Genomic DNA, 72089 nt, shown 5'->3' on the forward strand with positions numbered 1-72089 from the left:
ACCTAAGTTCTTCACGAAATGCTTCCTTGTCAAAATACGGCTTCCTGCGGGTCCGTCTTAAAATTCCTGATGTAATTCTCCAAATCCTGGTGATACACCAGCTAAGGTTAAAACTGCATCCTTTGCTGATAGATGCTCCATCAGCCTTCTACCATCCAATCCTTCCGAAGAAGTGCATGCTTAGCTCAGCTCGGTGACCATAGTATCAGTGGCGATGACATCACGGATAACCGTGTTTCTGCCCTTGTCATTGCCATGAGCTATCTTCCATAATTGATATCTCATGCCTTAGGGTTTTCTTGACAAAACTTTGAGGTTTTCAACTCTCCATGCTCGGTCTTTCTATGATACACGTTGATCTCGGGTATTGACAACTTCCCTAGTCTTCCAGGTTCCATAAGGGTAGCCTTCCTAGGTCATACTAATTCTGGAAATTCTTCATAGCCTCCAAATTCTCCTAGTCTTCGGAGTCTTCAACCGTTGTAGTTTCCATTTTTATAATGCTCCGTAAAATCCTCTTCATTTCGAAGTGGTCTTAGTTGTCCGATATCTTGTACTTCTTGGAGTGATCTCATCAGTCGAATCTTCGAGTGGTCAAAAGGGGAAAGGGGTATGGTCTCACTAGAAGGGACTTTTTGAATAAGCTGAGAAGAGAGGAGAGGTAAAAGATCTTTTGAAAAGGAAGCAGTAGAGAAATCTTTCCTATGGGCTTGCCAATTTCTAGTGTCACGCCTAGAATCAACATGTGCTCTGATACCATCTTGTAGCGACCCGACCTCAGACGGTCAAGTCTCTGTGCTTAAGTGTCATCACTGGATCGGTATGCTGACACACACACTACTCGAGGATCTCATTTATAATAGAGGTAAATCACATGTAAAAAGTAACGTAAATACTATTACCTCAATCCAAAATAGCGTAAGTAACAAGGTTGTGGATTCCCATCAACACAAGCGGAAAAGTTGAGTGAAGAAATCGTAACCCTAATGTATCACTTACTCGTCGTAAGATAATCCTACAACATGAGACGTTGCAGCCACAAAGGGTCAGTACATTGAATGTACTGGCAAATTCACACTGTAGAGCAACGCTGAAATATGGCTATCACTACATGCATATTTGGCTGGTGGAAAAGCTCTATGGTTATAAGGTTTTTGCGAAAAGCTAATTTTTCCCTACTGCAAAGGAATAAATTTTATTTAACTATCATGGTGGTTGTTAAACATCGAGAATGGTTGACAGCATTCTCAATCCCAATTAAGTAACATCATTAACAACCCAACAAATTATTTTAAGTAACATGATGAGATCAATAGGATAATCCAAGAACTAGATACTCAAGACGTCCATAACCGGGGACACGGCTAATCATGATTAGTTTATACACTCTGCACAGGTTTGCGCACTTTTCCCCACAAGACTCGATCTCCTCCGTTGGATTTATCGCACTACATGGTGTTTGAGAAACAGATGACCGAGACACAATCTTTCAGAAGCGTTTGCACCTTACGATGGGTAGACCATACCACCTACATCCCCTACATCTGCTAGTCTACCACTGTAAGAGTTCACACGACTTAATCAACTATGCTAGAGCCCATAATAGCTTGTGGCTGCACACGGAAGTTTCTAGTAAGAGTATTTATGGAGAGAGGGGGGGCGAGATGAGTGCGGGAGGGGCAAGGGAGAGGCGGCGAGGAGGAATCCGAGGCGGGGACGACGTCCATGGCGGCGCGGCGGCGTGCAGCGGACGGAGTCCCGCGGGAGCTCGGGGACGAGCGCGGAGCTGGGCTGAGCCGTGACTTGGCTAGGTTGGCTGGGCCGGCCCAGTCGGGGAAAGGTTTTTTTTAAGTTTTCCAGTCAGAAGAAAATAAATAAAAATAAATAAACAACAATAATATATAGGCATATAATATATAAAAATTTTCAGAAAAAGATTTTCTACAAGCTGAACATTTTCATAGCATTAAATAAAGTTCACACAAATTCAGATAATTCAAAGAGTGCTACTGGTCTAATAAAATCCAATAAAAATCATTATAAAATACCAAAATCAATTCAAATTTATTTCTCTCCAATTTTTTGATGTAGGGAATCATGTTACCCTAATTTCCATATATTTTATTTTTGGAGAAAAATAATTTGAATAAAACTCAAATAACCCAAATTGAAAAATAATTTCAACTGGATTTAAATTTGAGTTTCTTTGAAACTCCCAACTCATATTTCATAAAATTTGAAGAAGTCATTTTATCTTCTCTCGTGAAAATCATTGAGTTGCATAAAGTTTCAGAATTTGAAATATTTTCAATGAAATTCAAATATTTTCAAAAAGCCCTTTTCATTTATTTAAATGGAAGAAGTCATGTCATCTTCTCTCTAGGGTTTTGTATTTTGAAAAATATTTGAATTCACGGAGATCAAAATGCAAAAGGTGAAAGTTTGGGAAGTCCTTTTATTCCCTCTCATTTAACTTCCAAAAAGTTTCGAATTTCACTCAATCAATCACACAACAATCAAGCAACCAATCAAATCTATCTATTTAATATAACATTCCAAAATTTAGAATTTTGGGATGTTACAGAAAACTTTACGTGCAATCAACAACGCAATCTTTCCTGCCAATAACAACTAACTTCATTTGTGCTCGGAGGATGCGACAAGAATTATGGCGGTGAAACAGATCGAGAAGATGATGACATACGACAATTGCGGATGGAGGTGACAATGGGAACGGAAAAATAAATGGCAGCGGAATATGACAATGAGGTGGATGATCGTGTATGTGGATGTGGCGTGAACAAAACATGACTAGAACTCGAAACTCTAACAGACTAGATACCAAAACCAGCAACTCGACAGACGATGCAACCGAAAATTCAATAATGCGAAAACTAAGTGGTAATGGCGAAAAGGCTCAGACTGCCTGGGACACAGAAGAACAGATGCAATCTAAAACTATGAAAAACTGGACAATCTCACCGAGCAACCTGAAAACTGATACCACTTCATAGAGGCGGGGTGTCCCGATCTTTCGATGAGATGATAACTATCGATTTGATGGAGTCGACTTTGACGATCCGACTACGAACATGCACGACGTTGCGCCTTAGCAATCGCTAAACCAATCTCCTGAGGTTACTTACGATGCTGGAAGCACGATCAGCCTGACCACGAAGGTCTATTCCTGCAAGCAGTTGAAGAACAAGCAAGAATATGATAAAGCAATCTGAATATTGCGAGTATGGATGAAGTATTGATAAAAGTGGGGTTTCATAAGTGGTATTGGTCAGGTCGTTGGACACAAACGAAGTACATGAAGTTGCAGCGATTGCTAACTTTTAACTAAATAAAACCCCAAGTCTACATGATGCCTTAAGGGCTATATTTATAGGGAAAAGAGAGGGGATTTTGTCCACCCTTGGCAAGGTGGGACTAAAACACCTCCTAAGTCGTTTTCCCTACAATATGGACTCTAAAAATAGATTACATGGGCCTGGCCAAAAATAAGGTGGCGCAACACCAATAATAAGCTATGGGCAAAATTTATGAAAGGCCATCTTGTATATTTTGTCCATCATCTTGTATGTCATCATGGTGGCTTCAAAGTCCGGAAATCTCCACTTGAACCTCCGTTCTTGTTCTCTTCGCACGCACCTTCATCTTTGTGCTTGACCATGCTCCAATGTTCAACCTTCTTGTCCGTGCTAGGCCCTTCAATTGCAAGCAACACAAATGTATCTAAGTTAGGCAGCATCATATTCTCATGAACACTAGAAACATTACCAAGAAACGGAAGTACCTGATAATTTATTGGTGTATCTGAGCTCTAGCAACTGTTCCTAGAGGTAAAACAGTAGGGGATATGGGTGTAACTGTGGTAGCCATGTCCTCATCATCTCTTGTATCCAATCTTTGTCTCAAAGCCTCAGATTGGTACCTATGGGTTGCTAGTAGTGTTGATTACTCCTTGTAGTTGATGCTAGTTGGTTTAATTGGTGGAAGATCATATGTTCAGATCCATTATGCATATTAATACCCCTTTGATTATGAACATGAATATGCTTTGTGAGTAGTTACGTTTGTTCCTAAGGACATGGGAGAAGTCTTGCTATAAGTAGTCATGTGAATTTGTTATTCCTTTGATATTTTGATGAGATGTATGTTTTCTTTCCTCTAGTGGTGTCATGTGAACGTCGACTACATGACACTTCACCATTGTTTGGGCCTAGAGGAAGGCATTGGGAAGTAATAAGTAGATGATGGGTTGCTAGAGTGACAGAAGCTTAAACCCTAGTTTATGCGTTGCTTCGTAAGGGGCTGATTTCGATCAATATGTTTCATGCTATGGTTAGTTTTACCTTAATACTTCTGTTGTAGTTGCGGATGCTTGCAATAGGGTTTAATCATAAGTGGGATGCTTGTCCAAGGAAGGACAGTACCCAAGCACCGGTCCACCCACATATCAAATTATCAAAGTACCAAACGCGAATCATATGAGCGTGATGAAAACTAGCTTGACGATAATTCCCATGTGTCCTCGGGAGCGCTTTCCTTTATATAAGAGTTTGTCCAGGCTTGTCCTTTTCTACAAAAAGGATTGGGCCATCTTGCTGCACCTTATTTACTTTCATTACTCGTTACCCGTTACAAATTACCTTATCACAAAACTATCTATTACCGATAATTCCAATGCTTGCAGAGAATACCTTGCTGAAAACCGCTTATCATTTCCTTCTGCTCCTCGTTGGGTTCGACACTCTTGCTTATCTAAAAGCCTATGATAGATCCCCTACACTTGTGGGTCATCACTGCCAAATGTGCTAGATGAAGTCTCACCAAGTGAATCCATCAAGCTTATGGGTACTGGAGAAATCATACCTTCAGAGACATAGGCTGAGGAAGAACTTATCATTTCTGCATCAAGTAAACCTGAAGACACTGATCAGCCTGAAGTCAATGCTGAAGACGGAGACAATGATCAGCAAGGGAAAAATCTTCGTCTAGTCCATCCTCGTGTTGCAAATGAAGTACAGATTGAGAAGATAATTGATAGCATCAATGCACCTGGTCCACTCACTTGTTCAAGAGCAACACAGCTGGCAAATTTTAGTGGGCACTTTGCATTTATCTCTATATCTGAACCAAAGAAAGTTGTTGAAGCCTTCATGCAACCTAAATGGATTCAAGCGATGCAAGAAGATCTTCAACAGTTCGAGCTGAACAATGTATGGGAACTGGTCAAGCGTCCTGATCCTCGCAAGAACAATAATATAGGCACAAAATGGATCTATCGCAACAAATAAGATGAGCATGGTCAAGCTGTCAGAAACAAGGATCGTCTCATTGCTCAAGGATACACTAATGTTGAAGGGATTGACTTTGATGAAACATTTGCTCCGGTGGCTAGGCTTGAAGCCATTCACATACTGCTAGCCTATGCCAACCATCACAATATCCTCTTGTACCAAATGGATGTGAAGAGTGCCTTTCTCAATGGCAAGATTGAAGAAGAAGTGTATGTTGCACAACCACCCGACTTTGAAGATCCAAAACATCCTGATATGGTATACGAGCTCAACAAGGCACTGTATGGACTCAAACAACCTCCTCGTTCTTGGTATGACACACTCAAAGACTTACTGAAGAGCAAAGGCTTCAAACCTGGTTCCCTGGATCCCACTCTCTTCACGAAGACATACGATGGTGAACTATTTGTGTGCCAGATCTATGTGGATGACATTATCTTCGGCTACACTGACAAAATATACAGTGATGAGTTTGGGCACATGATGCAAGAGCAATATTAGATGTCCATGATGGGTGAGCTGAAGTTCTTCCTTGGTCGTCAAATCCATCAACAGAGCAACGACATCTTCATATCTCAAGATAAATACCTCAAAGATTGCCTGAAGAAGTTTGGAATGCAAGACTGCAAAGGATACACGACGCCAATGCCAACCAAAAGTCATCTAGGTCCCGACGAGAACAGTAAAGATTTCAATCAAAAGGTATACCGCTCCATGATTGGTTCTTTACTCTAATTCTGTGCATCTAGGCCAGATATAATGCTTAGCGTTTGCATGTGTGCTCGATTCCAAGCGACACCAAAGGATTCGCATCACTTAGTTGCGAAGCGAATTCTTCGATATTTGGCTTATACCCCAACACTAGGATTATGGTATCCAAAGGGCTCAGAGTTTGATCTAGTTGGATTATCGGATGCTGATTATGCTGGTGACAAGGTTGATCGCTAGTCTACATCAGGCACATGTCACTTTCTTGGACGATCTCTTGTATGTTGCTCTTCAAATAAGCAGAACTGTGTGTCTCTCTCCACTGCTGAATCTGAATACATTGCTGCTGGATCTTGCTGTGCTCAGCTTCTAGGGATGAAGCAAACTCTGAAGGACTATGGCATCTATCTAAAGCAAGTGCCACTCTTGTGCAACAATGAAAGCGCCATCAAGATTGCCAACAACCCAGTTCAGCATTCAAAGACAAAGCACATTCATATCCATCATCCCTTTCTCAGAGATCATGTCATGAAGGAAGATATTGATATCATTCACGTCAACACGGAAGAGCAATTGGCAGATATCTTCACAAAGCCATTGGATGAGAAAAGGTTTTGCAAGTTGCGGTGTGAGCTAAATATCCTAGAATCATCAAATTTCCTGTGATTGGACACACATCCTAATGCTTATGCATGTTGATGACTGCAACACACGAAGTAACGTATATTTTCAATCAATGAAGACATACACTCTAAGTGTGAATACATTAATGTGGAATTTGACTTCGGAGCGCCACGATAATTGTGTGCCATGTCTCAGTCTAATACTTCCTATACGGTGGGTAACGCCACCACCAAATTCTTGTTTGAAGTGTTTTCATTAGTGTCACAATTGCATAGTGTTCACTTTTGATTTATCTTCAACATTGATTTGTTTTCGGGTTTACCTTCACAATGTTGATTTAGTCTCATACTGATATATACATATATTTGTGTTCTATCCTCTACAGCATTCTGCTCGAATTTTTTGATCTAAGTGATGTAATCGGACCCTAACCCCCTCTATGCTTCTACCTCAGAGTTTATCTATCCAAATCATATGCATTCTATTGAAACATGTCATTTGTCTTCTCTGAGTCCTTGTCAGCTAAAGAAAAAGGGACAAACATTTAAGTCTGTTTTTAATGCCATATCCTTTTTGCCTGAATACCGGAGAAGCCGGAACGACCACCCGACAATCCAGGCGTGCGTGGGAACATTGAACAATTTTCAATGAGTTGCATGCGTGCCATGTGTCCTTCAGAGGTGAACCTCCAGGGGCACCTGCGTAATAACGTTGTGCCGTCCCTGTCCTTATAAATACACACCTCACCGCGGTCATTATCTCTTCTTCCACCTCCTCTCCTTGCACCAAAACCCTAGCGCCTCCGCTAGCTCGCGTTGACGCCGGAGACAAAGTGCTTAGCTGCCGCGACATCTTCGACGCCGTCCTCATGCGGGCCGCGGACCTCGTCCTCTCTGCCGCCACTGTAGGTGTCTTCCGTTGCCAAGTTAGGGCGCGGGAGATTGAACTGCTCGGCCTCTCTCTCCATCTCATCTAGCAGTTTGTCAAGCGGTAATTGAAACTTACTTTTTACTGCCCTTTTGATATGTCAAATCCATTCACTTCATCCCAAAGTAGTTTATTCACTTTCATATCTGGATCTGTCCATGTTTGCATCCCATATCATGCCTAGTATATTCACCTATTCTTCACAACTAGTTAGATTCCTCACTTGTACTTATTCATGGATTCATACAAATCTGGAACCAACTCTCTTCAAATAAGTGAATGTCTTTGCACTGTGAGAGTTTTTGCAGCGTCACATCAACTCTCCTGAAGCCAGTTCCTACCTAACCAGCAAGAGGAAGCCAGTTACAGTCTTGAAGCCTGTTCAGTCTGAATCCAATGGCAACTGATAAGTCTGTAAGGAAGGGCGGCAGGCAGCGCCATGGAGATACAGCCAAGGATCTGCCTCCAAATCTGTTTGAGCAATACAAGACAGATCTTGAAGAAACCTATGGCGAGGCAAGACACGAATCCAATGGTTTCGAAGATACTGGGCAGAGCAATGGTTCATGTACAGATTTGTGACTGCTGAATATGCTGAAAAAATGCCATCAAGGGCCCCCGGGGAGATATTCTATACAGAAATTTGCAGCCCAAGTCCAAGCCCGAAGCCATTGCTCAAGGTTTCAATCTATGCATACTCCGAGGGCCACAGCCCGAAAAGGCCGACCCATCATCAAGCGCAACTATCAGTTTGCTAAAGAGTTAGCAAAGAAGAACAAGAAGGACCTTGGACTCAATTTCAATCCTGGTTCGCCTACTCCAAGGGCGGATGGCACCCGCGATGCCAATCCCAACGAAATCGGCCCCTTCTACAACCTCGAAGGCCACATCACTCATATTGTTGTATAGGGGGCTACGGTAGATCACATAACTAACGATGCAGATTCTGATGAAGCGCCAGCTCCACCTAAGTCGCAGAAGCCAAAGAAGTCAAAAGCTTCAAAGCCCTCTCCTGCACCAAAAGCTTCACGCGTGAAGCCATTGGCCACTGCACCTCCTGAACCCAGTGTGCATTCTGAGGATCTGTCTCGTGTCTCCAAGAAGGCCGAGAAGACAAAGAAAACCAAGAAGCCCAAGAAGATTTCTGGGCATGAACTCACTCTAGCTGCCGTTCTGCAGAACAAAGACGAAACATTTGATCTGTCAAGCGACGAAGATCTTGGTGATGATGCCCTTGAGCTGCTAATCAAGAGCAAGCAAGAGGCGGAGATCTTCAACGATCTGCCCCTCCTTGATGTGGATATTCTGAACCACTTCATCAACGAATGGTTTGATGATCCGAGCCTCAGCATTGATGATCTTCAGCTGCCATTTGACATCAGTGTCATCTTCCACGAAGCCATTGCTAATGAGTTTGCCTTGGCTCAGAAGATTATCGAGATGAAGAACAAGATTGATTACGAGAAGGCACAGTTCAAGAAGCACATGGAAAAGCTCAGCATGGCTGATGTTCAAAGCTTCGAGAAGATGTTGAATGAGCTCAAGGAACAGTTTCACAAGAAATGTGAAGAACAAAAGGTTCAAGAGAGCGGAGGTTGAAAACATTGAGGAGGCCACAAACAACATTGCTGAAGCCAATGACGTTGTCATGGCTGAAGACACTATGGCGCCTGAAGCTAATGTTGCTCTTGAAGCTTGTGTGCAACTTGAAGCCACAATCAATGCCGAAGCTGATGTTCCATCCCCAAGGCCTCACACTATTGAATAGGCATTTGATCGCGGCCAACTTGTCACTGTCCGATGGCCTGTTCTGGTTCCTCCCACTACTCCCGAACCACAATATGAATACCATGGGGAGCACCGGCCTCAAGTACAGAAGCTAAAGACCAGACTGTTAAGGTTTCTCGGTGTTGCAACATCGCCAGGCTCGTTCAGTGTAAACAGCTTCAAGGCACACAACACACTCTTTAACAGTGCCAAGAACCCTTACCTGAACCCAAAGATCTCATTTGATCGCTTCTGGAGCTATCAGCAGCGCAGTTATTACTCATGTGTATTGTACAATCAAGGGAGAATCTTTCCTCACATGCGTCTGGATTGTGAAGCCATTGCTGGAGTGCCCTGCTTGGAAGAAGCTCTAGACTGTTTCAGAGATGTTGGCCTTCTACAGTTCGTCACTGACAAAGAGCATTGGAATGAAGAGCTTCTGCTCCAATTCTATGCCACTCTTCACATTCGTGGCTACAACAGGGATCTGAAGAAATGGGTCCTTGAGTGGATGACAGGCGATGTGCATCATGAAGCCAAAGCTCAAGATATTATCTAGCTTACTTCCCTGCCCACTCCAGGGGAGTTCTATGAACCTGGTTGTCAGCTACACAGGAATGCTCTGGAGAGTATATTTCAGAAGCCTGAGCCAAACATGAGTCAGATACTCGGCATGATGAAGCCATTGCCCCAAGAAATTCTTTGTCGAGGACCTCGAGTATCTGCCCCATACCATTTATGACATTGTGAGGCGAACTCGGTGTCTAGTAAAGGGACATTCACCTGAAGCCAAACTTGAAGGCACCATAAAGACTTTGGTGTTCTATATTCTCAATGGCATTTGCTTCAATGCTCAAGACTTCTTCATCAGGCAACTTGCTGCATCTGAAATTGATCTATTTGGCTTGAAATTTTATGCTCCATGGGTTATTGCCTGTTCAAACTTCATTCATCTGTTGACTATTAGCCCTCGGCGCGCAACCGTCTTGTCTTCTTGCCTGAGGTTGATATGTCTGTCAAATCCATCTACCCTGAGCCTACCAAAGAGCCACTTTATCTTCATAACGTTGATCACCAAAGCTTCACGCAACCAATTGAGGGAGTCCTTGCTGCTACTCGAGTCTATACTCTGGCTGCAAATATGTGTGCACCTCGTCATGCTCAAACTGAAGCCACTGAAAGCACCATTGCTCAAAGTCCTCAGAAGTGATCTCGTGTACTCAATGACCGAGAGCTTCTTGCGGCCTTACATCAGAAACAGGATAAACACCATGACTAGTTACAGCATCAGATGCAGAGCATCTTGGTGGATGTCAATCACATTCGCAATCTTGCCACCAAGAAGTCATTTGTTGCCCATGAAGCCTGTCAGTAGTCTTGGAAGAGTCTCACACTACTATGCTCCGAAGACGATCTTTGCGAAGACGGCTTCATAGAGGGCTTCAAATTTGATTCCAAGCCTCCCTAGAATGCAAGCTGGCGTCGGACTCATCCCATTGAAGATTCTGAGTATTCATCTTCGGCTACAACTGTTATTGTGAGAGTCGTCGATGTAGAAGACGATGCCACTTCACCAACCATGGATTCGCCGCGTCTCGCCACTGCACCAGGCCCCTCTGCACCACCAAACTCCAACATCGACCCTACACCTTCATCTACTCCTGATGGGAACGAGTAAATGCTCTATGTCTTGAAACCTTTTTGGTCATTACTGACAAAAGGGGGTCCATATGGGTGGTTGATATATTTTTTTGCCAAGTGGTTACAACTCTCGTTTTTGATAAATTTGGTTCTTTGGGTTGTAACACTTAAACTCGATGGTCATCTGCTATATTTCTCGCTACTCTGTGATGCGATGATAAATTTCTCATGAAGTCATTCCACAGACGACCATTTTTCATTATGCATGTCATTAAATTCGCTACATCTTTATATGCATGTTGAATTTTCTTCATAAGTTGAAGAGGATCTCCACAAAGTAAAACCTGCCATGTGCATTTGCATTCAAAAGCAAACTACGTATATCACTACAAACAAAATACACATCCGTGACATTTTGGGCCGAATGAATTTTTTTTCTGTCATACTTATGACACTTCTATGACGATAATTGTGACAAAACCTGGTATCATCATAGATGTGGTGGGCTCCTACTTCTATGAAAAAAAATCATGACAGTAAATGGGATTTTCGTCCTGGGCGGGCGGCAGACGCAGCTGCATGACATTCTTTGGGTCGTCCATGATGAAAAAACCATGGTAGAAGCGAGGGCAAGGAAAATTTTGGGGAGTTCTCGGTTACGGTGGGTGGTCGGGGCCGAGCGATGTGCGTTTCTCTCGTACACGTACGCGCGTGTGTGCGAGGCGTTGGGCTCTAACTGAACCCGAGCGATTGCACTAGCTACGTTACTGAACCCGGGTGATTCCTTTGCTACTGCTGCTAACTGAATCCGATCAATGCTGCCTCTGGATGAACAGTGAGCGTTGCTGGGGGGTTTGGATGAACATTTCCGGGTGGGGGTGGATGAACAGGACCCCGTGGTGTTGCCTTTGGATAAACAGGACCCCGATCGATGGATCCAGTTGGGGCTGGATGAACCGGACCCCGTGGAGGGTTGGATGAATAGGACCACCCCGTGGAGGGCGAGATGAACAGTAGACGGTGGAGGGCTGGATAAACAGTAGCCCGTGGAGGGGTCGTTGAACAGGAGCCCGTGGAGAGGGCTGGTTGAACAGTAGCCGGTGGAGTAGCACGCTGTGGAGGCTGGATGAACAGGAGCCCGTGGATGAACAGTCGCAGGTGGAGGATGGAGGAACAATAGCCCGTGGAGGATGGAGGGGGTCGACGGTGGAGATGAGCAGTATCCCGTGGATTCCTGTTTTATGGTACGCCACACCCCTCCCGATGAATAGGACCCCCGTTTCGACCGTAGCCTCCAGCACAAGTCTCTTTCCTCCGTTTTGCGGTATGCCACACCCCTCCCGATGAACAGGACCCTCGTTTCGACCGTAGCCTCCAGCACAAGTCTGCTTCCTCCGTTTTGCAGTACGCCACACCCCTCCCGATGAACAGGACCCCCGTTTTGACTGTAGGAGGTTCGTTTCCTCCATTTTGCGGTATGCCAAACCCCTCCCGATGAACAGGATCCTGTTTTGACCGTGGCCGGTCGAACACAAGGGCGTTTCCTCCGTTCTGCGGTACGCTAGGCCTCGTTTCCGTCGGTTGTTCCGTCGAAGCCCTCCAGATGAACATGACGATGCATTCCGTTCCGACCCAGCCGGTTGGCTCCCCATGAACACGACGATGACGATGTTTCTTCGTTCCGACCCAGCCATGTACACGAGGCATGGCTGTACGTATGCGCGAGTAGGCGTTCAAGACCCTGCCCATATGTACGTACGTGGCTGTATTTTCTTTCTTGCACACTAGCCGATGTACTTTCGTGTACATGCTACGTGCTCACATCTACTATGACACGTGCACACCTCTACATGGACCAGTATGTACGTACACGTTCACGACCAAAATGACAAAGCTATGTACGCTTTGACCAGGTGGGTCCCGACTGTCAGGCACTTCCTTGCATGCAAAGATGTAGCTGGTGGGTCCCAGCAGTCAAGGGGGGGCGAATCGTTTTTTTTTTCAGACGCACTTCCTTGCGTGCCAAGATGTCACTGGTAGGTCCCAGCAGTCAGGGGGAATGTTTTTTTCACGAAATACGGTTGCCTGTTCGGTGGATCCCTACTGTCAGGTGGAGGAATCATTATTTTCAGCATAATAAGGAGGCACTTACTTGCTGCGGCCGTAGACCCAGCTGTGAGCCTCTCCACGTACACTCCATGTCCGATGGAAGCCGTTCCTTGACCACGCTGACCATGCCGCGCCGAGAGCACCAGGGCTGTGGACGACAGCGATGCCTAGGAAGGGGACAATGCGGAGCTGGGGAAGACGCGGTAGTGGATGCCCACGCGTAGAGGAGTATGAGGGTTCACTAGTTTGATGCGGTGTGAGGCAGTTGTCGCTGCAGAATAATAGGGGGTGTGGGTGAATAGAGGTTGTGACGCCCGGGTAATCAAGCTACAGTAACTCTCGGGTAATTATGCCACGTCACCTCGATTATTGTCGATAATCTCGCGTTAGTTCAGAACTGATTCAAATTCGAATTCAAAATCAAATCAAACGGTAAAAGTTTCCAAACTATAAAACTAAAATGTTTGAGTTATGCCAAATAAAGCAAAGGTAATTTTGGTGAAGAGACCACACTTTAAAAAAAATTGTTTAAATACTATAAAATGTATAAAACGCAGCGAGAACAAGTATTTAAATGCTTTTAAATAATAAAAAATTACAAACTAATTTATTTTAGGTGCCAAGTTGATTGTGGTGGTGGCATATTGGTTAACACTAATTTAGGTGCAACTAATGTATTTTATAAAACTAGTGTATTTAAAATGTAAAATTAAAACAGAAAAGAAAAAGAAATAAAAACAAAATCCAAAAATAAATGAAATGGGGGGAGATAAATACACCCCTCCCCCCCCCCACTGGACCCTTGGCCCAACTGGGCCATGGCCCAGCCAGGCCGGCCCACGCCTCTGGCCTACTTAGGCCTCCCCACCACCGAACCCTAACCCGTAACCCCACCGACACCTCCCACATCCCCCCACGATCCCCACTCTCCCTCGTTCCCTCCCTGCGCCGTCACCCACTCACCCATAGGAGGGGCGCCCCCTGTTCGATCCCCTCCACCTGACACCCCGTCGCCGGCGCCCACTCTGACGCCGTCCTCCTCGCCTCCTCCCCTTCCCGATCTGGGAGCCCCAACGCCGCCGCCTGGTGCCGCCTCGACCCCGCCCCGTCTCTCCATCACCGGGTGCCTTCCCTTCCCCCACTTTCCCACTCTCCTCTCGGTCCCATCTGGATCGGGGAGAGGCCCGACCCCGTCGCCCCCAGATTCCGTCGGCCGGAACGCCGCCTCGCCGCCGTCCTCCTCAACGGACCTCGTCGCCGGACTGCCTCCCCGTCGCGCGTCGTCTCCGTCCTCCTCCTCACGCCCCGCTGCCATGAACCCTACATCCCCCCGTGAGCACCCCCCTTCGCCCCCTCTCCCCTAGGCCGCCACGGTCACCGCCCTCCCTGCCCGCGGTCGACGCGCTCCGGTGCCGCCCGTTGCGCGCTCGCCGCGCTCCCCTCGACCGCGCCCCTGGACGCCCCTCCCGCACACCTCTTGCCACGCTCCGGTGCCGCGCTCGTCGCGCCCCGGCCCGCGCTCACTGTGGCCTCGCCCGTGCTTTCCCGGTCCGGCGCCGTGGCCGCTGTTGCGCCCGCCGGCCACGCCCTGTCGTGGCCCGCCTCCCCTCTCGCCTGCAGCCGGCACCCAGCCCGGCTCGCCGGTGCTGGCGCGCGCGCCTGCGGCGGCCGCCCGGGTTCGCCCGTTAGCGGGTGGCGACCGCACCCTGCACCCAACGCCCGCAAGGCCCCATGGGCCACTGACCACAGGGGCCCGCCCCCATAACGTTTTATTAAAAAAGAGAAAATGGAAAAGGAATTTAGATAAATATAATTAATAAAAATAATAATGAATAAAATTAATTAATTAATTAATTAATTAAGTAAATAATTTATTTAATTAATCCTGATTAATTAAACCTAATGACTAATTAACCTAATTAACTACTGTTAATTAAACTTAACTAAGATAATTAGTTAACAGAGTATGACGAACGGGACCCACATGTCCGGGTTGACCTAGTCAACCCTGTTGACTGCTGACGTCAGCATGGCATCATGCTGACGTCATAATTCTATTTTTCGAATTCTGACATGAAAGTTGCTCAGAACGATGAGACGATTCCGGATACGCAGTCCGTTCGTCCGCCACACCCCCCCTAACCTATCGAACCCGCAACTTTCCCCCTCCGGCTCCTCTGCCCGAAAACACGAAACACTGGGAATACTTTCCCGGATGATTCCCCCCTTAACCAGTACCACCTCATACCACGTTAGGGCAGGCCTAGCATCGCTCCTTGACATGTCATGCATCGATATGCATCTGTTTACTTGGTATTCATTGTTTCTTCCCCCTCTTCTCTCCGGTAGACAACGAGACCGACGCTGGTGCTGCCCAGTTCGACTACGGTGTTGACGACCCCTCTCTCTTGCCAGAGCAACCAGGCAAGCCCCCCCCCCTTTGATCACCAGATATCGCCTACTCTTCTCTATACTGCTTGCATTAGAGTAGTGTAGCATGTTACTGCTTTCCGTTAATCCTATTCTGATGCATAGCCTGTCATTGCTGCTACAGTCATTGATACCTTACCCGCAATCCTAAATGCTTAGTATAGGATGCTAGTGTTCCATCAGTGACCCTACACTCTTGTCCGTCTGCCATGCTATACTACTGGGTTGTGATCACTTCGGGAGGTGATCACGGGCATATACTATATACTTTACACTGTTACATTACCTGTGATACTGTTCGGAGTTGGGGGCTGAAAGGACAGGTGGCTCCATCCCGGTAGAGGTGGGCCTGGGTTCCCGACGGCCCCTGACTGTTACTTTGTGGCGGAGCGACAGGGCAGGTTGAGACCACCTAGGAGACAGGTGGGCCTGGCCCTGTTCGGCGTTCGCGGATACTTAACACGCTTAACGAGATCTTGGTATTTGATCTGAGTTGGCTACGAGCCTATACGCACTAACCATCTACGCGGGAGTAGTTATGGGTATCCCGACGTCGTGGTATCAGCTGAAGCACTTCAGACATCAGCGACGGAGCGGCGCGCGCCGGATTGGAACGTAAGCCTGCTCTTGTATTAAGGGGGCTAGTTCTGCTTCCGGCCGCCCACGCAACATGCAGGTGTGCTATGGGCGATGGGCCCAGACCCCTGTGCGCTTAGGTTTAGACCGGCGTGCTAGCCTCTCTGTTTTGTCTAGGTGGGGCTGCGACGTGTTGATCTTCCGCGGCCGGGCATGACCCAGGAAAGTGTGTCCGGCGAAATGGGATCAAGCGTGTTGGGGAATGTGGTGCACCCCTGCAGGGAAGTTAATCTATTCGAATAGCCGTGATCTTCGGTAACAGGACGACTTGGAGTTGTACCTTGACCTTATGACAACTAGAACCAGATACTTAATAAAACACACCCTTCCAAGTTCCACAGACAACCCGGTGATCGCTTTTCCACAGGGCGACGAGGGGAGGATCCCCGGGTAGGATTATGCTATGCGATGCTACGGGAGATGCTACTTGGAGATACTACTTGGAGATGCTACTTGGAGGACTTCAATCTACTCTCTTCTACATGCTGCAAGACGGAGGCTGCCAGAAGCGTAGTCTTCGATAGGACTAGCTATCCCCCTCTTATTCTGGCATTCTGCAGTTCAGTCCACTGATATGGCCTCCTTACACATATACCCATGCATATGTTGTTTAGTTCCTTGCTTGCGAGTACTTTGGATGAGTACTCACGGTTGCTTTCTCCCCCCCCTTTTCCCCCTTTCCTTTCTTTCTGGTTGTCGCAACCAGATGCTGGAGTCCAGGAGCCAGACGCCACCGTCGACGACGACCCCTACTACACCGGAGGTGCCTACTACTACGTGCAGCCCGCTGACGACGACCAGGAGTAGTTTAGGAGGAACCCAGGCAGGAGGCCTGCGCCTCTTTCGATCTGTATCCCAGTTTGTGCTAGCCTTCTTAAGGCAAACTTGTTTAACTTATGTCTGTACTCAGATATTGTTGCTTCCGCTGAATAATCTATGATCGAGCACTTGTATTCGAGCCCTCGAGGCCCCTGGCTTGTATTATGATGCTTGTATGACTTATTTTATTTGTAGAGTTGTGTTGTGATATCTTCCCGTGAGTCCCTGATCTTGATCGTACACATTTGCGTGCATGATTAGTGTACGATTGAATCGGGGGCATCACAGAGGTATGGCCTGGCCAGTGGTGGGAGTAGTAGGGGGCAGTGAGGTCTCCGCCGGATCGCAGCCGGCCACGAGAGGCAGGAGCACGAGGCACGACCGGCGCTGATTTGGGCAGCTGGAGCAAGAAGACCAGATGTTGAAGAACCACTACGGCCGTTGGATGGACATCGTACGGTCACTGGAGCTAGAATCATGCATATTGACTAAGTTGACAAAGCCCTCCGTCCCCGTCAACTTACTAGGCCCACAAGTCAGCCTGCCACTATATTGGATCCCATTTAGCATGGGGAGTATTAATTTTTTGTGTGAATAAGGAGGCACTTCCTTGCGTGCGAAGATGTAGCTGGTGGGTCCCAGCAATCAGGGGGAAACATTTTTTGTGAAATATGGTGGCCCCTCCTGTGGTTCCCTGGTGTCAAGTGGAGGAATAATTATTTTGCGCGTAATAAGGAGGCACTTCCTTGCGGCCTCCGTGGACCCAGCTGTCGGCCTCCCCACGTATAGTACTCTTTCAATGGAAGTCGTTCCTTGACCACGTTGACCACACCACGCCGAGAGAACCAGGGCGGTGTACGACGGTGAGGCCTAGGAAGGGGACAACACGGAGCCGGGGAAGACGCGGCAGTGGATGCCCACGCGTAGAGGAGTATGAGGTTTCACTGATTCGCTGTGGTGTGATGCTGTCGTCGCCACAGAATAATAGGGGGTGTGGGTCAGTACAGGGATGGCCTGGCTAGTGGTGGGAGTAGTAGGGGCGGTGAGGCCTCCGCGACATCGCAGCAGGCCACGGGAGGCAGGAGCACGAGGCACGACCGGCGCTGGTTTGGGCAGCTGGAGCAAGAAGACCAGAGGTTGAAGAAGCACTACGGCCGTTGGATGTACATCGTATGGTCACTGGAGCTAGAATCGTGCATATTGACTAAGTTGACAAAGCCCTCCGTCCCCGTCAACTTAGTAGGCCCAGAAATCAGCCTCCCATTATACTAGGTCCCAGCTAGCAGGGGGAGTATTCATTTTTTGTGCGTAATAAGGAGGCACTTCCTTGCGTGCAAAGATATAGCTGGTGGGTCCGAGCTGTCAGCGGCGGTAACGTTTTTTCGTGAAATACAGAGGCCGTTTCGGTGGGTCCCAGCTGTCAGGTGGAGGAATCATTATTTTGCGTGTAATAAGGATGCATTTCCTTGTGTGCGGACGTGGAACCAACTGTCAGCCTCTCCACGTACAGTCCACTTCAGATGCATGTCGGTCATTGACCATATTGACCAGGCCGCGCCGAGAGCACCAGGGCGGTGGACGATGGTGAGGCCTAGGAAGGGAAAGACACGGAGTCAGGGAAGACTCAGCAATTGTTTCCCACGCGGAGGGGAGTACAACTCTACAAGGGTTTACTGGTTCGACTGCCGTCGCCGGAGAATAAGAGCAGGGTGGGTGAGTAGAGGGATGGCTAGGCCAGCGATGGGAGTACGGTGGGGCGGTGACGCCTGCGCGGCAGCACAGTCGGCCGCGGGGAGGAGGGAGCAGGCAGTCCCGCTGGCACTTGTTTGAGCGGCTGGAGCAGGAAAAGCAAAGATTGAAGAAGCACGATGGCCGTTGGATGGACATCCAACAGTCACTGCTTGCGCGTCAACCTTTTTTTGGAAAGCCTCAAATCTATGGAAAACAACATACAACCCATCTGCCATTATTTCTAATTTACAACCCAGTTGCTAATTCTTAAGGTTTTTAGCCCATATTCTTTTTGTTAGCATTACATCCCATATTGTGGCCACAGTTAAAAAATTATGCGAAATATTGCATATTTCGGTGCGGTCCGAACTGTTTTTAATCCCGAAATTTCGAGTCACATTCAAACTGATTTTAATAATAAATATATATCAATATAAAATCCAACAAATTGTCCACGCATAAAAATCAATGCAATTTGAAATCTCGAAATGAAAAAAAGAAATTTGAAACTAATTGTTGGTTTGATGTGTTTTAAAAATGTACAACCCATTTCTCACTACTGATAGGCCATTTTCTCGGCCAGCCGAATCAAGCTCTCCTCGTCTTGAAAGATTTGTAGCCCAACAGGCCCGACAAAGCGACTTACTTTGCAAATCACAAAAAACTGGGCTGTGGCTGTGGACCCAGCTGTCAGCCTCTCCATGTACAGTACTCTTCTGATGGAAGTCGGTCGTTGACCACATTGACCACGCCGCGCCGAGAGCACCAAGGCGGTGCACGACAGTGAGGCCTAGGAAGGGGACGACATGGAGCCCGGGAAGACATGGCAGTGGATGCCCACGAGGAGAGGAGTACGAGGGTTCACTGGTTCGGTGGCGGTGTGAGGCTGCCGTCGCCGCAAAATAACAGGGGGTGTGGGTGAGTAGAGGGATGGTCTGGCCAGCGGTGGGAGTAGTAGGGGCGGTGAGGCCTCTGCGGCATCGCAGTCGGCCATGGGAGGCAGGAGAACGAGGCACAACCGACGCTGGTTTGGGCGGCTGGGGCAAGAAGACCAGAGGTTGAAGAAGCACTACGGCCGTTGGATGAACATTGTATAGTAACTGGAGCTAGAATCGTTCATATTGACTAAGTTGACAAAGCCCTCCGTCCCCGTCAACTTGGTAGGCCCACAAGTCAGCCTCCCACTATGCTGGGTTCCAGCTGGCAAGGGGAGTATTCATTTTTTGTGTGCGTAATAAGGAGGCACTTCCTTGCATGCGAAGATATCTGGTGGGTCCGACCTGTCAGCGGGGGGCACGTTTTTTCGCGAAATACAGAGGCCCTTCCACTGGGTCCCAGATGTCAGCTCGAGGAATCAAAGACTTGAGAAGGCATACAGAACAAGCTAGTGTACCAGTAAAGAGACGTTGCTGAATTTTAGAAAAAAGAGAGACGTGCTCCTGTAGCTGGTTCGAATCCAAACCTAGACTATGACTATATATGGTGCTATGCTACTATACAAGTAATGAAACTGACATATACAACATTCGCTTCTCCTCTTCTCTACTTACTCTGCCTAGCATCAGAAGCTCTGGTCGCAGCAACCATGTCCGCTGGCTGCTCGTCCACCTGCTCTTCAGCAGGCAACAACCAGATATGCGCCAAGTTGCCACCCGTACCATCGCCTATGGGTCTCATCACACCCCCGCCAGCACGCGCACCACAGCCGATTGCTCATCGGAACCCGCTAGCATTGGTGTGGTGCCATTGCTGCAAATCACGCAGAGTCATCCGTCGCGTCTCAACCACAATCCTCAACCCTGGCCAAGTCTTCTACAAATGCCCGAATCATGGGGTAATAATATGTTTAAGTGTTGTTCTACTGCTTTCAGTTGCTGATTGTTTAATAGTTTGGTTCATGATCTTCCAATTTGATTCAAGCAGAAAAGGGAAGATTCGTGTGATTTGTATTTCTGGGAAGTTGCTGATGTGGGGGAGCGCAACTACGCTGATTATTTGGTTAGCCGAAGAATCCCAATACCAGCAGGTTGCGGTGTTGGACAAGTAACTGAAGGAACTGCATAAGAGGAAGATGCAGAGCAAAAGGTTAAAGATGCAGTTCCCCTGATCATGGCCAAGCAACAGCTGCTGAACGACCTTGACAACAATGAGGAGATGAAAGAGCTTGTGAAGATAATGGGCAAAATCGATGTGCTCTGTAGGAAGATTGTCTCTTTATTTGCAGTGTATGTAGCACTCGTGAAGTATTCAGTGGCTATGACATGAGCACTTTGCTGAAACTAGTAATGAATGAAACATGTGTAGCAGGCTGGGCATAGTGTTGTAAACGTCTAATGATTTCTATTAACGGAAATCAGGGGGTATCCCATTTTGCTCATAAATAAATAAATAGCAGATGACCTTTTGGTAATAAATAAATAAATTAGCAGAGGCCCTGTCGGGTCAGCTTTGTTCTCATTCGAAGACGTCGAGAAAATTGCAGTCCAACAACAAACTATGTCATCAAATTCAAGTTTCACACCCAAATATGAGTACAACTAAACAACAATGTCATCATGTTTTAGTCGTCATACAATCACCAACCACAAATCAGCATACATAACAAGTGATGTTCTCACAGGAAAATACTAAACAACATGTTCATCAGGTTTCAGTTGTCACAGCAAACACAATTTCACATAGTAGATAAAAAACGTCTTCTGACAGGCAAATACGACAAAAGCAATGTAATCATTATCCGCAATAGCAGCATCAACATCTTCGCCATGTGTATCAGTCTGAATCATAATTCCCCATGGTGTCATCTTCTTCTTCGTCCTCAATGTCCTCGAACGTTGGCTTCTTCTTGATCAACTCTTGTATGTCCACAGCACAATAGGCAATCTTTTCGTCGGCGTCATTGATGTGATGGTTCTCAAAGATATTAGGAACATCTGTGTTATCTTGTACATCAGGAGCAATGTAAGCATCATCTTGTTGTGTAACTTCATTAAGCAAATTCCTCTACTCAAACCTTTGCAATACTGTCAAGTCATCGCCACATGCAAATGTGTCTTCCAAGAAAAATATCTGTGTTGCTTGATTTGCCAAAATAAAAGGCTTGTTGGTCTGGTACGCCGCCTTGACATTGATGGATTTGAAATAAGCATTAGCTCTGGGTTTTGCGATCCTAGAAAATAGGTTATAACAATTACAACACAACAGAACCACACACCGATGATCCTCGAAACTGGAGATATACTGCAACTGAACAATGTCTGTTATGTTAGCATACATTTCAGTTGTCTCTTTGTCATATGTATCCGTGCTCATGATGGCACTGTTTTGTGTCTTCCTTCCTTCGTCTCGTGCAAGGGTGTTGTAGCACACATCTCCAACAACGCAAGATTCATAATGTCTTACCCGAGTATCAGGACCCGTTTCTAGTGAGTAAAGGGCATCATCAACTGCCTGCCCATCCTCCCGCATCGTCTTAACTTATCGTTAGAAAATGGACAAGCTGATCATATTATGTACTCAATATATTAAAAAACTGACAATGCAATTCAAAAGCTTACATGGCTCTTGAACCATTTCTCAAATCCTGCCATAACCAGTTTGTCAATGTTTCTTGGATTTTGCGGCAGATAACTCCTTTTTGTAGGTGCTGCACAACATAGTGATCGCGTCAAACATCTAAATATATAAGAATGTGGTGCAAGTTTAGTAGATTACGATGTATAAGCTGCAGTACTTAGCACTTACTTGATATAAGGTAGTATCTCAGGACGGTTATTCAACACATACCAAACCATTTTGTCCAAATCTTTAGGTTTATCCTCTTGTCAACTCTTCCCTGTAACTCGAACCGAATAATCGAAAACATTGAGCCAAGCATTGTCTTCACCCTCCTCTTTGCTAAGCTGATCAGCTGTTTCAATGTATTTTGAGCAGAATGTCAACGCTTATGTAGCAATGTAGGCCTCTAGAATGGAACCCTCGGGTCTAGCTCTGTTCCTAACATAGCCCTTGAAAGTGCCTAGCCGCCTTTCAATAGGGTACATCCAGCCATACTGTACTGGACCTCTAAGTAGTTCCTCATCAGGTAGATGAATAACCAAATGCACCATTACATCAAAGAAGGCTGGAGGATATATCTTCTCAAGGTCGCATAGGATAGTTGGTATCTTGTCTCTAAGACGCTTCAAAGAATCTATCCTGATATTTCTACTGCAGAGTTCCTTGGAGAATTGTCCCAACTCTGCAACTGCTCTGTATAAGTCAGGGCGTCCCAATCCTCTAACGATAACAGGTAAAACCCTTTGAACACTAGTAGAAAAGGGGGCAACGGTCCAGGCCGGGTCAGCCCATTAGTCCCGGTTCAGTCTAGAACCGGGACCCATGGGGGCATTGGACCCGGTTCGTGAGCCCAGGGGGCCGGCCGGGCCACGTGGGCCATTGGTCCCGGTTCGTCTGGACCTTTTGGTCCCGGTTGGTGGGACGAACCGGGACCAATGGCCTCGCTCCTGGCCCACCACCATTGGTCCCGGTTGGTGGCATGAACCGGTTCCAAAGGCTCCCCTTTAGTACCGGTTCATGCCACCAACCGGGACCAATGAGGTGCCTATATATACCCCCTCGCGTAATAGCAAAGCACACTGCTCTTTTTTTTCTGGCCGAGGGGGAGAGGGCTTGGTGGTGCTCTAGCTCACCTCCTATGCACACAAGGTGTTCGATGGAATGCCCAAGCCACACTACTTAAGCTTTCTCCTCTCCAAGCTCCATTTTCCTCAATATTTGTCTAGGTTTAGCGATCCGTCACGCCTCGTCCCCGTCTTCACCGCCGTCGATCACCCGCGCCGAGCTCATCGCCGGCACCACCGTGGTGAGCCACTTGTTCTTATCTTCTTTTTAAAAGGAAAAAATATTCTTACTTGTATGATTACATAGATACTTGTATTATTTTCTTACTTTTATTATTGCATCTTATATAGTGCGATGGTTTTGGTATCCGCCCCCGTCGGCCCTCGTCCTGTCTATGATTTGGATGTGGTATATATATTATATATATTATCTTTATAACTATTGGTTCATTTATTGTTTATGAAAATTATGCCGATCAACGTGACATAGATTTTATTTATGTAGGATATATGTGAATCAGAAATTCCAACCGACCCTATTGTCGAGAGGTTAAATTTAGTTGAAGAAGAAAACAAATTTGTTGAAGGAAAAAATAAAAAGAATCAAGGAGGAGAAGATGATATTGGAGTTGCATGTTGCGGATGTCGTCGATGATCACAAGATCAAGATGGATGCAATGCGCTTGAAGATTAGAAAGATTAGAAAATATGCCATTCATACCGAGGCTTGGTATCATTATGCCGTTGGATCAATTGTTACCTTGGTTGCGATTATGATCGCATTTGTTTTCGCATTGAAATGTTTTACATAGTTTCAATGTATGGTTTAATTAATTAGATTCTCTCGAGAGCTATATGTTGTTAGATGAGAACTATGTATGTACTTTGGTTTTAATGTGATGATGAACTTCTATTAATTTGGACACTTAATTATATATAACACACGCAGATGAACCGGCAATGGATGTACGGTGACAAACACACCTCTGAGTACATTAAGGGCATGCATGAGTTTCTCGATGCAGTTGAGGCAAACAAGTAGAATAGTTTTATGTGTTGTCCATGCACTGAATGTGGGAAAACGAGGTCTTACTCTAACCGGAAAATCCTTCACTCCCACCTGCTTTACAAGGGTTTCATGCCACACTATAATGTTTGGACGAGGCACGGAGAAATAGGGGTTATGATGGAAGATGGCGAAGAAGAAGAGTACGATGACAACTATGTGCCCCCTAAATACGGTGATGCTGCAATGAGGGGAGCTGGTGAAGATCAAGAGGAACCAGACGATGTGCCCAATGATGCTGCAACGGGTGAAGCTGCTGAAGATCAAGAGGAACCAGAGGATGTGCCTGATGATGATGATCTCCGCCTGGTCATTGTCGATGCAAGGACGCAATGCGAAAGTCAAAAGGAGAAGCTGAAGTTCGATCGCATGTTAGAGGATCACAAAAAAGGGTTGTACCCCAATTGCGAAGATGGCAACACAAAGCTCGGTACCGTACTGGAATTACTGCAGTGGAAGGCAGAGAATGCTATGGCTGACAAAGGATTTGAGAAGCTACTGAAAATATTGAAGAAGAAGCTTCCAAAGTATAACGAATTGCCCGACAGTACATACGCAGCAAAGAAGGTCATATGCCCTCTAGGATTGCAGGTGGAGAAGATACATGCATGCCCTAATGACTGCATCCTCTACCGCGGTGCATACAAGGATCTGAACGCATGCCCGGTATGCGGTGCATTGCGGTATAAGATCAGACGAGATGACCCTGGTGATGTTGACGGTGAGCCCCCCAGGAAGAGGGTTCCTGCGAAGGTGATGTGGTATGCTCCTATAATACCATGGTTGAAACGTTTGTTCAGAAATGAAGAGCATGCCAAGTTGATGCGATGGCACAGTGAGGACCGGAAGAAAGATGGGAAGTTGAGAGCACCCGCTGACGGGTCGCAGTGGAGAAAAATTGAGAGAAAGTACTGGGATGAGTTTGCAAAGGACCCAAGGAATGTATGGTTTGCTTTAAGCGCAGATGGCATTAATCCTTTCGGGGAGCAGAGCAGCAATCACAGCACCTGGCCCGTGACTCTATGTATGTATAACCTTCCTCCTTGGATGTGCATGAAGAGGAAGTTCATTATGATGCCAGTTCTCATCCAAGGCCCTAAGCAACCCGGCAATGAAATTGATGTGTACCTAAGGCCATTAGTTGAAGAACTTTTACAGCTGTGGAATGGAAACGGTGTACGTACGTGGGATGAGCACAGACAGGAGGAATTTAACCTAAAGGCATTGATGTTCGTGACCATCAATGATTGGCCCGCTCTCAGTAACCTTTCAGGACAGACAAACAAAGGATACCACGCATGCACGCACTGTTTAGATGACACTGAAAGTATATACCTGGACAAATGCAGGAAGAATGTGTACCTGGGCCATCGTCGATTTCTTCCGACCAACCATCAATGTCGAAAGAAAGGCAAGCATTTCAAAGGCGAGGCAGATCACCAGAAGAAGCCCGCCATGCGTACCGGTGATCACATATTTGCTATGGTCAATGATTTACACGTAATCTTTGGAAAGGGTCCTGGCGGACTAGCTGTTCCGAATGACGCTGAGGGACACGCACCCATGTGGAAGAAGAAATCTATATTTTGGGACCTACCCTACTGGAAAGACCTAGAGGTCCGCTCTTTAATCGACGTGATGCACTTGACGAAGAACCTTTGCGTGAACCTGCTAGGCTTCTTGCGCGTGTATGGGAAGACAAAAGATACACCTGAGGCATGGGAGGACCTGCAACGTTTGCACAAAAAAGTCGGCATGCTTCCGAAGCAGTATAAAGGTCCTGCCAGCTACGCTCTTACGAAAAAAGAGAAAGAAATCTTCTTTGAATGCCTGCTCAGTATGAAGGTCACGACTGGCTTCTTGTCGAATATAAAGGGAATAATAAATCTGCCAGAGAAAAAGTTTCAGAACCTGAAGTCTCATGACTGCCACGTGATTATGACGCAACTGCTTCCGGTTGCATTGAGGGGGCTTCTACTGGAAAACGTCCGATTAGCCATTGTGAAGCTATGTGCATTCCTCAATGCAATCTCTCAGAAGGTGATCGATCCAGAAATTGTACCAAGGCTAAGGAGTGATGTGGTGCAATGTCTTGTCAGTTTCGAGCTGGTGTTCCCACCACTACTAGGAAAAGGGCTATAGATAGGATTGATACTAATGGCGCACCAGGGAAGCAGTGCGCCGCTACTATATACTAACGGCGCACCTGTTTGTGATGCGCCATTAGTATGGAAGACACTAATGGCGCACCAGAAACAGGGTGCGCCACTAGTATTAATTTTTTTCCATTTTTCCATACATACTAATGGCACATCAGGTAGACAATGCGCTATTACTAGTTCTAACTAGTAATGGCGCACCTGGCAGAGAGTGCGTCATTACTGTAATTTTTTTCTTATTCTTTCTTTTGCAAAACTACTAATGGCGCACCGTTTCACAGTGTGCCATTACTAGTTTAAACTTGTAATGGCGCACTATTAGACGGTGCGCCATTAGTATATATATTTATATTTTTTACTTTTTGCAAAACAGTAATATTTTTTGAACTCATGCATGAATATTTTTAAATTTCATGGGCACGTTTTGAATTCATGAATATTTTTTCAAATTTGATGATATTTGTTCATATTCATAAATGTTTTACCAATTCACAAATGAATGCAACTAAAAATCCAAAAAAAAACAAATTTGATGATATTTTCAAATAACAAATTTGATGATATTTTTTAAAAAATTATTACTATTTTTATAAAAAATTATTACTGTTTCATATTCATATTCATTTTCTAAAAACTTATTCAATGTAAATAATAATAATAATAATAATAATAATAATAATAATAATTACTAATGGCGCACTGCTAGGTGGAGCACCATTGATATACAAAAAAAATAGTTACTTATGGCGCATCCCTGGGTGGTGCGCCATTACTAAGCCTCCCCCACACTAAAATCCCCAATCTCCATTTCTCTCTAATCCCTCCCCTGCCTCGTCTCACCCGCGCCTGACCACCACCGCCCACCACTTCCCCCATGCTCGCCGTCCCCGGCCGTGCTCGCTTCCCCCGCCGCACCCGACCACCTCCCTCACCTTCCCCCCTCCTCCCGCGCCCGCGCCCTCGCCGTCCCCCCTCCCCCGTGGCCCCGCCTGCGTCAACCTCCCTCCCGAGCGCGACAGCTAGGGTTCCTAGCCGCCGCCACCGCTGCCGGCACCGGCCCGCTCCAACGACCCCCGCGCCCGCTCCACACCCGCTCCGGCTCCCCTCGCAGCCATCCCCAAGGTCTGTTCTTGGCTACTGTCGATTTGCTACATAGAGTAGAGCAGAGCAGTAACAATGTCCTTGTTCACATCGCAGCCAATCCAGGAGGGGGACTGCACCGGATCCGCCATCGCCGAGGATCCGCACAGCACCGGATCCACCTCGTCCTCTTCCTCGGGTCGCCGTCGTCTTCCTCAGCTCCGGCCACCTCAACTCCGGTCTCCGCTCCACCTCTGCTCCGTGGTTCAGTACACTAATCCTATTGTCTTTGACTACTTGATTTAACTTGTTGTACTTCCCACTACAAGTTGATTTACTGAATATGCTACTCTAGTTCCCGGAGCTGGGTTTCTATTTGTGTGTTTGGTATATAGTTTCTAGTTTGTGCATCACAATAAGAGGAGTGCATTTTTCTAGGTTCTCTCACAATCTCTATATGTTAGTTTGTTATCTTTTATACTTACAGTACAACAGGTTAACAATTTGAAAGCCAGACAGTGAGGCTTTCTAGTGTATGGTCCTAACACACAACAATTTTATTAGTTGAGGTTCACACTAGACAAACTTGTGCCAGCTAAGAAAAAAATAGAGTTCTACATTAACTTGTCTGCTAGCTGGAGCAAGAAGCCTGTACTAGTTTTCCTTAGCTATCGCCTCATTTAGAAAATATTGGACAAGATCCCAAGAGACTTGGAGATATGTACAAGATCAGTAAGATAATAGCTTGTTGTTTAAGCATCGTTGCAGTCAAACTCTGGAATATTTACAACGAAAATGACCAAAGGTATGGCCAGTGCCATCAGGAAATCATAGGTGAACCAATGCATCATAGTGGAACACTAAACTGACAATTCCATCATATGTATCACCAATCTTCTTGATTAGTGATTACCTGAATTAGTTTGTAAACTTTAGATGTGGTTAGGCTCTGGTTAAAAATAAAAAAATAATAGAAGTTTTGTATTTTCTAAGTAAATAACCCCACATATGCCCCAGAGTAGACCTATGCGTCAGAACCAAAGTAGACCTAGCTCTGCATTAGTTGTTTTGTGCTTCAAGTGTCCCCGTCAAGGACAAACTGAGTGGTTGCAAAATAATATTATGTGGTCAATGTGCATTGGTTCTGAACTGGTTAACCATGAATTGGGATGATAATGTTATTTTTCCTTCTTAACAGAATGGTGTCATAATCAGAACAAAGCTGCTGCAAATGCATACTTTTTTTACAAGTGCATCTGCACCTTCTGATCCATTTAGTGTTATCATAAATATATTTCCAAGGTTTTTTTCATTTCACTGTAGAGTCTTTGCTTCTGGACTCAATGCACATTCATCAGTCATAAGAGATAAATACTAGTAAGTCAAGGGCACCAGAATTTGATCACGCCTCTTTTGAGAAGTATGTCTATTGATTCAAAATTTCCATGGCAAAAATATGTTTCAGAAAATGACATAGACTATAATTTCCTGGCATGATCCATAGAATAAAAATGTAGAATAAAAAATGCCATGATCCATACACTATAATTTTTTGTTGGGTGACATATTATATCTGGAATGGAAGCTCACATAAGTTGAGCTGATTTTTGTCCATATGAAAGCAGAGGACCATATGGTTTGTGGATGGGTTTTGTCTCCGACCATTGTGTCGTGATGATTTTGCAGGTACCCCGAGAGGCCCTTGAGTTTGCCGGAATGTCGATTAACTTCCGTTCCGGCAAATTCGGGTACTCCATATGTCCTATTTTCAGCAAAGGTCATGCTGAAATTTTCCGTGAATTTTAGCATGACTTTGCTAAAAATCGGACATATGAGGTACTTGCTACTAGTGCATGGGCCGGGGTATCTTAGTACTTAGTTAAGTAGGATCAACTGCCCCTTTATTCTTGCTGCATTAAACAATAGGTGGCAATAGAGCCAAGTGATTAGTGCCAAGTGATTAGGCCCAACCTAGGGTTCCTCGGCATCGATAAACCATAAATGATGAAAACTTAACTTGGCTTCCCCGGATGCCTCGGTGTCAATGAGAACCTAAATGATGTACGCTTAGGCTTTTAGGGTGCCTCGGCGTCGACAAACCCTAAATGATGAAAGCTTAGGCTTTTAGGGTGCCTCGGTGTCGACAAACCCTAAATGTCGACAAACCCGAAGAGCCAGATTCGTTTGGGGGCGGGGGACACCACCCCACAGACAAGACCGCCAGTCGTGCTGGTGCCAAGCCATGGGAAGAACGCCGCAACGCTACTGGACCTACCGGACATCCCTATGGCACAGGATCCGGATAGCCCTATGGCACAGGATCAGGACAGCGACGACAACGACGACGGTACATTTACCAAAGTTGATAAGTACTTTGCCGAACATGGGTACGCTAACGAGTTCTGCGGGCCTCTTTCTCAAGAACCCAACCAAGATGACCGCGATCTAGCTGGTACGGCGGAGAAATCCAATTGCAATAGGCGTCATCTAGCATTCAGTTCTCAGGACACGCCTCCAGCTCCCGCCTTCACCGAGCCTCAGATAGCTGAGGTGCGAAATATTATCAGCCACAACATGCTCAAGAAGGCGGTCTGTTAGCAGAACTCGGTCCCATTACAGGAGATCAAGAAGAAGGGACGGAAATGAAAGACTAACAAGGGCGCCGGTGCGAGTCAGCCGGCACCGAGTTTGATCCATGCTCAGGACGGGCCACCTTCACCTAAGGATATCTCAAGGAGGGTGCATGTGGCGGGTAGGGCGATGCTACCGCCAAATATGCTGAATGCTGCAACCGGTGCTATGCGGAGTCTGCACGACAGTGTTCTTTCTTTGGAGAAGCGGCGTCTCAGAGAGAAGGATGTGGCATACCCAGTTTTCGTGGCGAAGGTGCCAGAGGGCAAGGGCTTTGTGGATGGCGACATCGGGGGTACGATCGTCCTGCGGTTTGATGACATCTTTGCTATGTTTAACCTTCATCCGCTGCATTACACCTTTGTTCCGCTGTTTTCGCTGAGTATGGAGATGCGGATCATTAGAGACAAGACCCCGGACATCGTGATAGTCGACCCCTTCTACATGCGTGCCAAGCACTTGAGCAGCGCTGGGGACCGCCAAGTTGCGAGTTCACACCTCGAAGGCGTCATTTTGGCAAACCCAGATAAGGATAACTTCCTTGTGCCTTACTTTCCCGAGTAAGTCATCCCTTAACCGCCCCGTAACATATGATTTCTTAGATTTTGATCGTTTTTTTCTAACATTCCGTGTTCTGTGCAGTGACACACATTGAACACTCATCCTCTTAAGCCCGAAATATTCCATGGCCACGTATTTAGACCCGAACCGTAACTCCAAGATAGACTACACAAATGTCAAGCAAGTTCTTGATGATGTTCTCTCCGCCTACGCCAAATCTGGAGGCACCTTCACCAGGGCAGTTCGTAAGTACGGCAAGCACATGTTCTCACACAATATGAAGTTTTGCTGCGTCAAGCAGCTGCCTGGCGGTCAGAAGGATGCCTACTACGCCCTCCATCACATGCGAGCGATCGTAAGGGACCATCATCAACTTCTGCTACCAGATAATCTCAAAGATTGGGCCACGAGCTTGTCGGAAGTCCAGGATGCGGACCTCAGACAAGAATTCTTTCGCATCCAGTCAGAGTTTGCGGACATCAACCATCAAGATGTCCTTCATACCTCGGGGCAGTTCTTCCTTAGATATCAACCATCCAACAGTGAGTTAGCTGAAATGCTACAAATGCAGGGTGACAACGACCGCGATTTCATGACCATCACGACAGACGGCGGCTTCATCCACATTCCTGTCCGATGAGTCGAGTCGAAAGTAGTGATGTGTAGTTCTGAAACATTGATTGGCTCATGTTGTAATTATACTTTAATGAATTCGTATGTCTCTTTGGTTTGGATAGTCGTTCAACTTAGACGTAATCGATGCTATTTATTAGTAGGACCATGAATCATGCTATTAATGTCTTGCTTTTCTCTTCCGATCCTTTTGTTGCATACTTACATATTGCTTATGTATTGTCTGCTGTTTGGCTTGTGCATAGAGATGCCGTCGTATGTCGTGTACAAGGGTAAGGTTCCCAGAGTCTATGATGACTGGGAGGAGTGTCGGAGACAGGTTCACCATTTCAGCGGTAATAGTTACAAAGGGTACACCACTAGGGCGGAGGCCGAATCTAGATACGCCCGCTATCTAGCGGGAGAGAGGAGGGAGCGTTAGAGGAACCGGATGAAGACCAGTTTGATCGCGATGATACTTATCGTGATGACCACAACTCTCTTCTATGTGATGGTAGTTTAGATGATCAATATCGACTTGTAATGTGAAGACAAACTCGATACTCGCGGTCTTGAGACTTGTAATGTTTTATCTTTGTTCGGTCTTTTGAATTCGGAGACTAATATGATGAATTGTATTAGGAGACTAATCTTCTATTGTATTCGATGAATCTGATGTTGCTGTCTATATTCTGTCTAATAATATATTTTATATTCTGTCTAATAATATATTTTATAACCTGCGCAAAAATTAGAAAAGGAAAAAAACCAAATATTCATACTAATGGCACATCACCACTAGGTGCGCCATTAGTATGCCAAAGGATACTAATGGCGCATCAACAGAGAATGCGCCATTAGTATGACAAAGCCATGCTTACGTATGGCCCCCCGGGAGGCACACTAATGGCGCATGCCGTTACATACTAATGGCGCACTAGGTGGTGCGCCATTAGTATACCAGATAATAATGGCGCACCAGTGGTGCGCCATTAATAAAAATTACTAGTGGCGTGCTACTAATGGCGCACCGGTGATGCGCCATTAGTAGGCAAAACCGGTGCGTCATTAGTAGGCCTTTTCCTAGTTGTGCACCATCCTTCTTCAATATCATGACACACATCCTAGTTCATCTAGTCGACGAGATTGTCATCCTGGGTCCTGTATTTCTACACAATATGTTCCCCTTTGAGAGGTTCATGGGAGTCCTAAAGAAATATGTCCGTAACCGCGCTAGGCCAGAAGGAAGCATTCCCATGGGCCATCAAACAGAGGATGTTATCGGGTTTTATGTTGACTTCATTCCTGGCCTTAAGATGATAGGTCTACCTAAATCGTGGTATGAGGGGAGATTGACTGGAAAAGACACTCTTGGAAGTGACTCAATAATATGCAGGTACGGATATTCTTGGTTTCAAGCACAGTACACAGTTCTACAGAACTCTACCTTGGTGACCCCGTATGTCGATGAACACAAGAACAGTCTATGCTCCAAACACCCGGAGCAGTGCGACGACTGGATTACATGTGAACACATTAGGACTTTCAGTAGTTGGTTGGAAACACGTCCCAGAGGTGACAACACTGTTTGTGATGAGCTGTACTTGTTGTCCAGGGGACCATCTTTGACTGTATTGAATTACAAAGGATACGAGATAAATGGGAATACATTTTACACGATCGCCCAAGATCAAAAGAGCACTAACCAAAACAGCGGTGTCCGCTTTGATGCAGCAACCGAGAGCGGAAAGGACACATATTATGGTTACATAGTGGACATATGGGAACTTGACTACGGACATGATTTTAAGGTCCCTTTTGTTTAAGTGCGAATGGGTCAATCTGTCAGGAGGCGGGGTAGAGGTAGACCCACAGTACGGAATGACAACAGTGGATCTGAAAAATCTTGGGTACACTGACGAACCGTTCGTCCTAGCCAATGATGTGGCACAGGTTATCTATGTGAAGGACATGTCTACCAAACCGAGAAAAAGAAAAGATAAGGAAGCGAATACATCATACGATGAGCCAAAGGGCCACATAGTTCTTTCAGGAAAAAGGGATATCCTGGGAGTGGAGGGCAAGAGAGACATGTCTGAAGATTTTGAAAAGTTCCATGAAATTCCTCCCTTCAATGTCAAGGCTAACCCAAGCATCCTGATAAACGATGAAGATTATCCATGGTTACGGCGCAATAAGCAAATGACACAAGCAAAGAAAAAGTGAAGACTTTCTCCCGCAACTATTATGATGATACCATGCCAAATTTGTAGCACACGAGTATGCTATACCAACTTTTTCAGAGTTCATTTGAAAACTATGAATTTAGGTCGAATTTTCTCTATAGGTGCATCTATGTTCATTTTTTTAGTAAAGTTAATCACAAACTATTCAAATTTGAAAACTAATGGCACTAACAGAAAGTTTATAATTTTTCTAAAACTAAGGGCACTAACAGAAAGTTTATAATTTTGTTGACCTAACAGCAAAAAGAATTAAAAAATAAAGCAAAAAACAAAAGAAAATAAATAATACAGAAAACAAAACAAAAAAACTGAAAAAAATAAAAATAGCAACAATAAGTATTTTGTTGTAAGTAGAAACAAAATAAAATAAATAAAGCAACAAAGAAAACAAAAAAACTAAAAAAGTGTTTTCAAATTTGAAAACTAATGGCAGTAACAGAAAGTTTATAATTTTTCTAAAACTAAAAGCAAAAGGAATTAAAAAATAAAGCAAAAAACAAAAGAAAATAAATAATCCAGAAAACAAAACAAAAAAACTAGAAAAAAATAGGCACTAAAAGCAAAAAAAAACAAAAAAGTGTTTTCAAATTTGAAAACTAATGGCACTAACAGAAAGTTTATAATTTTTCTAAAACTAAAAGCAAAAAGAATTAAAAAATAAAGAAAAAAAACAAAAGAAAATAAATAATGCAGAAAACAAAACAAAAAACTGGGAAAAAAAATTAAAAATAGCAACAATAAGTAAAGAAAACAAAAAAACAAAAAAAGTGCCTCCTACTAAGCCCCCACGGCCTGAATACGACTAGAAACCCTACCATGGGCCAGGATTCAGGCCCGTAGGAGACCCAGTAGGGCCACAGGCACAGATAGTGGATTTAGGCCCGTAAGCCTGTAGTAGAGAGGAGCTCGAAGTGGTTGGCTCGGCAGAACTTATAAACCACTCCAAGCCCCTCTCGGCTAGCGAGGTGGGACTAAACATCCCACCGCACTGCGCCAGTTCTAGCACACAACCTTTGGTCCCGGTTGGTGCCACCAACTGGGACTAAAGGGGGGCATTGGTCACGGTTCGTGGCACCAACCAGGACCAATGCCCCCCTTTAGTCCCGGTTGGTGCCACCAACCGGGACCAAAGGCCGCCACTTGCCGCCCTTTGGGCTGCTGAAAAGAGGCCTTTGGTCCCGGTTGGTGGCACCAACCGGGACTAAAGGGGGCATTGGTCCCAGTTGGTAGGACAAACCGGGACCAATGCTCTGTCTATGTAAGCCACACTTGTGAAAAAATTGGTTCAGTTCGATCCCTCCCCGACGACGCCGCCAGGCTGCCCCTCTACGCCTCGCCGTCGCCGTCGTCGCCCTACCTCCGATGCTGTCCCACGCCGCCCAGACGCCGTCGCCACCCCCGTGCCGCCCCGACTCTGTCGCCGCGCGCCACCCCTCGCCGTCGCGGTCACCTCCCTGCACCGCCCCGACGCCGTCGCCGCCCCGTATCGCGCCCCGACGCCGTCGCCGCCCTGCGTCGCCACCCCAACGCCGTCGCCTCCCCGCCTCTGCCTCGCCGTCGCCGCCCCGCGCCGTCGTCGCCTCTCGCTTTGGTCAGGGCCGGCACCGCTCCCCTCTTCCCCCCTATTTTTTGCAAATATATATATGCTTTTTCCTGATTATATGTATATGTATGTGTGTATATGTATGCAAAAGATAGATTAGCAGAAAAATAGTATTTTTTTCTGTTCATAGATTTTTTTGGTGATATTGATTATTTTAAATATGCAAATGTTTGTATATTCATATGAACAATGAATTCGGCAAAACCTTTACTTTTTTTTCTAAAATTTCTATTCGAACATTATTTAAAAAAAAAACAAGCAATACTACTTCATGTATTTTTAAGAAGGAAGAAGAAGAAAAAGAATGAGAGGAAAAAGGAAATAAGAAGAGGAAGAAAGAAGAAGAAGAGGGGAGAGGTAGACGAGGAGAAATAAATAAGAAGAAGAAAAAAGAAGAAAAAGAAGAGGAGAAGAAGAAAGGAATAGAGGAGAAGAAGAGAAAAATAGAATATATATTCTATTTTCTCTTCTTCTCCTCTATTCCTTTCCTCTTCTCCTCTTTTTTTCTTCTTTTTTTCTTCGACATGTGGGGGGGGGTCGATATACCACCTCCGGATAACTTCAACACGAGGGGGGGTCGATATACCCCCTCCCGATAACTTCAACACGAGGGGGGGTCGATATACCCCCTCCCCGATAATATTATTTTCCCATGTACATATGTCGTGACGATATAAACTCCTGATAACTTCAACACGTGGGGGGTCGATATACCCCCTCCCGATAACTTCAACATGAGGGGGGGGTCGATATATATACCCCCTCCTCGATAATACTATTTTCCTGCATGTACATATGTCGTGTCGATATAAACCCCTGATAACTTCAACACGTGGGGTGGGGTCGATATACCCCCTCCCGATAACTTCAACACGTGGGGGGGTCGATATACCCCCTCCCTATAACTTCAACACGAGGGGGGTCGAACATGAGAGGAAGAAGAGGATAAAAAAAGAAGAGGAAGAAAAAAAAAGAGGAGAAGAAAGAATAGAGGAGTTCTTCTCCTCTATTCTTTCTTCTCCTCTTTTTTTTCTTCTTCTTCCTCTTTTTTTATCGGGAACGAGGGTCGAGAGGGGGTCTAGGGTCACCGAGGGGTCGAGGGTCGAGAGGGGGTCGACGGTCACCGAGGTGTCGAGGGTCGAGAGGGGGTCTACGGTCGCCGAGGGATCGAGGGTCATCGAACATGAGAGGAAGAAGAGGATAAAAAAATAAGAGGAAGAAGAAAAAAAAGAGGAGAAGAAAGAATAGAGGAGTTCTTTTCCTCTATTCTTTCTTCTGCTCTTTTTTTTCTTCTTCCTCTTTTTTATCGGGAACGAGGGTCGTCCAGGGTCGCCGAGCGGTAGAGGAAACCCTAAATAGCAAGTATCATGGGTGTGAGATACATATGGCCGTCGGTGTCGGACACTACATCCACGTCCCACAAGTGACGCGGGCTTCGACGCCCACGTCACTTGTGGAACATGGATGTAGTGTCCGACACCGACAGCCACATGTATCTCACACCCATGATACTTGCTATTTAGGGTTTCCTCTACCGCTCGCGACCCTCGACGACCCTCGTTGCCGATAAAAAAAGAGGAAGAAGAAGAAAAAAAGAGGAGAACAAAGAATAGAGGAGTTCTTACTCCTCTATTCTTTCTTCTCCTCTTTTTTTTCTTCTTCCTCTTCTTTTTTTATCCTTGAAGCGTTGTCGAGGCCACCCCAAACCCTAGAGAAGCAGCATCGAGGCCACTAATTAAAATTAGTTCTACGTTTGACACTAATATATCCATCTGTCATGTTTGAATAATAATTGCCATGTTGTAAATATTTGTAGAAACTATGGACACCGCCCGAGACGAAGTACAAGAAGAGTTGTTGGGGGACATAATCGCACGAGGAAGTGATGCCGTCTGCTCGTTGTTTCTCAACGACACCGATGGTCTGGAAGCAGCTGGCTATGATTATGATGGCTCCGGTGACCAAATGCCAGTGCAAGAAGGAGACTGTGAGGACGGCTCCGGTGACCCAATGCCGGTGCAAGAAGGAGACTGTGATGACGTCTCCGGTGACCGAACCGAGTCCGGCCAGGTGTATATATTAGTTAAGCTTCTGCTGACTAGCTAATTGATGCATTCATTGTTTTGGTATGTACACATATTAATTAAGTCTTTGTTCTTTTTTCTAGCCCTCCGGATCGAGCACAACTTCGGTAAAGAGACAAGGCCCGAAGAAAAAGTTGAGCTCGGATGAAAAGTTTAAGATCATAGCAATCACGCCCGACGACCAACCGATTGAACCCCTCCGGACAAAGAGCGCATTTGTTGCTCAGTGCTGGGTTTTGGTTAGGGACAAGATCCCGATCAGCATCCAGCAATGGTTAAAGCCGGCTACAGAAGACCCTGAGGTGTCTTATGTCAATGATATGCAGAAAAATGATCTTTGGACTGAGCTGAAGTCAAATTTCACCCTACCGCCAGAGGATGATCCGGAGAAGCCAGTTAAAGAGCAATTAATCAAGTCTTTTTCTCTTAAGAGGATGGCAGAACTATTCAGGAGGTGGAAGAAAGAGCTGAATAAGTTTGTCGAAAATAAAGAGACACCAGAATTCAAGGGCAGATATGAGAAGATCAGAGATCACTAGCCCGCATTTGTGGCCCACAAGGCATCGGAAAAGAGTAAGAAGATGTCGGCTACAAACAAGCAAAATGCTGCGAAGAAGAAGCATCACCATCGCACGGGGTCAGGTGGCTACCTCGTAGCCCGGCCTAAGTGGGCCAAGACTAAGAATGATCTGGTTGATAAAGGGATCGAACCAGAGACAATTAACTGGCCAAACCGTTGCCGGACTTGGTTCTTCGGGGCTGGCGGAACCTTGGACCCTGTACCAGGGAAGTGCATTTGGATGAATGATCAAATGGACATACCAGTCAAGAAGCTTCAGCAATATATCGAAGCAGCGCAGCAAGGGACGTTCGTTCCAGACAGAGAGAACGATGAGCTCACAATGGCCCTCGAGAATCCTGAGCACCTGGACGGACACGAGGCATGCCAAGCTCCATTCCGTGGAAGGTTGGGTTTCCGGACGCAAGCGGTTACAAATGCCACGAAAGGAGGAAGAAAGTGGAGCAGACCCAACTGCAGGGGCTGCATGCTAGGGTACAAGCGATAGAGGAACGAGAAGAAAATTGCAGCAAACGAACTGCCGAAGCGTCCCCCGAAGCTACCCCGCTATCTCAGCGGAGAAGCAGCGTGGCTTCCACGGAGCTGCTTCAGCTGGAGCATGTCTTGACGGCTCCTGCCAGCTATCCCGTGGATGCTATCACGGAGTCTCAAAATTGCCACCTTATGACGCAATGGATTTATATGAAGGTCAAGGTGGCTGTTGGCTCTGTTTTTCCTACTGAACCCGGCACAACTTTTCACTGCCGGCCAATTCCAGAAGGATATGCTAGGGTGATGGTGGATGAAATAACGGAGGGATTTGAGGACCTCCCGCTTGACCACCCTACCGGTGAAGGGGAGACTCGGCTGGGTTCTGCTCTGAAGACTCCATGCCTATGGCGGAAGGAGCTCATCAACCTTCCGAACTGGACGCCTCCGCCTCCCCCTACTCCTCAGGCGCGTGGCGGCACTCCGCCTCCTTCTCCGCCTGCGCCGGTGCGCCCCAGCAACCAGCCTCCTCCTTCTCCGCCTTGTCAGCAAGGGCGGAAGAGACCTGCCGCTGCTCCGGCTGCTCCGGCGCGTCGTAGTCCTTCTCCTCTGCCTCGTAAGAAAGTAAAGAAGACAACCGCTCCGTCTGCTCTGCCGGCGTCTAGCAGTACAGCCAGAGGCGGGAGGACATACAGATTCGGTCCTTCTTTGAAGACTCTAGAGAAGTTACCATACGAGAGGACCCCGGAGAAGAACACTGAGATCGCGGGAGAAGAAGTGAGGAACTTCTTTGAGGGGGTGAAAGCAAAGAAACATCCACCTCCGAAGGAGAAGGTAGATCTGGTGAAAGCGAAGCGCACTCTGGCTGCCCTAACAAAACCACCCAAGTCTCCACCGAAAGGAAACTATGAGAGCATTATTGGAAAGGAATTTTCCGAAGTGGAGCGGTCGGGAAGTACTGTCAGTGATCAAAGGCTGAAAGAACGACGAGCTGGGAACCAAATTGCCCAGCTCGGTGAACAAGCGAAGCAATCGTGCCCCCCGCTCAAGGTGCCTAGCAACATCATCGCTAATGATCCGAGGATGGTGCCCGGTTATAGCAATCTTGGAGATTACATGCCCGACGATGTACATTATGATTTCATGGAGGTGCATATATAAATATACGAGTACGGGAAGCCTCTAGTCAAAGATGAAAGATCTCTATCAACAATGATGCAAAGATTGCATGATTGGTACTTGAAAATCTGCAGAGAGTCTGAGGGGAGGAGTACTTTGTATGTGAGAGTTAAAAAGGAGCATGAGCTCGTTGGAATTGAACTGTTGCCTGTTCCATTTGAGGAGTTCTTTTAGTTTTTCAATCAATTGGCCCTCGATAAAGCAACGGTCACCTGCTACTGTCTGTAAGTAGTACTACTTCTGTCATTAAGTCTCTCTATATAGCTCAGCTCTTTCATTGCATGTATTTATAATTATCCTCACTATATTATGCAGATTGAAGATCGTCGAATTGAAGAAAAGACAAATCAGTGATATTGGGTTCATTAACACAAATCTCATAGATGCAACTCAGGTTAAATTTCATGTCGCAGATACCGAGGCCAACTTGCTACGATCGTTGGTAATCAATGAAAACAAAGATATAATACTCTTTCCTTACAACTTCAAGTGAGTGTTACTATCATGTGCATATTCGGTTTCCCTTATATATTAGTCAAGGTTATAGTGATGTAATTGATGAGTTATGCATGCGTGTGCAGTTTTCACTATATTCTCCTGGAGATTAAGCTTGAGCAGGGACTAGTAATCGTCTTAGACTCAAGACGAAAACATCCCCAGGACTATCCGGACGTGACTCAAATGCTCGAGAAGTAAGTTAAATCGATCATTATCCACCATATCAGCAACTTTGTCATTTTCTGATATATCAAGTAATTGTTTTCTTTGTCTAGCAGGGTTTGGAAAAAATTCACCAAAAAGCTCTGGGACTCCCGAAGAAGCTGCAATTTAGACACCGAAAAGTAAGTACTATAGTAGCATGATCCACGCATCTCCTATTGATTCAAGCGCTAGTTTCATCAATACCATTTGGCATTCTTGCGTATCAGTTTGATTGACCTCAATTTCTTGTAAAGTGGTTGTGGCAGGAACAAGGGAATGATTTCTGTGGATACTACGTTTGCGAGTCCATCCGCCACACGACCTATGAGCAGGGCTACTCTGACGAACAATATGAAGTGCGTAAATAACAACATTCACAATTTTATTTTATTACCATCATTTGTGTTGAGTTTCATTCATTCATATATATATATATATATATGTATGTATTGACCCCCTTCTTCAAATTAGATGTTTCGGAAGCGGGATGAACTCCTAGCACCAGCTCGCATGCGAGCAATTCAAGAGGAATTGGCGGCATTCTTTCTTGACCACGTGATTGCTGAAGACGGAGAATACTATGTGGACCTTGCGTCCGTATGTTAGGAGATTATATTTGTAAGAGATAATTATTGTATATATGTAGCCGGTAGTGTCGGATAGATATACGAGAACTTGTTGTTCGACCAATCTCTCGAAGAAGGAGAGGTGCTCGATACCACTTCTCTTTGTATGCATATATGTTCATGACGCAATCTTCTGTTTCCTTCGTTTGCTTACTAGCTAGCTAGCGTGTCTAGTCCTCTCTATACGTATGTATAGTACGTAGCATCGACCAAGCACGGACATAAGAGAGGACACTTCTCTCTATTAATTATAGCTAGATAACACAATATATGAAACACCTAAATTAACCCCCCAAAACCCCCAACCCCCCCCCTTAGAAAACAAAAACCCCAGCCACAGAAATGCTGACGCGTGGATGCCTATTGGTCCCGGTTGGTGCCACCAACCGGGACCAAAGGCCCTCCTGCCTGGGCTCCGCGCACAGGCCACGTGGAGGCCCATCTGTCCCGGTTCTGGATTGAACCGGGACTAAAGGGACAGGGCATTATTACCGACCCTTTAGTCCCGGTTCAGGAACCGGGACAAAAGGCCCTTACAAAAGGCCCTTCTAAGGATAACAGGTAAAACCCTTTGAAGTAGGACGTGGTAGTGATGAGTTTTCAACCCTTGTACCTTGTTTCCATATGCACTGACTCTCCTTTCAGGGTTGGAAGCAAATCCATGTGGGAATCTCACACGTGACAAGACCTCGCAGAATTCTTTTCTTTTTACCTTGTCCAAGACGTACATAGCTGGTGCCATATCCCGTGGTTTACCTTCATCTTGCACCTGCAAATCCTGTCTGATACCCAGGTGTGTCAAATCAATCCTAGATTTTAAGGTATCTTTCATCTTGCCTTCAATATTAAGAAGTGTGCCGATAATGCTATCACATATATTTTTCTCGATGTGCATCACATCAAGATTATGCTGCGGATCCAAATCTTTCCAATACTCCAAGTCCCACAAAGTGGACCTGTGGGTAAATAATAATCTCTCTTCTCCCCTGGCATGCTTCCTTTTCCCGCTACCATTACCAGGATGGTTTCTAGTGTAATATGCCTGACCTTCTCTAATTCCACTTGCAAGTCATCGGCGGTGAGCCTCTTTGGCGCATCACGGTTTTCATGCTTTGCATTGAACACATGTCTTTGGTATTTTCTAGGATGCGGCTTGTCCTTGGCAAGGAAACGGTGGTGTCCAATGTAATAGATCTTGCTAAGTATTGCGTATGACAGTGGATTCCTGTCACAACGAACACACACATTGTAACCATGTGTCGTTCGCCCTGACATAGTGCCAAAAGCCGGATAATCATGGATGCACCAAATTATAACAGCATGCGGAAGGAAATCAGTTGGTGGGCTGCTATATAGGTCTCGAGTGAGAACACCCCTCCATAGCTGTTGAAGTTCCTCCAGAAGAGGCTCCATGAACAAATCAAAATCCTTTCCAAGACTTTTTGGACCTGGGATGAGCAAGGCCATCATGTAGTTTGATTCTTTGGTGTAGAAATTAGGAGGCATGTTGTAAGGGATAACAAGAACTGGGCACATGCTATATGTGGCGCTCTGGTGGCCAAATGGGTTAAATCCATCTGAAGCTAAGCCAGGTCTAATGTTTCTCGGGTCAGCAGCAAACTTTTCATGTTTCTGATTGAAGCTTTTCCACTCACTACCATGTGATGGATACCTCATTACATTCTGATCTCTGTACTCCTGGTTCCTAGAATGCCACAATACATCCTCTCTTGTTTCAGCATCATGAAACAACCTCTGCATTCTTGGTGTAATTGGAAAATGTCTCAGAACATTATGAGGAATCCTCTTCACAGCATCCCCATCTTTCCATCTTGATGATTTGCATTTCGGGCATTCACTTAAGTAGGCATAATTCTTCCGGAACAGAACACAATTATTCTTACAAACATGGATCATATCATATCCAATTGAACTGCACGAAGGAAATTCTTCATTTTACTTTAGGTGTGTGGCAGCTCAGACACATCTGGGAAAGCTTTGCGGAAAGCAGCCAACATCGCATCGAAATATTTGTTGGTCCTCCGCTCAGATGTGTTCACCTAAAGAAAGGTGACCATAGCTGAGAATACTGACAACTTATTTAATGGGGTGACAGCCACGTTGCATTGTTCCAACATGCGGGCCCACCGTTTTTCTTCTGCAGGTGACAGTTCACGGAATGCATGAGCATTTCATAGCATTGTTTCAATGTTGGTCAAACTCACGGGCTCTGCCACCATCTCCTCCTCCTCCTCTTCCACCTGAGCATCAGGAAGATCAAGATGGTGATCTACTGCTTCCACGTAGTCAATAACATTGATGTTTACAGCTTCACCATGATGAACCCACCTAGTATATGTGACTGATATCCCATACAAGTGTAGATGATTTTTCACAATTGACGGGGGTCTTGTAACTGAATTCATACAACTGCTACACGGGAAGAGCACATCTGATTTCGGACCACCGTACTCTGCTCTGATAAACTTCATGAAGTTTTCAACCCCCTCGACATATGCAGCGGAGAGTCTTCGAGCAGAAGTTATCGAAGTCTTGTCCATCTGTTAGACATACAAATTAGTTCTTCTACTAGATATTACAGGAAAAACATATATGCTTTTTTATGAAGCCTGGAAAAAATACCTAGGTCAATGTCTAAAGCTATGGCAAGGTATTTGGACGAGAAGATCTAAGTAACAAAATATATGTAAAGCTAATTCAGCAAACAGATTTGAGTGCTAAATTACGGCATGCTATTTCAGCAGTCAAGGACGCCGACCACACGGCCATCAAACTATCGAAGGCCATCGCAGCAACAAAGATTGAGTATAAAACGGTGTAGAGCTATTTCACCTAACAGATTGGAGAGTGCTATTTAGTTAATTCCTTTTGCAGATGATTAATAGACAAATTCCTCAGGTCCAGCAATTTATTTTAGAATTTTATGAGTTCCAGAAGTTTGCGTTAGTTACAGATTACTACAGACTGTTCTGTTTTTGACAGATTCTGTTTTTTGTGTGTTGTTTGCTTATTTTGATGAATCTAGGGCTAGTAAAGTAGTTTATAAACCATAGAGAAGTTGGAATACAGTAGGTTTAACACCAATATAAATAAAGAATGAGTTCATTACAGTAACTTGAAGTGGTGTTTTGTTTTCTTTCGCTAACGGAGCTTACGAGTTTTCTATTAAGTTTTGTGTTGTGAAGTTTTCAAGTTTTGGGTAAGGATTTGATGGACTATGGAATAACGAGTGGCAAGAGCCTAAGCTTGGGGATGCCCTGGAAGGCATCCCCTCTTTCGTCTTCGTTCATCGGTAACTTTACTTGGAGCTATATTTTTATTCGCCACATGATATGTGTTTTGCTTGTAGCGTCAATTTATTTTGTTAGGATTTGCTTGTTGTTATTTAGAACAATATTTTGCATACTTTATTTCAATAAAAGTGGCATTGATAGCCTTTACTATGCCTATGTTACAAGTATACATGTTGCTGTTTGAAAACAGAAAGTTTACCGCTGTTGCAATAATTCCCTAGAAAAGTCCGAATGTGATAAAATGTTGAAACCTTTTGCATATTAAGATCTGATAAATTTACTACAGTGGGAATTTTCTTTCATAATTTTTGGAGCTAGGGAAGTATGGATGTTGCAGCATTCTTTATAGACTATCCTGTTTAGGCAGATTGCTGTTATGTTTGCATATGTTTGCTTCTTTAATGATTCTATTTGAGGATTGGACTATTAAATATGCAGAGGCATTTCGTATGCAATGTTGAATAATAATTTTACTGATTTGCTACAGTAGAGTATGATAAGGTTTTTGTAATGGTTTATACTAACTTATCTCACGAGTCCTTGTTTAGTTTTGTGTGGATGAAGCTTTTGAGATTTAGGGAGACCGTGATATGAGAGGAATTAAGGAGACACAAAAGCTCAAGCTTGGGGATGCCCAAGGCATCCCAAGATAATATTTCAAGAAGTCTCAAGCATCTAAGCTTGGGGATGCCCCGGTTGGCATCCCACCTTTCTTCTTCAACAACTATCGGTTAGTTTCGGTTGATCCTAAGTTTTTGCTTCTTCACATGATGTTTGCTATTCTTAGAATGTCATTTTCTTTTTCTTTGCTTTTTGTTTGAATAAAATACCAAGATCTGAAATTATTAAATGTTAGAGAGTCTTCACATAGTTGCATAATTATTTGACTACTCATTGATCTTCACTTATATCTTTCGGAGTAGTTTGTCATTTACTCTAGTGCTTCACTTATACCTTTTAGAGCATGGTGGTTGTTTTATTTTGAATAAATAGATGAACTCTCATGCTTCACTTATATTATTTTGAGAGTCTTAATAGCATGGTAATTTTCTTAAAATCCTAATATGCTAGGTATTCAAGAAAAATAAAATTCTCTTATGAGTGTGTTGAATACTATGAGAAGTTTGATACTTGATAATTGTTTTGAGATATGGAGATGGTGATATTAGAGTCATGCTAGTTGAGTAGTTGTGAATTTGAGAAATACTGGTGTTGAAGTTTGTGATTCCCGTAACATTCACATATGGTGAACCGTTATGTGATGAAGTCGGAGCATGATTTGTTTATTGATTGCCTTCCTTATGAGTGGCGGTCGGGGACGAGCGATGGTCTTTTCCTACCAATCTATCCCCCTAGGAGCATGCGTGTAGTACTTTGTTTCGATAACTAATAGATTTTTGCAATAAGTATGTGAGTTCTTTATGACTAATGTTGAGTCCACGGATTATACGCACTCTCACCCTTCCACCATTGCTAGCCTCTCTAGTACCGCGCAACCTTCGCCGGTACCATAAACCCAGCATTTACCTTCCTCAAAACAGCCACCATACCTACCTATTATGGCATTTCCATAGCCATTCCGAGATATATTGCCATGCAACTTTCCACCATTCCGTTTATTATGACACGCTTCATCATTGTCATATTGCTTTGCATGATCATGTAGTTGACATCATATTTGTGGCAAAGCCACCGTTCATAATTCTTTCATACATGTCACTCATGATTCATTGCACATCCCGGTACACCACCGGAGGCATTCATATAGAGTCATCTCCTGTTCTAAGTATCAAGTTGTAATTCTTGAGTTGTAAGAAAATAAAAGTGTGATGATCATCATTATTAGAGCATTGTCCCAGTGAGGAAAGGATGATGGAGACTATGATTCACCCACAAGTCGGGATGAGACTCCGGACCAAAAAAAGGCCAAAGAAGCCCAAATAAAAAAAGAGGCCATAAAAAAGAGAAGGCCCAAATAAAAAAATAAAAAATAAAAAAATGAGGGAAAAAGAGAGAAGGGGCAATGCTACTATCCTTTTACCACACTTGTGCTTCAAAGTAGCACCATGATCTTCATGATAGAGAGTCTCCCATGTTGTCACTTTCATATACTAGTGGGAATCTTTCATTATAGAACTTGGCTTGTATATTCCAATGATGGGCTTCCTCAAAATGCCCTAGGTCTTCGTGAGCAAGCAAGTTGGATGCACATCCACTAGTTTCTTTTTTTGAGCTTTCATATACTTATAGCTCTAGTGCATCTGTTGCATGGCAATCCCTACTCACTCACATTGATATCTATTGATGGGCATCGCCATAGCCCGTTGATACGCCTAGTTGATGTGAGACCATCTTCCCCTTTTGTCTTCTCCACAACCACCATTCTATTCCACCTATAGTGCTATGTCCATGGCTCACGCTCATGTATTGCATGAAGATTGAAAAGGTTTGAGAACATCAAAAGTATGAAACAATTGTTGGCTTGTCATCGGGGTTGTGCATGATTTAAATACTTTGTGTGGTGAAGATAGAGCATAGCCATACTATATGATTTTGTAGGGATAGCTTTCTTTGGCCATGTTATTTTGAGAAGACATAATTGCTTTGTTAGTATGCTTGAAGTATTATTATTTTTATGTCAACATGAACTTTTGTCTTGAATATTTTGGATCTGAATATTCATACCACAATTAAGAAGAATTACATTGAAATTATGCCAAGTAGCACTTCGCATCAAAAATTCTATTTTTATCATTTACCTACTCGAGGACGAGAAGGAATTAAGCTTGGGGATGCTTGATACGTCTCCAATGTATCTATAATTTTTTATTGCTCCATGCTATGTTATATACTATTTTGGGCAATATTGGGCTTTATTATCCACTTTTATATTATTTTTGGGACTAGCCTATCAACCGGAGGCCCAACCCAGATATGTTGTTTTTTTGCCTATTTCAGTGTTTCGAAGAAAAGGAATATCAAACGGAGTCGAAACGGAATGAAATCAACCGGAGAAGTTATTTTTGGAAGGAAAGCTACCGGAAAAGCTTGGAGTGCACGTCAGGAAAGAAGAGAGGTGCCCACGAGGGTGGGGGCGCGCCCACCCCCTAGGGCGCGCCCCCTGCCTCGTGGCCCCCCCTTCGGTCCACCGACGTACTTCTTTCCCCCATATATACCTACGTACCCTGAAACTTCCAGAACACACAATAGATCGGGAGTTCCGCTGCCAGAAGCCTCCGTAGCCACCGAAAGCCAATCTAGACCCGTTTCGGCACCCTGCCGGAGGGGGCAATCCTTCTCTGGTGGCCATCTTCATCATCCCGGTGCTGTCCGTGATGAGGAGGGAGTAGTTCTCCCTCGGGGCTGAGGGTATGTACCAGTAGCTATGTGTTTGATCTCTCTCTCGTGTTCTTGAGGTGGTACGATCTTGATGTATCGCGAGCTTTGGTATTATAGTTGGATCTTATGTTTCTCCTCCCCCTCTTCTCTCTTGTAATGAATTGAGTTTCCCCTTTGGAGTAATCTTATCGGATTGAGTCTTTATAGATTTGAGAACACTTGATGTATGTCTTGCGTGGGATACCCGTGGTGACAATGGGGTATTCTATTGATCCACTTGATGTATGTTTTGGTGATCAACTTGCGAGTTCCGCCCATGAACCTATGCATAGGGGTTGGCACACTTTTTCGTCATGATTCTCTGGTAGAAACTTTGGGGAACTCTTTGAGGTCCTTTGTGTTGGTTGAATAGATGAATCTGAGATTGTGTGACGCATATCGTATAATCATACCCACGGATACTTGAGGTGACATTGGAGTATCTAGGTGACATTAGGGTTTTGGTTGATTTGTGTCTTAAGGTGTTATTCTAGTACGAACTCTAGGGCTGTTTGTGACACTTATAGGAATATCCCAAAGGATTGATTGGAAAGAATAACTTTGAGGTGGTTTCGTACCCTACCATAATCTCTCCGTTCGTTCTCTGCTATTAGTGACTTTGGAGTGACTCTTTGTTGCATGTTGAGGGATAGTTATGTGATCCAATTATGTTAGTATTGTTGAGGGAACTTGCACTAGCGAAAGTATGAACCCTAGGCCTTGTTTCAACGCATTGCAATACCATTTACGCTCACTTTTATCATTAGTTACCTTGCTGTTTTTATAATTTCAGATTACAAATACCTTTATCTACTATCCATATACCACTTGTATCACCATCTCTTCGCTGAACTAGTGCACCTATACAATTTACCATTGTATTGGGTGTGTTGGGGACACAAGAGACTCTTTGTTATTTGGTTGCAGGGTTGCTCGAGAGAGACCATCTTCATCCTACGCCTCCTACGGATTGATAAACCTTAGGTCATCCACTTGAGGGAAATTTGTTACTGTCCTACAAACCTCTGCACTTGGAGGCCCAACAACGTCTACAAGAAGAAGGTTGTTTAGTAGACATCACACCCACACGGTCCGTGTGAACCAGTAGCTGGAGGCCGAGGACAACCACGGTGCGGAGACACACGTCGGCAGCTATGGCTGGTTCGCGCCAGCAACCAAAGATGAGGAGGTCGTCTCGTTGATAGTTTTTCTTTATGTTGTTGTTTTTATGAATCTTTTGTTGTGTAAAAACATATATTGTTATGCAAGTCGCCTGACTTGGTTCAGTCTACCATTTTAGGTGGTTGGATGAATATCCTACATCTCCTAACCCTTCTTCCTCACCTCTTCTTCTTCCCCAACAAACCACCGCACGGGCCATACAGATACTCCCCAACATGCGTTGGATAAACATACTCTATGAACGAAAATTATGTGTCAGCGATAGGATGGCTGAGTTTGGTTTGTTCACATGCGACAGCACGTGTCAGTGAGGATGCGTTCCCCTGGTTGGGTTTGCGGCGTGCAGGAGCGACTGTGTGCGGGTGCGGTGCGACCGCGGCGTGCAGGGGCGACCGTGTGAGGGTGCGGTGTGACCACGATAGCCGTGCGCAAGTGTACCTCCTTTTCATTTTGAAAACTTTAGGCAAGCTTGGCAAAAATGTGTGGCTAAGTATGGCAATGCAATGCCTAGACCCAAATAGGATAAGTACGTCATAGGAGTACTAGTGCTAGAAAAGAAAGGCGGGGTTTTCCTTCGCGGGATTAATCGATACAAATCCTCGTTTCACGTGTCAATTAATGCGTATTTTTTTCCTGCAAAACCCAAAGAGCTAACCATCCCACTCCTCATCGCTTGATTAATGCAGTGTCATGCAAACCAACCTCCTCACTTCCGCATGCATGCAGGGGATATTAATATCCTTGGTTGCTAGTATACTCCCTCCGTTCTTTTTTAGTTTGCGTATAACTCAGTGCACGCATACCAAGTAGACCACCCCGTGTATTATTTTGGACAATTTTACCCCTGCATGCAAGGACCTAGAGAAATGTATGGCTCTTAATACACATGGAGTCATTGGCTCCTTTTCCTTGATTCCTGCTTGAGTCTTCTCGAATTCTCCGCAAGCGCGCTTCCCCTGCCTCTTATATGCATGCTGCAAGTATGCGTTTGGTCTGTCATCACTCCTGGGCTGCCTGCACAACTATAAAGCAAGGGTAAAAAAACCCATCAATTTTTCCTCGATTTGTGTTAGTGGCCTTTTGAAAATTGTAATTTTGATATATTGGCCTTGTGTACAAAAAAATGGAGGTAGTAACTATTATATTTGAATTCCTTCCCCATTGCGGTGACGTCAACGATATCTCGAACATTGTGGTTTGGCGAAGTGCATTCGACGGAGAACACCATTGAGGGAGACCACGGTAAGTCGTTCACAAGTGCCGCCTGCAAGCCGAGACAACCGCCTTATTTGCATCCAGGAAGTCCGTTGAACCAAAGGACGCGTAAATGTACTAGTACTACTAGTACACAATAGCGTCGTCCGTCCAGCTTAGTGCGGTGAGATGATTTCTCGAAGAAGATGATGGAGAAGCAGAGTCAGTGAAGAGTGAAATGATGGTTGCTTCATCCGTGCTTTGTGATTTGACACCTCATTGCTTTGTGATTTGTGATCGAAGGGACAAGGAGTAGACTCTGTTCTCTATAACATACATGCGTTCAAGCACGGGAGAAAGAGGAGAGACGTTGCATTTTTCTATTCCTTCAATCAATCAATCAGGGTGCTTCGGTTCCATCCTTTTGGCTTTGGCAACACCGTCCACAATGGTTCCCACGATGCCAAAATCTATTTTCACATTTGGCTACACACTGTGGATGCCCTTAACCGTACCACTTGGTTTTGCTCCTGTGTGCTATGTATACAGATCTCAATTATATTGATCTAAAAAATTATAGAATCAAGATTAGTAAAAAGGAGGTGATTTTGCCGCGCGGATGGTGGGGGAGGTTTCTTATTTTTAGAGGACGTTGTCCTGGCGGTTTGCTAACATGTGGTCCCACATGTCAGTGCTTTACCAAGCCGATCCGCATCCCACATGAGGCAGAACAACGGCAGAAGCAACACATGGTTAACTTGAAGAAGACAAGGGAGAAGCGGATTCAGCAACGTGTGAAATGATGGTTGCTTCGTTCCTCCAACTTCCTTTTTAGCATTATTACTTCGTCCCTCCAACTAAACTGTGGGAAAGGTGCAGATTTGTGATTTGACGCCTCATTGATCATTACTACGCCGGCGCCATGACTGGGTGCTTCACCCCGGCTGCTCTGCACTGTATTCCGGTATGGCACGTGGACCTGGTAGCTTGATGTCCCACATGTCGGCAAAAGGGACTAATGATTTATGAAAGCGAGCGCTCCACTCTTACGACGGAGGAGTACACGACAGGACGACCCAGTGAATTGTCACTTGTACTGTATAGTACTATAGTTTTGTTGTTTCGCATGATCCATCGATACAAACCCGATTAAACAGGAAAGGGCGGGATTTTTCCCGCGCGGTATATGATAATGGACATACATTTCAAATGCAATTTTACTGTATGCAAACTGAATAATTAAGTAACAATATGATATGTATTGTAGACTAAGGCATAGCCTAGTGGTGGGAAGGGGCTGATGCCTTCCCACCCACCCAGGTTCAAGGCATGGTACTTGCAATTTGGGTTTGTCGCACCAATTATACTGTATGGGGTTCCCTTAGAGTCTTTCTATCAAAACAATATGATATCTATTAAAACTAAAAACACATATGATTTATTGTGTTAGAGTGTAGTAGTAGTGTTGTATTGCATAGTTGTTAGATGTAACATGAGAGAACGTGTAGAGATGTAGTTTTGGAGGGCCTACAGAGAGAAAAGTGTAATACGTTCACCGAACTTCAGAATAAGCTGATTACGGTCAATATATACGTTTTGCGGTGATTATACGGTGACTTGCTCACGGTTCAGCGTCGGATTGCACTCTGTTGACCGGCCAAATAGTCTGCATGGCACCATGTTGACAAGTTAAATTGACCATGTTCCTTGTGGGTCCCACCTGTTAGTTTTCATAGGGAAAAGGCCAGATAAACACAAATTTATGTAGGCGCGACAAGACTCCAACCCATGCGCGGGAATCGCCTGGTTGTGTATGTGTCTGTTAGGGCCTGCTGTGTGCGCATGCACGTGTAGGTTGAGCACTTGAGCGTGAGAGAGAGTGTTGGTCGTTTGGTGTACTGGTGTGTGCATGCATGCGTGTTTGTGTGTGAGTGTTGCATGCGCATGTGGCTGCATGTGTACGTGTGAGTTTTGCATGCATGCATGGGTGCATGTGTTCGTGTGAGTGTTGCGTGCATGCAGTTTGTGTGCATGTGTGCGTGTGTGTATAATCACCACACCAGCTCCTATGTGTTAAAACAGACGGCTCGGCATACCAATACGAGGCCACCTTGTTCGCTGTGCCCGCGGTCATGACTTCAAACCACCGTCCAATATTTTGTTGTTGTTTGTTTTCATTCTTACTAGAAAGATGCCTGTGCATTGCACGTAACATCAAGATGCATTTGTATGACTAGTTTATCTTGTGAGAGAAAAGGATGAACGAGGGAAGGCCTTATTTGCAAATATGGAGAGGTGTGTGGGCACCTTTTTGCAAAATTGCCATAGTTTCTTTCCTATCCTCATATATATATCGGAAGGCCTATATTGCAGGATGGCAGGCACACCATCATCACTAACTCTGTTTTTTATAAGAGTGTATTTTATAAGAGTGTAAATGTAGAGTAGATATAAGCCGATAGGTGGGCCCGATGGTAGTGAGATAATGTGATGCAACACTAGAGGTGCCACGTGGAGCGTTTAACTGGTCAACTAGTCGTGTCTAGAGTAAATACAGAGTTGTACGGTGAGCCCGTGACCGTATAATAACCACAAAACGTAAATGGTGACCGTAATGAGTGGGTTCTGAAGTCCAATGTACGTATCGTGCTTCCGCTTCACATACAATGATCATCACTGTATATATCACGAGAGAAATATGAAACATGTGTGAATGTGCTGGGGGCTTCCTTATAGAGGACCTGGAGATAGTTTGTGTGCATACATGAAAGGGGAGTAGAGGGGGGTATGCGATGGAGAGAGAGATGCTCTTCGTTTCTCTTTATTATGACTAACTTTATATATGGTATAAAAATATACAAATTCATAGTGCGGAATAAATATCATTGTGGGCACCATGCAATGCAAATTAGCGTTCATACTCCTCCATATAACTTTGTTATGTTGTATATATGTAGAAATTCTAAGATAATTTTTTGGCCACACTTTATTCATTTGGAACGTTGTATGCGAAGTAAACGTGAAGAGAGGGCTTTTTAGATCAATGGGGTACGTGATGTAACATGTGTGAATGTGTAGTTGATGCATTTGGCAGGGCCTAGAGAGGTATGTGTGTATTACGTATTCGAGAGAGGCATGGATAGAGGGGTCGGCGGGGGGGGGGGGGGGCGAGATAGCTTGAGAAATGAGAGTGGTCTAGAAAGAGAGACGAGTATGACGTCACGGTGAGAGATTCCCTTGAGTGTGTATATGCAAGGGAGGAGTGGATAGAGGCACCAGGAGAATATTTTTTTGTGTGTGTGGTGTCTTTGTTGGTATGTGTGGGTGTGAGAAGATAACGAAACGTGGGGGCAGAGGGTGTGTCACCGGGTGACGTCCGGTGGGTCGAGGTGAGGCCCTTCGTTCGGTTCCGTCCTGTGCCACATTGGTCGGCCCGTGACGCATTTAAGTAGACACATAGATGACTAGTCATACAAGACAAAGATAGCATAATTCTAAAGGACTCTGTGTCCACTGACAAAGCGGGCTAGGATTTGTAACCCTATGTAACATCCCAAATTTTCATTTTGGAATGTTATACAATAGATCATCACTGCGTATCACATTTGTTTGCATTTTGGGTTGATCCTAGAAATTCTACGGAACTCAAGGACCCTCGGAGAGAGTTGGGGATTTCATTATTTTCATATTTGAGTTTTCTCAAATTTTGAAAATAGGATCATTTGATTTTATTTATTTTATCTTCGGTTATTTCTACTATAAAATATGAGAGAGGGAATAAAATGACTTTCCCAAAATAAACAAATATTGAGGATTTAATAAAAAATCAAATAAGGTTTTATTCTGGAGTTTTTCATGGTTTTATTTGAATTTACGAAAAATTGCACGTTTTTAAAAATTGCATTTTGGGCCAAGAAAATGTTCATCCTGTTCTAAATATTTTATTTAGACGGTGATTTTTTTTTTGGCAATTTTAATTTTTTATTAATTTTTCTAGAATTTTTTAGTTTTGGCGAAATTGTTTAAAAAAACCAGCGCCCGACTGGGCCAAAGGCCGAGCCGAGCCAGGCCGGCCCGCCAGGCCACCGCCTCCCTCGTCGTGCAGCCGCCGGACTCGAGGGAGACCGAGCCGGGTACGCCGCCACTGCCGACCCCATCCCCAAGCCAGGCCGCCCCCCTTCCCCTTTAAATAGCCACCCCGGGGCCCCCCCTGGAGCCCCGAGTCGCCGCCCGCCGCCGCCGCACGCAGCCCCGCCGCCAGCCGCCGCAAGCAGCCCCGCCGCCTGCCGCCGCCCCGCGCCATTGCTGCCGCCACCCCACGCCACTGCTGCCACCGCCCCCGCCGAAGCCCCGCCGGTGCCTCGCCGGACCGAGCCGAGGTAGCCGCCCTGCCGCCCGGTTTTCTAAGAAAAACCGATCTGGTTTTTTCTAGAAAACCCTAGTTTCGTTTTTTTAAATGGATCGGTTTTTTCCGGTTTATTTATTTAGCGAGCGTTCGCTCATTCGTTCATTTTAACGAACGCGTTCTTTGTTTAGTTCCAGAAAACGAACGTTTGTTTGTTATTCTGTTCGTCGTTTTTCTTTTTCTCGGATTATTCCGTGATTACTTTTGATCGTGATTTCTGATCTGTTTTTCGTTATAGTTTAACTTTTTGCTCGTTTATCGGAATCAGGCGATTCAAGCGCCTGGAGTTTCGTCTCGAAACCCTCTTTCCGTTTAACCAACTCAAAAGAGTTTTTGCCTCAGTAAAATTTGACCTAGATTCAGATTAGTAAACGGAGCTTGTTTCTTTTGTCATTTGTCTTTCGTTGCTTCGTTCGATTTTGTTTCTTTTTGCCAACCGGAGGTCTTAAGTTGAACTTTCTGGTTAGATCTCTTATTTGAGTTTTACCTGTGCATTAGATGAGTACTTATTGTATACTTGTTTGTTTGCAATAGAGTACCCGGAGTGCGCCGCTTGCTACTTCGAATCGCTAGGTTTCACGGATCATCAGCAAGGCAAGTAACACTTTGATTATACTTCCTACTAGCCATTTTTATTGCATTAGATCAACCCTCACACATTGCATGATTAGGATCCAATTAAATTGTGGGTTCAGGAAGTAGATGAGGTAGTACCTATTAGCTGTTTTATTATCAAACCTTTGGGAGTTACTTCTACGTTTGCTTATTATGCCATGCTATGCTAGTAAACGTGGATTGGGTGAGTGTATCCATGACAGATGTGAGATTGTTAAATTAATGGTTTATCTAAGGTGGCAACTTAAACACACATCTGGGTGGATTGAGGCACCTGGGTATTCCAGCGATTGCTTGTTTTCTTTTGGATCACCACCCAGGCTCAAACGGATCATGAGATAATTCATACTAGAAACTTTCGTGTGCAGCCACGAGCTACTATGGGCTCTAGCATAGTTGACTAAGTCATGCAAACTCTTACAGTTGTAGACTAGCAGATGTAGGGGATGTAGGTTGGTACGGTCTACCCGTTCGTAAGGTGCTAGCGCTTGTGAAAGACTATGTCTCGGTCATCCGTTTCTCAAACATCATGTAGTGCGAGAATCCCAACGGAGGAGATCGAGTCTTGTGGGGAAAGTGCGCAAACCTCTACAAAGGGTATAAACTAATCATGGTTAGCCGTGTCCCCGGTTATGGACATCTTGAGTATCTAGTACTTGGATTATCATGTGAATCTCATCATGTTACTCTAAATTAATTTGTTGGGTTTTAATGATGATGTTTAATTGGGATTTAGAGGGTGTCTACACTCTCAATGTTTAACAACCACCATGATAGTTAAATAAAATATATTCCTTTGTAGTCGGGAAAAATTGGCTTTACGCAAAATTGTAACCATAGAGCTTTCCACCAGCCAAATATGCATGTAGTTGAGCTCTCTATGTGTTACATTGCCCGCATATTCCATGTGCTGACCCGTTTCGGGCTGCAAAGTTCATGTTGCAGACTTTTCAGACGATGAGTAAGATGCCTTTAGGTCGTGGTTCTATACTCAGTGATGTCGTTGGAGTTGATGGACTCACTTATCTTCCAAGCCTTCCGTTGTTATCGTTATTAGATGGCCTTAAGCCATATTTATTGTAATAAGTTCTCTTTTGAGACACTCGATGTAATAAGTGTGTGATTGCTACTCTGTTATAAATCCTTCAAGTACTGTGTGGTGTCAACATTACTGATCCAGGGATGACACCGGAGCACAGAGATTGGACCATTTGAGGTCTGGTCGCTACAAGATGGTATCAGAGCACACGCTGATTGTAGGTCACAACCACTAAGCTAAAGCCCTAGATCACTACTCGCTCTTCTCATTCTGACTCATCATCTTTTCTACTCTTTTAGGATGGGGGATGCAAGGAACAAGTTCACATAGCCGGATGAAGATACACCTTTTGGACTTCAACTGAAGGAAGTCACTAAGTACCTGAACATCGGAGTACCAAGCTTCACCGGAACCTACAACGCCACTTTACCTGAAGAGGAGCGCTAGATGATTAAAGTTCAAATTCCAGGAAGGACGTTCATGCCAGTCACCGAGCCCATAGAGTTTTCCTTTGATGCACCGACGTGGAGTCTAGGAAGGAGCATGGCAGCTCACATCGCCATGGGACGCATTAGAGCAGTTTACCAGATTTGTGGGCGCAGAGATGAGAAATGGGAGATGATCAACACCAAGAAGGATAATCAATTGCAGCTTTTATCCAGGAGTTGAACCAGCACATTCGACGTTAGGAGAACCAGATGTTCATCGACATGATAGATCTAAAGAAGTCAAGAACAAGAATCAAGGAACTGGAGGAAGAACTCTAGGCTACGGGTGAAGATTATGAAGAGGAAATCGAAGTACTAGTGGAGAAGAATGATGACCTGATCAAGAAGATCGGGATATTTAAGGGAGGCCCTACAACAGTAAAAGAAGACAAAGAACCCAAGGAGATTCACCCTAAAGACTACATCATCATCGATGACACCGAATCGGATCCAGATGATAGTCATGATGATTATGTTGATGAAGCTGGAGCAGATATCATGGAGTCTGCAACCGAAGAATATTTTTAGTAGACCACCCCAACGGTAGTAGTAGTCCACCATGTAAATATAGTAGTCCGAGCACTTTTGCGATAGTTAGATCGATTGCATGCCCTTGTTTGATTGATTGAATGAAGTGAATTGTTTGATTTTGCCTCATGTGCATATGGGTAGTGTTTTCTCTCGAGAACCCCTCTATTCTTAATCTCATCTTTTCTAAACCCTTAGATGCCTCCGAGACGTGACCCCGGATTTACCTTCCCACCGAAGGTCACTCAGATGATCCAGCAGCAGAACACATTGATGCAGTTGCTAGTCCAGAATCAGAATCAGGGGAACAACAACAACAACAACCCACCACCACCACCACTTGTTGATCATTTAGCCTGTTTTCTTAGGCTGAATCCACTGGTGTTCTCTAGTAGCACTGAGCCGATAGTAGCAGATGATTGGCTCCGCAAGACAGCTAGGGAGTTGACCACGGCAGGATGCACAGATGTGGAAAAGGTGAAGTTTGCCGCACATCAGCTTGAAGGACCCGCAGCATCATGGTGGGATAATTTCACAGCCACTTTCCCTATCGACACTATCACACGGGACCAGTTTCAGCAAGCTTTCCGTACTGCCCATGTTTCAGCGGGAGCTATGGCCATGAAGAAGCGTGAGTTTCACAACTTGCGCCAAGGAGGACGGACAATTGGCTAGTATGTGGAGGACTTTAGTAAGCTATCATGTTATGCCCCAGATGACGTTGCTATGGATGCCGCTAAGCAGGAGAAGTTTCTGGAAGGACTGAATGATGACTTGAGCATAGAGTTGATGGTAGCAACCTTCAATAACTACCAGGAGTTGGTAGATCGTGCTCTTATGATTGAAGGGAAGCAACAGCAGATTGAGAACCGCAAGAGGAAGTATGGATAAGGGAAGTATAATTCTGGAGCTCAGTAGAAGCCACGTTTTACCCCTAGACCAGGAGGACATTTTCAGCATACCCGTGTAGGAGGTAGCCCGCATAACCATAATGGCCCCAAGAATGGTAATGGTAATGGAGGAAGCAACGGCCAGAACCGCACCAAGCCATTAACCCCAGCCAAGAGAGACCTGAGCCAAGTCACTTGTTTTAAGTGCTAGAAGACCAGACATTACGCCAATGAATGTCCTGAATCCCAGAATGGAAATGGCAATGGAAGCTCTGGGAAGAAGTCGAACCCTTTCAATAGGGGACAGGTGAACCAAATTAACGTGGAGGAGGTTGAAGAGCAGCCGGATGCAGTAATCGGTAGGTTTTGGGATAAGTCATTTACTGCACTCGTTCTTTTTGATACTGTGCATCACATTCATACATCTCAAGGGGATTTGTGGATAAGTATAAACTGCCAACCCAAGCCCTTAGGTCACCCATGTTAGTAACATCGCCTGGAGAAGAGTATATGGCTAGTCTATGGTGTGATCGGTTACCATTAAGGATTGGTAACTATGTGTTTCCCTCAGACCTAATAGTATTGGAATCCCAAGGATTGGATGTGATATTAAGCATGGATTGGTTATCAAAGTATGAAGGAAACATTCAATGCGCCAGTAAGTCAATTTTTCTTACAACGCAAGAAGGAAGAAGGATCAAGTACGTATCACGGCATGTGCCGAAGAGGACTCAAGAAAATTGCTTAACAGGAGTTGTGCAGGAGGAAGTACCAGTGGTAAAGGATTTCCCTGAGGTATTTCCAGAGGAGTTGCCAGGCATGCCATCGGATAGAGATATTGAGTTTTTGATTGAGCTTTTGCCAGGCACAGGGCCAATATCTAAGAGACCATATAGGATGGCTGCAAAGGATTTCGAGGAGATTAAGAAGCAGATTAAGGAGTTACTGGATAAAGGTTATATTCACCCAAGTTCTTCACCTTGGGGATCGTCGGTACTTCTAGTGGAGAAGAAGGATGGATTGTTAAGGATGGTTGTTGATTATCGAGGATTGAATGAAGTAACCATCAAGAACAAGTACCCACTACCGATGATCAATGATATGTTTGATCGATTGCAAGGAGCTAACGTATTTTCCAAGATTGATCTGCGATCAGGATACCACCAGTTGAAGATTCGAGAACAGGATATACCTAAGATGACATTTACCACCAAGTATGGGCTGTATTAGTATACCGTTATGTCATTTGGTCTGACTAACGCACCCGCATATTTTATGAACATGATGAACAAAGTATTTATGGAGTTCTTGGACAAGTTCGTCATCGTGTTCATTGATGATATCCTAGTTTACTCAAAAAATGAAGAGGAGCATAAGGAGCATTTGCGTTTGGTACTTGGAAAGCTCAGAGAACACCAGTTATATGCCAAGTTTAGCAAATATCAGTTTTGGTTGAAGGAAGTTGGATTCCTCGGACACGTTATATCTGGAGAAGGTATAGCAGTAGATCCCACCAAGGTTGACACTGTGACAAATTGGGAAGCCCCAACAACAGTTGGTGAGATCCGGAGTTTTCTTGGACTCGTAGGATACTACCGGAGATTCATTGAAAACTTCTCGAATATTGTGAAGCCTATGACGGAATTGTTGAAGAAAGATACCAAGTTCAAATGGACTGAAGAATGTGAGGCTAGTTTCCAAGAGTTGAAGAAACATTTGGTTACATCACCTGTGTTGATTTTGCCAGATCAGACCAAGGATTATGAGATGTATTGCGACGCTTCACGTCGAGGACTTGGAGCAGTGCTTATGTAGGAAGGAAGAGTTGTTTCATATGCCTCACGACAGCTAAAGCCGCCTGAGTTGAATTATGCCACGCATTATTTGGAGTTAGTATCCGTAGTGCATGCGTTGAAGACTTGGAGACATTTCCTCATTGGAAACCATTGTGAGGTGTACACGGATCACAAGAGTTTGAAGTACATCTTCACGCAGAAGGAGTTAAATCTCAGGCAAAGGAGATAGTTGGAGCTCATTAAGGATTATGATATGAGATTGCATTATCACCCTGGGAAGGCTAACGTAGTAGCTGACACATTGAGCCGTAAAAGTCATGTCAACGCCTTAATGACGGGAGGTTTACCAAGAGAGTTAGCCGAGAATCTTCGTGAGCTATGTTTGGAGATAGTTCCGAGAGGCTATGTAGCAACATTGGAGATTCAGTCTACTTTGATGGATATGATCGGAGAAGCCCAGAAGACTGACAAGGAGATTTCTTCTATTAAGGACAACATGAGCAAAGGAAAAGCTAAAGGATTTCGTGAGGATGAGCACGATAACCTATGGTTTGAAGACCGTGTTTATGTACCCAATGACACATAGATCAGGAAATTGATTCTGCAAGAGGCCCATGATTCACCATATTCGATTCACCCAGGAAATAGCAAGATGTATCTAGATTTGAAGGATATTTTCTGGTGGACCGGAATGAAGAAGGATATTGTGGAGTATTTAGCAGTTTGTGATGTATGTCAGAGAGTAAAGGCAAAGCATCAGAAGCCAGCCGGATTGCTACAGCCATTGCCAATACCTGAATGGAAGTGGGATAAGCTAGGCATGGATTTTATTACAGGTTTGCCCAGAACTTGTTCATGCTATGACTCGATATGGGTTGTAGTCGATCGTTTGAAAAAGGTAGCTCATTTCATTCCAGTGAAGACTACCTATACTAGTGCCAAGTTGGCAAGGATATACATGACCAGGATCGTATGTCTGCATGGAGTTCCAAGGAGAATTGTATCAGATAGAGGAACCTAGTTTACATCAAAGTTCTGGAATTAGTTGCACGGAACTTTGGGTACCATGCTAGAATTCAGTACAACTTTGCATCCGCAGACAGATGGACAGACCGAGAGAGTCAATCAGATTTTGGAGGATATGCTGAGAGCTTATGTGCTAGATTATGGATCTAGTTGGGACGACAATTTGCCATATGCAGAGTTCTCTTACAACAACAGTTATCAATCCGGTTTGAAGATGGACCCTTTCGAAGCCATGTACGGAAGGAGGTGCAGGACCCCACTGTCATGGGATGAAGTTGGAGACCAACAGTTGTTTGGACCGGATCTGATTAAGGAGTCTGAACAGAAGGTGAAATTGATTCGCGATAGGCTCAAGGTAGCCCAGTCCAGGCAGAAGATCTACGCAGATTCTAAATGCAAGGAGACAGTCGGAGACCGAGTTTATCTTCAAGTATCTCCACTTCGGGGAGTTAAGCGCTTTGGAGTTAAGGGAAAGTTAGCGCCACGTTTTGTAGGACCATACAAGGTTTTGGAGCGTATGGGAGAAGTAGCTTATAAGTTGGAATTGCCCGAAGGATTGTTAGGAGTTTATGTGTTCCACGTTTCCTAGTTAAAGAAATGCCACGCGGAGATGGCTGATATACCGCTGAGAGATACAGTGCCGCTGGAAGTGATTCAGTTGGACAGTGATTTGACCTATGAGGAGAAACCAGTTAAGATTCTTGAGTATGCCGGCCAAGTAACCCGCAGCAAGGTTATCAAGTTTTACAAAGTTCATTGGAGCTACCACACGGAGGATGAAGCCACCTGGGAGCGAGAGGAAGATTTGTTGAAGGACCACCCTCACCTATTTTCTAGCCAACCTGAATCTCGAGGGCGAGATTCATCTTAAGGGGGTAGGTTTGTAACATCCCAAATTTTCAATTTGGAATGTTATACAATAGATCATCACTGCATATCATATTTGTTTGCATTTTGGGTTGATCCTAGAAATTCTACGCAACTGAAGGACCCTCGGACAGAGTTGGGGATTTAGTTATTTTCATATTTGAGTTTTCTCAAATTTTGAAAATAGGATCATTTGGTTTTATTTATTTTATCTTCAATTATTTCTACTATAAAAATATGAGAGAGGGAATAAAATGACTTTCCCAAAATAAGGAAATATTGAGCATTTAATAAAAAAATCAAATAAGGTTTTATTCTGGAGTTTTTCGTGGTTTTATTTGAATTTAGGAAAAATTGCACGTTTTCAAAAATTGCATTTAGGGCCAAGAAAATGTTCATCCTGTTCTAAATATTTTATATAGACGGTGAAAATTTGTTTTGGAAATTTTAGATTTTTATTTATTTTTCTAGAATTTTTCTTGGTTTCAGAGAAATTGTTTTAAAAAACCCCCCACGTCCGACTGGGCCAAAGGCCCAGCCGAGCCAGGCCGGCCCGCGAGGCCACCGCCTCCCTCGTCGTGCAGCCGCCAGACTCGGGGGAGACCGAGCCGGGTACGCCACCGCCGCTGACCCGCTCCCCAAGCCAGCCCCCCTTCCCCCTTTAAATAGCCACCCCGGGGCCCCCCTGGAGCCCAGAGTCGCTGCCCGCCGCCGCCGCACGCAGCCCCGCCGCCAGCCGCCGCCCCGCACCGCTGCTGCCGCCACCCCGCGCCGCTGCTGCCACCGCCCCCGCCGGAGCCCCGCTGGACCGAGCCAAGGTACCCGCCCCACCGCCCGGTTTTCTGAGAAAAACCGATTTGGTTTTTTTAGAAAACCCTAGTTTCATTTTTTTCAATAGATCGGTTTTTTCTGGTTTATTTATTTAGCGAGCGTTCGCTCGTTCGTTCGGTTTAACAAACGCGTTCTTCGTTTAGTTCCAGAAAACGAATGTTCATTCGTTATTCTGTTCGTCATTTTTCTTTTTCTCGGATTATTCCGCGATTATTTCTGATCGCGATTTCTGATTTGTTTTTCGTTCTAGTTTAACTTTTCGCTTGTTTATCAGAATCAGGCGATTCAAGCGCCTAGAGTTTCGTCTCGAAACCCTCTTTCCATTTAACCAACTCAAACTAGTTTTTGCCTCAGTAAAATTTGACCTAGATTCAGATTAGTAAACGGAGCTAGTTTCTTTTGCCGTTTGTATTTCGTTGTTTCATTCGATTTTGTTTCTTTTTGCCAACCGGATTTCTTAAGTTGAACTTTCTGGTTAGATCTCTTATTTGAGTTTTACCTGTACATTAGATGAGTACTTATTGTATGCTTGTTTGTTTGCGATAGAGTACCCGGAGTGCACCGCTTGCTACTTCGAATCGCTAGGTTTCATGGATCATCAGCAAGGCAAGTAACACTTTGATCAAACTTCCTACTACCCAGTTTTATTGCATTAGATCAACCCTCACACATTGCATGATGAGGATATAATTGAATCGTGGGTTCGGGAAGTAGATGAGGTAGTACCTATTACCTGTTTTATTATCAAACCCTTGGGAGTTACTTCTACGTTTGCTTATTATGCCATGCTATGCTAGTAGACGTGGATTGGGTGAGTGTATCCATGACAGATGTGAGATTGTTAAATTAATGGTTTATCTAAGGTGGCAACTTAAACACACATCTGGGTGGATTGAGGCACCTGGGTATTCCAGCGATTGCCTGTTTTCTTTTGGACCGCCACCTAGGCTCAAAAGGGATCATGAGATTATTCATACTAGAAACTTTCGTGTGCAGCCACAAGCTACTATGGCCTCTAGCATAGTTGACTAAGTCGTGCGAACTCTTACAGTGGTAGACTAGCAGATGTAGGGTTTGTAGGTTGGTACGGTCTACCCGTTCATAAGGTGCTAGCACTTCTAAAAGACTATGTCTCGGTCATCCGTTTCTCAAACATCATGTAGTGCGAGAATCCCAACGGAGGAGATCGAGTCTTGTGGGGAAAAGTTCGCAAACCTCTGCAGAGTGTATAAACTAATCATGGTTAGCCGTGTCCCCGGTTATGGACATCTTGAGTATCTAGTACTTGGATTATCATGTGAATCTCATCATGTTACTCTAAATTAATTTGTTGGGTTTTAATGATGATGTTTAATTGGGATTTAGAGGGTGTCTACACTCTCAATGTTTAACAACCACCATGATAGTTAAATAAAATTTATTCCTTTGCAGTAGGGAAAATTGGCTTTTCCGCAAAACTGTAACCATAGAGCTTTCCACCAGCCAAATATGCATGTAGTATAGCCTTATTCTTTCATTGCTCTCTATGTGTTACATTGCCCGCATATTCCATGTGCTGACCCGTTTCGGGCTGCAACATTCATGTTGCAGACTTTTCAGACGACGAGTAAGGTGCCTTTAGGTCGTCGTTCTATACTCAGTGATGTCGTTGGAGTTGATGGACTCACTTGTCTTCCAAGCCTTCCGATGTTATCGTTATTAGATGGCCTTAAGCCATATTTATTGTAATAAGTTCTCTTTTGAGACACTTGATGTAATAAATGTGTGATTGCTACTCTGTTATAAATCCTTCAAGTATTGTGTGGTGTCAACATTACTGATCCAGGGATGACACCGGAGCACAGAGATTGGACCATTTGAGATCTGGTCGCTACAAGATGGTATCCGAGCACACGCTGACTGTAGGACACGACCACTAAGCTAAAGCCCTAGATCACTACTCGCTCTTCTCATTCTGACTCCTCATCTTTTCTACTCTTTTAGGATGGCGGATGCAAGGAACAAGTTCACACAGCCGGATGAAGATACACCTTTTGGACGTCACCCGAAGGAAGTCACTAAGTACATAAACATCAGAGTACCAAGCTTCACCGGAACCTACAACGCCACTTTACCTGAAGAGGAGTGCTGGATGATTCAAGTTCAAATTCCAGGAAGGACGTTCATGCCAGTCACCAAGCCCATAGATTTTTCCATTGATGCACCGACGTGGAGTGTAGGAAGGAGCATGGCAGCTCACATCGCCATGGGACGCATTGGAGAAGTTTACCGCAATGATCTCAAGGATACTATCTACCAGATTTGTGGGCGCACAGATGAGGTAGTACCTATTACCTGTTTTATTATCAAACCTTTGGGAGTTACTTCTACGTTTGCTTATTATGCCATGCTATGCTAGTAAACGTGGATTGGGTGAGTGTATCCATGACAGATGTGAGATTGTTAAATTAATGGTTTATCTAAGGTGGCAACTTAAACACACGTCTGGGTGGATTGAGGCACCTGAGTATTCCAGCGATTGCTTGTTTTCTTTTGGATCGCCACCCAGGCTCAAAGGGATCATGAGATAATTCATACTAGAAACTTTCGTGTGCAGCCACGAGCTACTATGGGCTCTAGCATAGTTGACTAAGTCATGCGAACTCTTACAGTTGTAGACTAGCAGATGTAGGGGATGTAGGTTGGTACGGTCTACCCGTTCGTAAGGTGCTAGCGCTTGTGAAAGACTATGTCTCGGTCATCCGTTTCTCAAACATCATGTAGTGCGAGAATCCCAATGGAGGAGATCGAGTCTTGTGGGGAAAGTGCGCAAACCTCTACAAAGTGTATAAACTAATCATGGTTAGCCGTGTCCCTGGTTATGGACATCTTGAGTATCTAGTACTTGGATTTACATGTGAATCTCATCATGTTACTCTAAATTAATTTGTTGGGTTTTAATGATGGTGTTTAATTGGGATTTAGAGGGTGTCTACACTCTCAATGTTTAACAACCACCATGATAGTTAAATAAAATATATTCCTTTGTAGTAGGGAAAAATTGGCTTTACGCAAAACTGTAACCATAGAGCTTTCCACCAGCCAAATATGCATGTAGTTGAGCTCTCTATGTGTTACATTGCCCGCGTATTCCATGTGCTGACCCGTTTCGGGCTGCAACGTTCATGTTGCAGACTTTTCAGACAATGAGTAAGATGCCTTTAGGTCGTGGTTCTATACTCAGTGATGTCGTTGGAGTTGATGGACTCACTTATCTTCCAAGCCTTCCGTTGTTATCGTTATTAGATGGCTTTAAGCCATATTTATTGTAATAAGTTCTCTTTTGAGACACTCGATGTAATAGGTGTGTGATTGCTACTCTGTTATAAATCCTTCAAGTACTGTGTGGTGTCAGCATTACTGATCCAGGGATGACACCGGAGCACAGAGATTGGACCATTTGAGGTCTGGTCGCTACAAGATGGTATCAGAGCACACGCTAATTGTAGGTCACGACCACTAAGCTAAAGCCCTAGATCACTACTCGCTCTTCTCATTCTGACTCATCATCTTTTCTACTCTTTTAGGATGGCGGATGCAAGGAACAAGTGCACATAGCCGGATGAAGATACACCTTTTGGACGTCAACTGAAGGAAGTCACTAAGTACCTGAACATCGGAGTACCAAGCTTCACCGGAACCTACAACGCCACTTTACCTGAAGAGGAACGCTGGATGATTGAAGTTCAAATTCCTGGAAGGACGTTCATGCCAGTCGCCGAGCCCATAGAGTTTTCCTTTGATGCACCGACGTGGAGTCTAGGAAGGAGCATGGCAGCTCACATCGCCATGGGACGCATTAGAGAAGTTTACCAGATTTGTGGGCGCAGAGATGAGAAATGGGAGATGAGCAACACCAAGAAGGATAGATCAATTGCAGCTTTTATCCAGGAGTTGACCAGCACATTCGACGTCAGGAGAACCATATGTGCGCCGACATGATAGATCTAAAGAAGTCAAGAACAAGAATCAAGGAACTGGAGGAAGAACTCTTGGCTACGGGTGAAGATTATGAAGAGGAAATCGAAGTACTAGTGGAGAAGAATGACGACCTGATCAAGAAGATCGGGATATTTATGGGAGGCCCTACAACAGTAAAAGAAGACGAAGAACCCAAGGAGATTCGCCCTAAAGACTACATCATCATCAACGACACCGAATCGGATCCAGATGATAGTGATGATGATTATGTTGATGAAGCTGGAGCAGATATCATGGAGTCTGCAACCGAAGAATATTTTTAGTAGACCACCCCAACGGTAGTAGTAGTCCACCATGTAAATATAGTAGTCCGAGCACTTTTGCGATAGTTAGATCGATTGCATGCCCTTGTTTGATTGATTGAATGAAGTGAATTGTTTGATTTTGCCTCATGTGCATATGGGTAGTGTTTTCTCTCTAGAACCCCTCTATTCTTAATCTCATCTTTTCTAAACCCTTAGATGCCTCCGAGACGTGACCCCGGATTTACCTTCCTACCGAAGGTCACTCAGATGATCCAGCAGCAGAACACATTGATGCAGTTGCTAGTCCAGAATCAGAATCAGGGGAACAACAACAACAACAACCCACCACCACCACCACTTGTTGATCATTTAGCCTGTTTTCTTAGGCTGAATCCACTGGTGTTCTCTAGTAGCACCGAGCCGATAGTAGCAGATGATTGGCTCCGCAAGACAGCTAGGGAGTTGACCACGGCAGGATGCACATATGTGGAAAAGGTGAAGTTTGCCGCACATCAGCTTGAAGGACCCGCAGCATCATGGTGGGATAATTTCACAGCCACTTTCCCTATCGACACTGTCACATGGAACCAGTTTCAGCAAGCTTTCCGTACTGCCCATGTTTCAGCGGGAGCTATGGCCATGAAGAAGCGTGAGTTTCGCAACTTGCGCCAAGGAGGACGGACAATTGGCTAGTATGTGGAGGACTTTAGTAAGCTATCATGTTATGCCCCAGATGACGTTGCTACGGATGCCGCTAAGCAGGAGAAGTTTCTAGAAGGACTGAATGATGAGTTGAGCATAGAGTTGATGGTAGCAACCTTCAACAACTACCAGGAGTTGGTAGATCGTGCTCTTATGATTGAAGGGAAGCAACAGCAAATTGAGAACCACAAGAGGAAGTATGGACAAGGGAAGTATAATTCTGGAGCTCAGCAGAAGCGACGTTTTACCCCTAGACTAGGTGGACATTTTCAGCATACCCATGGAGGAGGTAGCTCGCATAACCATAATGGCCCCAAGAATGGTAATGGTAATGGAGAAAGCAACGGCCAGAACCGCACCAACCCATTAACCCCAGCCAAGAGAGACCTGAGCCAAGTCACTTGTTTTAAGTCCTAGAAGACCAGACATTACGCCAATGAATGTCCTGAATCCCAGAATGGAAATGGCAATGGAAGCTTTGGGAAGAAGCCGAACCCTTTCAATAGGGGACAGGTGAACCAAATTAACGTGGAGGAGGTTGAAGAGCAGCCGGATGCAGTAATCGGTAGGTTTTGGGATAAGTCATTTACTGCACTCGTTCTTTTTGATACTGTGCATCACATTCATACATCTCAAGGGGATTTGTGGATAAGTATAAACTGCCAACCCAAGCCCTTAGGTCACCCATGTTAGTAACATCGCCTGGAGCAGAGTATATGGCTAGTCTATGGTGTGATCGGTTACCATTAAGGATTGGTAACTATGTGTTTCCCTCAGACCTAATAGTATTGGAATCCCAAGGATTGGATGTGATATTAGGCATGGATTGGTTATCGAAGTATGAAGGGAACATTGAATGTGCCAGTAAGTCAATTTTGCTTACAACGCCAGAAGGAAGAAGGTTCAAGTACGTATCCCGGCATGTGCCGAAGAGGACTCAAGCAAATTGCTTAACAGGAGTTGTGCAGGAGGAAGTACCAGTGGTAAAGGATTTCCCTGATGTATTTCTAGAAGAGTTGCCAGGCATGCCACCGGATAGAGATATTGAGTTTTTGATTGAGCTTTTGCAAGGCACAGGGCCAATATCTAAGAGACCATATAGGATGCCTGCAAAGGATTTAGAGGAGATTAAGAAGCAGATTAAGGAGTTACTGGATAAAGGTTATATTCGCCCAAGTTCTTCACCTTGGGGATCGCCGGTACTTCTAGTGGAGAAGAATGATGGATCATTAAGGATGGTTGTTGATTATCGAGGATTGAATGAAGTAACCATCAAGAACAAGTATCCACTACCGATGATCAATGACCTGTTTGATCGATTGCAAGGAGCTAAGGTATTTTCCAAGCTCGATCTACGATCAGGATACCACCAGTTGAAGATTCGAGAACAGGATATACCTAAGACGGCATTTACCACCAGGTATGGGCTGTATGAGTATACCATTATGTCATTTGGTCTGACTAACGCACCCGCATATTTTATGAACATGATGAACAAAGTATTTATGGAGTTCTTGGACAAGTTCGTCATAGTGTTCATTGATGATATCCTAGTTTACTCGAAAAATGAAGAGGAGCATAAGGAGCATTTGCGTTTGGTACTTGGAAAGCTCAGAGAACATCAGTTATATGCCAAGTTTAGCAAATGTCAGTTTTGGTTGAAGGAAGTTGGATTCCTCGGACACGTTATGTCTGGAGAAGGTATAGCAGTAGATCCCACCAAGGTTGACACTGTGACAAATTGGGAAGCCCCAACAACAGTTGGTGAGATCCGGAGTTTTCTTGGACTCATAGCATACTACCAGAGATTCATTGAAAACTTCTCGAAGATTGCGAAGCCTATGACGGAATTGTTGAAGAAAGATACCAAGTTCAAATGGACTGAAGAATGTGAGGCTAGTTTCCAGGAGTTGAAGAAACATTTGGTTACATCATCTGTGTTGATTTTGCCAGATCAGACCAAGGATTATGAGGTGTATTGTGACGCTTCACGTCGAGGACTTGGAGCAGTGCTTATGTAGGAAGGAAGAGTTGTTTCATATGCCTCACGACAACTGAAGCCGCATGAGTTGAATTATGCCACACATGATTTGGAGTTAGCAGCCATAGTGCATGCATTGAAGACTTGGAGACATTTTCTCATTGGAAACCATTGTGAGGTGTACACGGATCACAAGAGTTTGAAGTACATCTTCACGCAGAAGGAGTTAAATCTCAGGGAAAGGAGATGGTTGGAGCTCATCAAGGATTATGATATGAGATTGCATTATCACCCTGGGAAGGCTAACGTAGTAGCTGCCACATTGAACCATAAAAGTCATGTCAACCCCTCAATGACGGGAGGTTTTCCAAGAGAGTTAGCCGAGAATCTTCGTGAGCTATGTTTGGAGATAGTTCTGAGAGGCTATGTAGCAGCATTAGAGATTCAGTCTACTTTGATGGATAAGATCAGAGAAGCCCAGAAGACTGACAAGGAGATTTCTTCTATTAAGGAGAACATGAGCAATGGAAAAGCTAAAGGATTTCGTGAGGATGAGCATGATACCCTATGGTTTGAAGACCGTGTTTATGTGCCCAATGACCCAGAGATCAGGAAATTGATTCTGCAAGAGGCCCATGATTCACCATATTCGATTCACCCAGGAAATACCAAGATGTATCTCGATTTCAAGGATATTTTCTGGTGGACCGGAATGAAGAAGGATATTGCGGAGTATGTAGCAGTTTGTGATGTATGTCAGAGAGTAAAGGGAGAGCATTAGAAGCCAGCCGGATTGCTACAGCCATTGCCAATACCCGAATGGAATTGGGATAAGCTAGGCATGGATTTTATTACAGGTTTGCCTAGAACTCGTTCAGGCTATGACTCGATATGGGTTGTAGTCGATCGTTTGACAAAGGTAGCTCATTTCATCCCAGTGAAGACTACCTATACTAGTGCCAAGTTGGCAAAGATATACATGACCAGGATCGTATGTATGCATGGAGTTCCAAGGAGCATTGTATCAAATAGAGGAACCCAGTTTACCTCAAAGTTTTAGAATCAATTGCACAAAACTTTGGGTACTAGGCTAGAATTCAGTATAACTTTCCATCCGCAGACAGATGGACAGACCAGGAGAGTCAATCAGATTTTGGAGGATATGCTGAGAGCTTGTGCGCTAGATTATGGATCTAGTTGGGACGACAATTTGCCATATGAAGAGTTCTCTTACAACAACAGTTATCAATCCAGTTTGAAGATGGCCCCTTTTGAAGCCTTGTACGGAAGGAGGTGCAGGACCCCACTGTCATGGGATGAAGTTGGAGACCGACAGTTGTTTGGACCGGATCTGATTAAGGAGTCCGAACAGAAGGTGAAATTGATTTGCGATAGGCTCAAGGTAGCCCAGTCCAGGAAGAAGATCTACACAGATTCTAAACGCAAGGAGACAGTTTACGAAGTCGGAGACCGAGTTTATCTTCGAGTATCTCCACTTCGGGGAGTTAAGCGCTTTGGAGTTAAGGGAAAGTTAGCGTCACATCTTGTAGGACCATACAAGGTTTTGGAGCGTATGGGAGAAGTATCTTATAAGTTGGAATTTCCCGAAGGATTGTCAGGAGTTCACGACGTGTTCCACGTTTCCGAGTTAAAGAAATGCCACGCGGAGATGGCTGATATACCGCTGAGAGATACAGTGCCGCTGGAAGCGATTCAGTTGAATAGTGATTTGACCTATGAGGAGAAACCAGTTAAGATTCTTGAGTATGCTAGCCGAGTAACCCGCAGCAAGGTTATCAAGTTTTCAAAAGTTCATTTGAGCCACCACACGGAGGATGAAGCCACCTGGGAGCGAGAGGAAGATTTGCTGAAGGACCACCATCACCTATTTTCTAGCCAACCCGAATCTCGAGGGCGAGATTCATCTTAAGGGGGGTAGGTTTGTAACATCCCAAATTTTCAATTTGGAATGTTACACAATAGATCATCACTTCATATCATATTTGTTTGCATCTTGGGTTGATCCTAGAAATTCTACGCAACTCAAGGACCCTCGGAGAGAGTTGGGGATTTCGTTATTTTCATATTTGAGTTTTCTAAAATTTTGAAAATAGGATCATTTGATTTTATTTATTTTATCTTCAATTATTTCTACTATAAAAATATGAGAGAGGGAATAAAATGACTTTCCAAAAATAAAGAAATATTGAGGATTTAATAAAAAATCAAATAGGGTTTTATTCTGGAGTTTTTCGTGGTTTTATTTGAATTTAGGAAAAATTACACGTTTTCAAAAATTGCATTTACGACCAAGAAAATGTTCATCCCGTTCTAAATATTTTATTTAGACGGCGAAAATTTGTTCTGGCAATTTTAGATTTTTATTTATTTTTCTAGAATTTTTCTTAGTTTCGGCGAAATTGTTTAAAAAAAACCTCATGCGCGACTGGGCCAAAGGCCCAGCCGAGAAAGGCCACCGCCTCCCTCGTCGTGCAGCCGCCGGACTCGGGGGAGACCGAGCCGGGTACGCCGCCGCCGCCGACCCCCTCCCCAAGCCAGGCCACCGCCCCCCCTTCCCCCTTTAAATAGCCACCCCGGGGTCCCCCTGGAGCCCCGAGTCGCCGCCCGCCGCCGCCGCATGCAGCCCCACCGCCAGCCGCCAGCCGCC

This window comes from Triticum aestivum, chromosome 7A (assembly GCF_018294505.1).
Source record: "Triticum aestivum cultivar Chinese Spring chromosome 7A, IWGSC CS RefSeq v2.1, whole genome shotgun sequence".
Lineage (NCBI taxonomy): Eukaryota > Viridiplantae > Streptophyta > Magnoliopsida > Poales > Poaceae > Triticum > Triticum aestivum.